Source organism: Aulonocara sp. 'chitande type north' Nkhata Bay, linkage group LG9 (assembly GCF_057382095.1).
Source record: "Aulonocara sp. 'chitande type north' Nkhata Bay isolate Kocher_YH1m ecotype deep benthic linkage group LG9, A_spYH_male_GT1.1, whole genome shotgun sequence".
NCBI classification, from domain to species: domain Eukaryota; kingdom Metazoa; phylum Chordata; class Actinopteri; order Cichliformes; family Cichlidae; genus Aulonocara; species Aulonocara sp. 'chitande type north' Nkhata Bay.
The window spans coordinates 36708749-36780837 of record NC_141352.1 but is presented as its reverse complement, the minus strand read 5'-3'; the positions used below and the strand labels follow the sequence as shown (position 1 = coordinate 36780837).

The 72089-nt window shown below is 40.8% G+C and overlaps 2 protein-coding genes and 4 non-coding genes across 7 annotated transcripts; 3 read left to right on the top strand and 3 right to left on the bottom strand.

Moving 5' to 3' along the window:
* Positions 1-40292: 40292 nt before the first annotated feature.
* trnas-aga (transfer RNA serine (anticodon AGA)) lies at positions 40293-40374 on the top strand. The gene has a single exon. It is a non-coding gene; the product is annotated as a tRNA-Ser (tRNA).
* A 1930-nt stretch (positions 40375-42304) lies between these two features.
* trnag-ucc (transfer RNA glycine (anticodon UCC)) lies at positions 42305-42376 on the bottom strand. The gene has a single exon. It is a non-coding gene; the product is annotated as a tRNA-Gly (tRNA).
* A 1370-nt stretch (positions 42377-43746) lies between these two features.
* Positions 43747-43818, bottom strand: trnag-ucc (transfer RNA glycine (anticodon UCC)). Its single transcript has one exon. It is a non-coding gene; the product is annotated as a tRNA-Gly (tRNA).
* A 1212-nt stretch (positions 43819-45030) lies between these two features.
* On the top strand, positions 45031-45102 carry trnaa-ugc (transfer RNA alanine (anticodon UGC)). The gene has a single exon. It is a non-coding gene; the product is annotated as a tRNA-Ala (tRNA).
* A 4724-nt stretch (positions 45103-49826) lies between these two features.
* map3k8 (mitogen-activated protein kinase kinase kinase 8) lies at positions 49827-57393 on the bottom strand. Of its 2 annotated transcripts, none has more exons than XM_086307320.1 (8): positions 56879-57393; positions 55909-56271; positions 55618-55788; positions 53978-54239; positions 53130-53236; positions 52082-52234; positions 50701-50947; positions 49827-50609 (listed from the first exon to the last, which is right to left on the bottom strand). In XM_086307320.1, the coding sequence occupies exons 2-8, from the start codon at positions 56269-56271 to the stop codon at positions 50485-50487; spliced, it is 1428 nt and encodes a 475-aa protein (XP_086163446.1). In that variant the 5' UTR covers positions 56879-57393; the 3' UTR covers positions 49827-50484. The 2 variants fall into 2 exon arrangements, with proteins under 2 accessions (XP_086163446.1, XP_086163445.1); XM_086307319.1 differs by having other exon boundaries at positions 56883-57390.
* Positions 57394-57396: 3 nt separating this feature from the next.
* On the top strand, positions 57397-71081 carry mtpap (mitochondrial poly(A) polymerase). The gene is made up of 9 exons (XM_086307318.1): positions 57397-57577; positions 58258-58424; positions 58521-58754; positions 58851-59075; positions 60702-60913; positions 62015-62241; positions 64693-64785; positions 64883-64956; positions 68060-71081. The coding sequence occupies exons 1-9, from the start codon at positions 57397-57399 to the stop codon at positions 68402-68404; spliced, it is 1758 nt and encodes a 585-aa protein (XP_086163444.1). The 3' UTR covers positions 68405-71081.
* The last annotated feature ends 1008 nt before the right edge of the window (positions 71082-72089 follow it).

Here is a 72089-nt window from a genome sequence, read left to right as displayed (position 1 = left end):
CTGACTTCCTGTTGGATTTGGGATATTGCTCTAAGAGACGTTTTTGTACATCTTGATATCTTACACAAGCTTACCAAGTGTCAGACTCATAGATAAAACACAGAGCAGGGGCTGATGTTTTGAAATATTGTAGGGGGCGCTGTGGAGCCATTTTGCGCTATTCAAGGAAAATGGTTACATGACAACAAAGCCTTCAACCATTTGGAGGTGTGTGCCAAATTTCAAGCCTCTATAAACTTTCCAAGCCCCTCAAAAGCCACTTCATTTTTCACGGTGAACAGCGTTGCCACCAGGGTGCACCGTTCAGTTTAAAGTCACAATTTTTGCACTAAAGCATCATCAAGGACTGATGGTGATATTCACCGCTTTTGAGGTGGCCACGATGAACCTGTGAAAATCAGTACAACAAAATTAAAGCCATGACATTTCCTGTTGCCACTAGGTGGCGCTGTGGGTATTTCCGACAATGGGCACATCAATCTGTTCAGGGCGGGTCTGACATCATGCCTGTAAAGTCTGGTACTGATCAGACTGGATTTCATTGAGTTATACTAATTTGTTTCTTCATGGCGTGACATCAAAGTTCGCCATGCTGCTGGGGTCACACCCTTTCGCGAAAACTCACAGTTTTCACTGTAACCCAAGACCAACTCCTTAAGGCTTTTCTGGAGAAATTTGAGGCTGCAGATGTCACCCATCACTATACTGTACCCCAAAGTGTAAAACATAACATTTCCTGTTCCCACTAGGTGGCGCTGTCCTTGAGGTCAAATATGGCAGTTGAAATATGTTCAGGGGTGGAGCCTTATCATATGTGTTCACTTTGGTCAAGGTCAAAAAATGTATGACAAAATGAGAGGCAATAAGATTTTCATGGCGAGTCATCGAAATTCGCCATGGCGCCACGGCCTCATAGTATTGTGAAAACTCAAAAGCTCCGCAATTTAACATGGCACAAGGGTGTAGTTGACACTGACCAAATATGAAGGTTATGAAATCAAACCCCAAGGAGGAGTTCGCAAAAGTTCGAGGCATGGAAATGGCAAAATTAGAGCCAAAATGTCACCTTCTCTTCCAAATGGCGGACTTCCTGTTGGGTTTGCGTCAATGGGCCCACAGACTTTTTTGTTCGTCTTGGCATGATACACATGTGTGCCAAATTTCATACATGTAGCTCAAACGATGTGGTCGTAGGGCTGCATTTAACAAGGCATAGGTGGCGCTCTAGAGCCATTTCCCAGTGCTCATATGTAAAACCATTAAAATACAAAATTTTTCACCAGACCTGGCATGTGTGCAAAATTTCATGAGTTTTTGAGCATGTTTAGGCCCTCAAAAAGGCCCTTGTTTCGCCTGAATAATAATAATAATAATAATAATAATAATAATTAAAGCTGCAAGCAGCGTTATGAGGGCCCTCGCACCCTGGCGTGTCGAGCCACGCCCAACACCTAAAACCAGCACGTCCAATGTGATGTCACATTGATGGAATTCATGCATTTAACCACCAGCTAACATTTCATCTCATTGAACCATGATTATAGTCGTCCCACTAGGTGGCGCTCTAACTATTACTGACAAATGGCATAACAAACATTTCCGAGCTCGAGTCTCATCACACCTGCGACGTTTGGGAGAGATTGGATATTGTGTTTTTGAGTGACAGCAGATTACTGCTTTTTGGCGAGTGATTGAAACTCTAAGTGCCGCCATGACCACCCCGTTTCCCTGAACGTAAAAAGCTTCGCAATTTAACATCACAAAGGTCTTTAGATTCCACAAACTTCAGATCGGTCCAATCTGATGAAATCCCTTGGAGGAGTTCGTCAAAGTATGAAGCCTGAAAAGAGGGGAAAATGTCGCCATAATTACACATTAATTTTAAAATGGCTGACTTCCTGTTGGATTTGGGATATTGCTCCAAGAGACTTTTTTGTACATCTTAATATCTTCCATGAGCTTACCAAGTTTCAGACTCATAGATAAAACACAGAGCAGGGGCTGATATTTTGAATCTTTGTAGGGGGCGCTGTGGAGCAATTTCGCGCTATTCAATGAAAATGATCACATGACAACAAAGCCTTCATACATTTGGGGGTGTGTGCCAAATTTAAAGCCTCTATAAACTTTCCAAGCCCCTCAAAAGCCACTTCATCTTTCATGTTGAACCGCGTTGCCACCAGGGTGCGCCGTTCAGTGTAAAGTCACAATTTTTGCACTGAAGCATCACGAGGGACTGATGGTGATATTCACCGCTTTTGAGGTGGCCACGATGAACCTGTGAAAATCAGTACAACAAAATTAAAGCCATGACATTTCCTGTGGCCACTAGGTGGCGCTGTCCGTATTTCCGACAATGGGCACGTCAATCTGTTCAGGGCGGGTCTGACATCATGCCTGTAAAGTCTGGTACTGATCAGACTGGATTTCATTGAGTTATACTAATTTGTTTCTTCATGGCGTGACATCAAAGTTCGCCATGCTGCTGGGGTCACACCCTTTTGCGAAAAGTCACAGTTTTCACGGTAACCCAAGACCAACTCCTTAAGGCTTTCCTGGAGAAATTTGAGGCTGCAGGTGTCACCCATCACTATACTGTACCCCAAAGTGTAAAACATGACATTTCCTGTTCCCACTAGGTGGCGCTGTCCCTGGTGTCAAATATGGCAGTTGAAATATGTTCAGGGGTGGAGCCTTATCATATGTGTTCACTTTGGTCAAGGTCAGAAAATGTATGACAAAATGAGAGGCAATAAGATTTTCATGGCGAGTCATCGAAATTCGCCATGGCGCCACGGCCTCATAGTATTGTGAAAACTCAAAAGCTCCGCAATTTAACATGGCACAAGGGTGTAGTTGACACTGTCCAAATTTGAAGGTTATGAAATCAAACCCCAAGGAGGAGTTCGCAAAAGTTCGAGGCATGGAAATGGCAAAATTAGAGCCAAAATGTCACCTTCTCTTCCAAATGGCGGACTTCCTGTTGGGTTTGCGTCAATGGGCCCACAGACTTTTTTGTTCGTCTTGGCATGATACACATGTGTGCCAAATTTCATACATGTAGCTCAAACGATGTGGTCGTAGGGCTGCATTTAACAAGGCATAGGTGGCGCTGTAGAGCCATTTCCCAGTGCTCATATGTAAAACCATTAAAATACAAAATTTTTCACCAGACCTGGCATGTGTGCAAAATTTCATGAGTTTTTGAGCATGTTTAGGCCCTCAAAAAGGCCCTTGTTTCGCCTGAATAATAATAATAATAATTAAAGCTGCAAGCAGCGTTATGAGGGCCCTCGCACCCCCGGCGCGTCGAGCCACGCCCAACACCTAAAACCAGCACGTCCGATCGATGTCACATTGATGGAATTCATGCATTTAACCACCAGCTAACATTTCAACTCATTCATTCATGATTAGCTAGTCGTTCCACTAGGTGGCACTCTAACCATTATGTACAAATGGCATAACAAACATTTCCGAACTCGAGTCTCATTATGCCTGCGACCTTTGGGTGAGATTGGACATTGTGTTTTTGAGTAACAGCAGATTACTGCGTTTTGGCGAGTGATTGAGAGTCTACGTGCCGCCATAACCACCCCGTTTCCCTGAACGTAAAAAGCTTCGCAATTTAACAACACAAAGGTCTTTGGATTCCACACACTGAAGAATAGTGCAATATGATGAAATCCCTTGGAGGAGTTCGTCAAAGAACGATGCCTGAAAAGAGGGGAAAATGTTGCCAAAATTGCACATTAATTTTAAAATGGCTGACTTCCTGTTGGATTTGGGATATTGCTCCAAGAGACTTTTTTGTACATCTTGATATCTCCTATAAGCTTACCAGGTTTCAGACTCATACATAAAACACAGAGCAGGGGCTGTGATTTTGAAATTTTGTAGGGGGCGCTGTGGAGCCATTTTGGGATATTCAATGAAAATGATCACATAACAACAAAGCCTTAACCACATTGGAGGTGTGCGCCAAATTTCAAGACTTTTTAAACTTTCCAAGCCCCTCAAAAGCCACTTCATCTTTCATGGTGAACTGCGTTGCCACCAGGGTGCGGCGTTCAGTTTAAAGTCACAATTTTTGCACTGAAGCATCACAAGGGACTGATGGTGATATTCACCGCTTTTGAGGTGGCCACGATGAACCTGTGAAAATCAGTACAACAAAATTAAAGCCATGACATTTCCTGTTCCCACTAGGTGGCGCTGTCCGTATTCCCGACAATGGGCACATCAATCTGTTCAGGGCGGGTCTGACTTCATGCCTGTAAAGTCTGGTACTGATCAGACTGGATTTCATGGAGTTATACTAATTTGTTTCTTCATGGCGTGACATCAAAGTTCGCCATGCTGCTGGGGTCACACCCTTTTGCGAAAAGTCACAGTTTTCACTGTAACCCAAGACCAACTCCTTAAGGGTTTTCTGGAGAAATTTGAGGCTGCAGATGTCACCCATCACTATACTGTACCCCAAAGTGTAAAACATGACATTTCCTGTTCCCACTAGGTGGCGCTGTCCTTCATGTCAAATATGGCAGTTGAAATATGTTTAGGGGTGGAGCCTTATCATATGTGTTCACTTTGGTCAAGGTCAGAAAATGTATGACAAAATGAGAGGCAATAAGATTTTCATGGCGAGTCATCGAAATTCGCCATGGCGCCACGGCCTCATAGTATTGTGAAAACTCAAAAGCTCCGCAATTTAACATGGCACAAGGGTGTAGTTGACACTGTCCAAATTTGAAGGTTATGAAATGAAACCCCAAGGAGGAGTTCGCAAAAGTTCGAGGCATGGAAATGGCAAAATTAGAGCCAAAATGTCACCTTCTCTTCCAAATGGCGGACTTCCTGTTGGGTTTGCGTCAATGGGCCCACAGACTTTTTTGTTCGTCTTGGCATGATACACATGTGTGCCAAATTTCATACATGTAGCTCAAACCATGTGGTCGTAGGGCTGCATTTAACAAGGCATAGGTGGCGCTCTAGAGCCATTTCCCAGTGCTCATATGTAAAACCATTAAAATACAAAATTTTTCACCAGACCTGGCATGTGTGCAAAATTTCATGAGTTTTTGAGCATGTTTAGGCCCTCAAAAAGGCCCTTGTTTGGGGTGAATAATAATAATAATAATAATAATAATAATAATAAGAAACGGAGCAGATACAATAGGGCCTTCGCACTCTCGGTGCTCGGGCCCTAATAATAAGAAACGGAGCAGATACAATAGGGCCTTCGCACTCTCGGTGCTCGGGCCCTAATAATAATAAGAAACAGAGCAATTACAATAGGGCCTTCGCACTCTCAGTGCTCGGGCCCTAATAATAATAAACAGAGCAATTACAATAGGGCCTTCGCACTGTCAGTGCTCGGGCCCTAATAATAATAAACAGAGCAATTACAATAGGGCCTTCGCACTGTCAGTGCTCGGGCCCTAATTATACATATTTTGGAGTACAGAATCAGAGACAAATACTTCCACTGTGGCTTGAAGCTTTACAGCAAACAGCACCATCTAGTGCTGGTCATGCAGCATAACCACAGTATAAATACAGGCCTCAGTAGCTTTCTAATTCCTGACATCACCTCATTCTCCAGAATTTCTGGCTTGTTTATGGCTGTGTGAAAAGGTAAACCGTAAAAGTAATTCAAAGTTTTTTCAGCTGGTATAAAAAGCAGCTGCAGGCACAGGGCCAAGCTTTGAGCTTCTGTAGTATTGTGCTCTGAGCTTTGAGAGCGATGGGGTTCAGCTGCTCCAGAGCTAATTAGCAGAGCAAAGCAGTTGGAGAAACATTAGCTCTTCCAAAGCCAGCAGAGAACTGTGGGAGCAAATGTGATTTCAATTTAGCCCCTTGTTAAGTCAGAACTGAATGCTGATTGCAAACATGCCCCGACCACACTGAACTGTCAGCAAAACAGAAAAATCAGGGCAAAAAGCACTCCACTCCTGTTTTTCCATAAACAGTTGCAAACAGACCACAACAATGCCCCAGGATGCAGAAAAACTGGAACTATGAGTACTATTAAACCTGCTCCCTTCATTGGCTGATGTCCTTTGATGGGGATCAGCCATGCAGGCAGTCTGAGCATACTCAGCAGCTCCTGTTTTAAAGGACGATTCTGGAATCAGCACAATCAAATCCAAGACCATGATTCTCAGCTGGAAGAGGGTAGAGTGTCTACTCTGGGTCAAAGACAAGTTACTGTCCTACATGAGGGACTTTAGGTGTCTTGGGGTCTTGTCCACAAGTCCGCAAGACTGACAGATGGGGGCAGCAGAACAGATCTGTTGTGGTGAAAAGAGCTGAGTATAAAAGAAATTAACATTCCTACTCTCACCTATGGTCCCGAGCTATGGATAGTGACCAAAAGAATGAGGTTGCGGACACAAGCAGCGGAAAGGAGTCTCCTTCCAAGAGTGGCTGGGCTCTGCCTTACAGATAGAAGCTCAGTCATTCAAGGGGGACTTTAAGCACAGTAGCTCCTCCACATCGAAAGGAGCCAGTTGAAGTGGTTTGGGCATCAAGCCTTCTGGACGCCTTTTAGGTGAGGTATTGTGGGCATGTCCTACCATGTTACAACTGTAGAAATAAGATGTTTCGTGTTGTTGCCAGTTGAATTTCTCAGTTGCTCCTGTTACCTTTGTTGTTAAGAGCAAAGCTCTGACCCATGCCAAGCTCAAGAAATATCCTGTCTCAATGTGATGCTGAAAAACAAATTCTCTAATGCATTCATTACTTCTATATAACATTGATGAAGGGCATTTCTTCTTGTCATAGATCATTTTGCAGAATCCCTGTACCAGGTTTTATGCACAAAACCAAAGCATTATGCAAAAATATGTGTTTAAATAAACCTGGATGATCGTTTAAATCTTTAGGAGAAGAGTTGCATGGAGATAACATGTAAACAGTCACAAGAAATAAACTGCAAATAAATAAAGTAACTAAAGAATCAACTGTTTTCCATGACTGAATATCATTCAGACTTTAAGGAAAGAAAAGTCACTGTCTCACTTTTGTAATGAGCAAAGCAAAAGTTTCAAAATCTATTTTAACCTAGACGTCTAGCTTTTAAATACATAATATCCAGTGAATTCATCTAAAACATTAACTGAATAAAAAGTACACCAAATATTTTGCAACCAAATGCTCCGTCTACAAAAATTAAGTGGGTGGACATGTACTATTCACATGTTCAGTAACACGGCAAAACTTCAAACCTCACCTCGATTTTGCTGCTTGTTTATGCCCATCAGAGCCCAGCTTGAACCTTCATTCAACACAGCTCTGTTCTCTCAAACTACACAGTAAGCATCCAGATGAGTCGGCACACTCAAAGTTTCTTTCTCTTGTTAAACAGTTCACAGTCTCTACTTTCAGCTTCTAGTGCAATGTGCATTAGGTCCAGACCTTCCATGAGCACCTTATACTGCAGCACAAGATTTCAAGGTGTCACTAAATGGCCATAAATAGACAGTCAAAGAGCTGATAAGAGCTTCAAAGAGGGCAGATAAAGGAGTTAGAGGGTCAAACAAAAAGGAAAAAATTGGGGGTAAAAAAAAAGATGTGTCTGATTAAAAGTTAAAATTGCAAAGAAAAGCAAAGAGATGACCATAAAAAGATGCATTTTTCCCCCGAAGCTGTATTTACACAGCAGACATCTTATCTTGACAGCACCGTCGATGACAGTTCCAGGCCCTCTGCTCCCTCTGTGTCTATCAGCTGTACTCCAGTCTTCTCTCTCGCCTTCATCATCCTACACTGCCACTGACCTACATGTCTACTTGGCAGCAGCAGAAATGACATTACACTAACCAGACCCCTCTTTCACCAAAGCCTGCCGCTTGGGCCCCCAGTTAGACTAACGGGCTTTCAAAGGACATTAATGGGCGGATATGTCCAACACAAGAGCAATCATACAGCTCAAATGGGACAAAAATGGAAAAAAGAAAAAAAAAAAAAAAAAAGAGAGAGCAGCTATAACAAGTAAATGATTGGCCAGAGCATGATGAGTGGGCTGTACCTTTCATAGCTCCCCTGCTTCCAGTTTTTCTTTATGAACAGATTGTCTCCAGGAAAAATATCCAGTCAGAAGAAAACAAAAGAAGCAGGACAGTGTCAGACTGTCAGAAGGTTAGGACTGGACAGACTAGTGTGGAATCAAATGGTGGCTCACCAGTAACCACAGCTTACAAATCAAAACAGGGTGGGTTTTTGGTGGTGACGAGTGCTGACCTGCTTAGGCAGCAACAGTTAGCAAATAAGTGAGACTTCTGGGAAGGGATCACTATGAAACCAGTCAGGGGAAGTACAACCAGGAGTGTGTGCCTGACATCATGCTGGTGATAAACAGAAATGGAAATCTGTCCTAATCAGCTCCAACAAAGAACGAGAATTAAAGGGGGGGGGGGGGAGACCAAGTCACCCGGCAAAGATAGGAAGGGGAGGAATCCCTTTCCATTCCTTCCAGCAGCCCTGATGACTCAAACAGGGGAACAATAAACCAGAAAAAGCAACAGCTCAGAGGCCGCTACTTTCCCATATGGCCGCAGCCCAACAGCCATAAGCAACAAACGCAGGCACAAGCAGGATTCAGGTTCTACGTTACATGTTGTGGCAGTGTTTAGCAGGTCTAAAAATATGAAAAATATGAATCTTAATAATCTTCAGTTACTAACTAAGCTAACCACATAAAGCCAATAAGTGAGACCTGCTTTCAAAGAAGTTTCTGAAGTTTTGAGATTTTCTACCATTTTACAGATTATGAAAAGCAATTATGGAAGCAAAGGTTATGGAAGCTTCAGCTTTTCCTTAGATTCCCAAATACTTTTTATGAAGACTTTTATAAGCTGTTGCCTACTTGGAAAATCAGCAGAATAACCTAAACCCACGTCATCTTAGGATGAGTGAAAACCCTGTGTTGTTGGTCCTCTGGATGCCACCAAACCACCTTATGACGCAAGGACTCAAAAGATCTGCTGTGAAAAAAGTAATAACCAGAGAGCCTCAGAGTACTGAATTTTAAATATGATTACAAGCATATTTTACATTATCCTGAACTTTAAAAAATAAAATAAAATCTGTAGAAGTGAAAAATAAAAACAAAATATCGCTTCTTCTATAAGTGTAGCTGTCAGTTTAAAGAGCATGGTGTTAGTAATCATCAAAGTCTTAAAAAGTTAGCAATCAGCAGGCATAAACGAACATTTTTTATTTGGACCTTCGGTTTGGTCTTCAATGCAGTGTCATCTGTCTATGTTAAGGTTGAATGCTCCACTTTCGCTGGGCGGAGAACAGAGGGTTTAGCAGCTGCCTGCTGCTTGGAACAGAAAGTGAGCCAAACAGCGAGCAACAAGAGCAGCAAACCCAAATAAATCTGACTTACGAGCATTAAGGGAGAATGAATATTGTGAAAAAGTGCTGTAACCATCTCAGACTAAGCTGACAAACAGCCCAAGTAAAGACTGGTTTAGGGCAATCAAACAACAAGAGAGTGTGTAGATGTGGAAAGGAAAACAAATAAAACTGTAATTTTTAAAATCTACTACAGCTGCTGATTCTTATAGCGCTTGGTAACCTAACTGGTTTTCAACATAACCAGCAGGAAATGCATCATCAGATTAATATGGATAAACAAGTATCACTGGTGTGTTCAGAAGTCTTCAGCAGCTCTGCAATTGTGCATCAAGGTTACACATACAGCCACGTGGCCGTGCCATCTCAGGCATTCTGCACAAATGCTTTCCTATAAAACAGGGGTAGGCAACCTTTCTGATGACGAGTGCCATCTAAAATTTCCCCAGACGTCAATGTGCCATATGATTATATTGTCTGTCAGTCTGTGGCACTTAGTGATGACTCCGTCTTTAAGTCATCACCTACTTCTGATCAGCCCTAACTGCCTAGACGTGACAGGAGGAGGGGTGATGATGGGAGCACCTGGAAGCACCTGGTAACATCACACATCATGACCTCACTCAGCTGCGTCTGGTCTCTCGTTTCTGACTAAGTATAACTAATTTCAAATATTTGAACTGACACAACTGACATGACCTAACTGCAACCTCTTTCTTGTTTCAGGCCTGCTGTCATAGAGAGTGTCCTGTTTCAGCATGAGTCATATTTATCTCACACAGCACTGCGAGCTACAAGTTTCACACACACATACACACAGATTTTATATAAGTGAGAAAGAGAGAAGTTAAATTGATGGGTGAATGTCAAAAAAAAGGTTTCGTAATAAGAATGTACAGTAGACACATAACATACACATACTCCTAATTTATGGAGAGAACCGTGTGGGTGGATTTGGAGAGAGTGTTTATTTGTACTGGAGGTGGGTCCGTGTATGTATGGACACTGAAGGAACTCAGGAAAATGAGGACTAAATTATGGTTTAAGCAAACAGCAGGAAGCTGTAACAAACCTGTCAGCAAAGACTCCTCTGCTACTCAAATATGCACAGATTCAGGTTCACAAAGCCAACTCCACAATGTTTCTTCCAGTTCAAAGAACAACTTCATCCAAAGGCTTAAACCGAAAGGTTTTGTTTCAGAAAGAGAGGGGAAAAATAATGTATACCTCCACCAAACCAGGCAAGCTGCAAAACACAGTGAATGTCAAGACCAGTGGACAACCTCCAGAGCTGAAACATGAAGTGAATCCAGTAGGTACTCAAAATCTGAGTCATTACCCATGAGCTTCCAAACGTCCAGCTGTAAGGCATCATCATAGCCACAGGTGTACTGGAGCCAGACACCCAGTCTCTGAAAAGGCCACATCCACGATTAAACTGTATGGGCACAAACACTGTTAAAGCCTTTTCTCAGTTGATTATTCTGACTGTGTCGTATGGAAAGCTCCAGAAACTTCAGTTCTGTTGACTGAAGTCCAGTGTTTTATTAATGTGTTAGTTAGCACTAAGAATTCCACGTGTCTCTGTGTATTCTTCCTTTACACTTTATGAATAAGACTTACTAACCAAGCTAGCTATTGTTAGCTGATACGTTAGCACTTTACCTTATATGGATGAGAATGTAATATCAACAACATGCCAGCAGGCAATATAAAAAGATAGGAAGGAAGGAATCCATCCACCCTCTTCCACTTATCCAGGGCCAGGTCACGGGGGCAGCAGTCTAATCAAAGAAGCCCAGACCCTCTCCCTCAGGCCACCTCCTTCAGCTCATCAGGTAAATCGAGAGCTTCACTTATTCACTCAGCTTTCTCTTCACCACAACAGACTGGTAAAATGTTCACATCACTGCAGCTGCAGCACCAATCCATCTGTCGATCTCCCGCTCCCTTTTCACCTCACTCGTGAACAAGAGTTATGCCACTTGACTATGCCAGGAAATTCTGTCCATAAAAATTATGGGTGACAAAGGGCAGCCTGGGAGTTGCTCCCCAGGAACAAGTATGACTTACTAGATAGGACCCATATTTTATACTGTATATAGTCAAGATTGATAATAAAAATGACACCCTTCATTAGACGTGTGGGAAAATTCACCACAATTAGCCTCCAAGTGGTACAAAAGATTGCAACAAGAAGGTTCTGGATTCAAACCCACTGGTCGACTAGAGACTGTGTGAAGTCTGCAAGTCCTCCCTGCTTGTATCCATGTACTCCGACTTCCTCCCACAGACTAAAGGCATGCACATGTTAAGTTAATTGATATTCTAAATTGGCCGTAGGAGTGAATAGAAGCGCGCGTGGTTTATCTGTTTTAGCTGTGCAATAGTCTGGCCCATCTCTTGGCCTACAATAAAGGAGGTAGGCTCTAATCCCTCCACAACCTTGAACTGGATGAGTGGGAGAAAATGAATGAGTGACTGGTTGGATAATAAACACAGGGTTTTAAAGGGTTACACGTGTTTTCTTAGCCTCTGAAAAACTCTGGATTGTTACTGCAGATCTCAGGTTAAAGCCAGGTTCACTTTCTGTGGGAAGGAAGGTTGTAATCTGAAGATTCCCACCTTTAAAACTTGCCAGCATTCAAATTCCAGCTGTCTGAATATATAAACATTAACCAAATAAAACTACACAAGTGATCAAAATGGAACACCAACCTTTAGTGCCGCTTTACTGCCGTGTGTGATTTAAAAATTACCCATTTACTCTGACGCAATTTATTTTCTAAGACCTCTGGCAGCATACACTGTAAACTTTTTAAAAGTTCTCTTTAAATGATTTTCAAATTGATATTCATAATAAAATATTGTACAATTAATAACTTTGACCTTTTCTCCAACTACACTAGATTACAGGACCACTGATCACGCTTAAGAAAAAAAAGAACTGTAATATATTTGATTATTTGTAACAACAAAAATAAAAATAAAACATTGGTGTGACTCAATGAGGGTCTCTATATAAGCACTCAGTGTCACATTTAGGCCACTTAAGCCCGTGTGTGTGTATTTGGCAACATACTACCCTATTATGGCAACACAACAGCTACTGAGGTTCAATCTTTGTAACATCTACAAAGACGCACAACATAAACAGCAGAAAGTTTGGCCATCAATGGCAGAGACGATGCTAGCTAATTAATAATAAAATATTGAATTATCAACATAAACTACCTAGATAACTGCTTTGGAAGAACCAATAAGAAACTATAAGCTCTGCCTACCCTCACAACCATGATTGCTACAACAGCAGGATGAGACACTATAAATCCGAACTGGTTGATGCGATTTAAATCCTACAGGTATCCATGTGGACAGGAGAGAACGCCAGCTGCCCAGAGGAGGAACTGTTTGTATGTGCCAGGCTCCCCTCAGAGGTACAAAGCAATGGGGAGAAACAGACACGAGGCCAGCCGGAAGCCAACAATAAAAACCGAACAGGCTGCCAGGGCCAGTTCCTCCAGGTTGTTAAAGACTAGCAGAGAAATATGAAGCTTTTCAGTAACCCATTCGTCTTCTTCACCTTTAACTCAGCTTCAGTAAAATGAGCAATGAGAAAACAGGCAACAATGAGAAAAGAGCCTCAGTGCTACAAGTCTTTGAGTAGGTTGTGCCATTGGGGCCATTAAATGAGCTTGCTTCATTTCTTCATTGCTATGCTGATGATATACAGATTTATTTAAACATTACTGACGATCTTGCTATGTCTTTTCACTATTTTTGTGAATGCATGCGAGGTTAAAGATTGGTTCAAGAGTAATACTCTTGTCCTGAACGAAAAGAAAACTGAGATCGTGGTGTTCGATAGTAAAATCCCCCGCGACCAATTGTGTGCTGCTCTGATGCCTTTTGCTAGCTCCCCTTCTGATTATGGAAGTAATTTGGGCATATTACTGGATAGCTCGTTTAAATTTGGCAAGCGTCTGCCGTAGTGAGGTCTAGTTTTAATCAGCTGCGCCTCATTTCTAAGGCTAAGCGCTATATTCCGCATAATGACCTGGAAAACTTATTCACGCATTCGTGACTTCCAGGTTGGACTATTGCAACTCTCTTTACATTGGCCTGTCCTCCTCGTAGGTTACACACTCCTGTCAGAGCACTTAGATCTGCTACCCAACTTCTTCTGGAGCAACCTCGTTCTCGGCTGAAGTCTCGGGGCGACCGTGCATTTGCTGTAGCTGCCCCAGTCTTATGGAACAATCTTCCTGTTGCTATCCGGGCGTCTGACTCTATGCCACTGCTTAAATCACGGCTGAAGACTTATTAATTTAATCTTGCTTTTCCACCTAGTTAATATTTGGTGTGCGTTGATACATTTTTATCCGTTATGCTTTGTTAACTACTTTTTTATGTATTATAATTGTCATGGTTTTATAATTGATACGTGCCAGGTCCTTTCTCTTTTCCCTCCCATCTCCTTTTTCCTATTTTATTTTATTTTTTTGTCAAGCACCTTGGTTTTTTTTTTTAATGTGCTTTATAAATAAAGTTTATTATTATTATTCATTTCAGAGAAATCTGAAGTAGTCCAAGGTGTAAATAAATCTGGTCAGTTTCTAGAAACTTCTATAAACAAAAGGGCCGACCCAAATACCATTCTCGGAGCTTTAGAGCTTAAGTGGTAATCAATGGCAAATAAAGCCGGCAAGTGCCAGCAAGAGAACAAATCAGGTCAGATTTTCTAAATGCAGCAAATATGAACAAAACCATGAAGAAAGGCTATGGTGGGATTTCAGCTGTTTTTCCATGCAAAATGATGGCTGAGAGAAAAAGTTAGACGCAGCACAAGGGTTCTCATCCTCCCCACACCACCACAATGTGCACTGATCACATGCTGCTCTGCCTCACTGCTCATTCATCCAATTAAAACAGCAGAGAAACAGCAGAGAGAGGCAAAGACGGCTCCTGTGCAAGAAGAGCAAGATGTCATTGTAAAGCAACATTGGAAAACCCTTCTTTATGGGTATAAAGAGGATCTATCCAGTGACAAAAGCATCAAGGTGGCAACAGTAAACTAAAGCAGCGAGGAAGAGGGATGTTAGGGAAACAAACTGAGCTGGTTTTTATTTTGATATTTAAAAAACATAAAATATTTTGTCTTTTACAATAAATTAGAGCCAGGAATACGACACAGTATTATAACAATACTTCACTGACGATACATTATTGTGACTTTTAACATGTTGCGGTACTGTGGTTGAGTATTTTAATAATATATACTGCAATTTTTCACCTTTTGCATCTACAAATATCAATTTTATCCAGTGAGATCACTTTTTTAATTTTCTAGCTGCAAAGGAGGCTGTCAAACACACCAATACTGCCACTAAAACCTGCAGTAAGACAGACTGCCAGCTATTAAATGGCGTCAGGCTGGCAATTACATGCAATCCGTTTGTAACAGGACAGCAATTACTTATGAAAAACAATAAAAATAAAAAATAAAATCAAACATCTGCAGTTGTCTACATAGACAGAAATTCATATTTAACCATTACATTTGGTCTTAGTCTCTGCACTATAGGAATATAACCAGAATATAATGAGCTGGCAGCCAGTTGAGCTGTGCTCGTTAACAAAGACACATTCAGACTGACAGCAAACTGTCTGCATTTATAAATTAAACAGCAATTATTTGCATTTCCAGGGCATTTTAATTTGTTTTTGTTTTTTAAATCTGAATACACAATATAATATTGCCACAAAATAACCCTTAATGAATTATTTTTGCATAGATAAATTATGTAAAAACAAAAGTTCTGGCAACTTTAAAAACACAGCATAATTAATGTGAATACAAATATTTCAAAGGACTTTATCAATCTCAGCTTTTTTTCCCCATTATATCACAAACATTGTGCTGATTAAACATTACTTAATATAAAGTACATGGTTGCAGGCTACATCAAAAACTGGAAGCTCATTAAAAGGAAGAGAGTTTGAGAGGAAAATATCAACTGATGGAAAATTGGAAACATAACATAACAGCAGCCACCAGTGAGAAGTTGTCTATTGTATGCACAGCCAGGGCCCAACGTTCATTCGCCTCATTATCGCTGCACATTATTATGTCCCTGACAAATGGTTACCAATAACTGGTCAGCCAAACACACAGAGGTTCATGCATGGGTGATCGCAGGAAATATAGGACATGATTGTCCTCTTATTTCTTTCTATCGTACAAAACATTCAAAGTTTCAGAGAGGAGTCGCTTTTTACAAGAAGTGCAAATGGACCCAACTTAAATACTTACAGGATGAATACTTAAGAGTTCAATTTCCTTCCTCTACCGTCCACACCTCTCAATGCCACTTGATCCTGAAACAACAAATCATTAACTCAGTCACTAGGCATGCTGGAAATTTCAACTTTATATCAGAGCAAGTACAGAGAACAAATACAAATTAACATTGTGTTCTGTTCTTGTGACTGCACGGACATAAATGAAAACAAGTAGTATAGCTTCATATTTATAACAAAGTGTGAAAATATCTGGTTATTCTCCACAACATAACAGGTCATAATGCTGTGGACAAAAGAAAAAGTATGAATTTGAAGAGATGAACTGATGAACTATTACAAAAGCTACTGACATGCCTGTGCAACACTGTCTCCATGACCTACATCAGCCAATATGGAGGAACAGGCTTCGGTGCCTGACAGCACTTAATGACAGCATCTCAGCAGTTTCCAGTACACAATGGGTAATGCCATGAAATTTATGTTGTTTCAAGATTTGTCAGGATCAAAGCAGACACCGTCCAGCCTGAACAGCCCAATACATTCTTCCTTTTAATGGTCTTGAGAAGGCCATTTATGCTTTCATCGTATCAAGACAAGATTCCTGCAGTTTTGTTGTTGTTGTTTTTTATTTTAAATGCTTGATTCAATGAAGCACCTTTCAGCATTGCATTCAGATCAAACTGCCACAGCTGGACTTCTGATTAGTAGACATGAACGCAGGTTGCAGTCAGTTTTACTTTAGAAAGTTCCTAATTGAGTGATGCGGCACGGTTGAGTGGCAGCAAAAATGAAAGCTAAATATTAAGGAAAGGTGCTTCAGTAGTTCCTTTATTATTACCCCCCTTAAGTAAACAGTCAACAGAAGTGAGGAGGGACACAGATCACCAGGTTATTTTCTGCTGCACTTCCCATCTTATCTGATAAGATATATCTGCATATTATCAAGTTAACAACGTTTTATTCCCACAAACAAACGATAAGTGTCTAAGAGGCACTTTTTGTAGTTGATCTTTAGGACGCTGTAGTTTCAACAGGGCAGATATACAACATCACTATCTGCCATTACACTGTAAAGCAGTCTAATGTGAGTGCACGCTGCATCATTTTTGGACTATTAAACTGCAAACACTGACACATTTTATCTCTCTCTGCATTGTTCCTTACCTTCCTGGGAAGTGTATGATTATGTTTAAAATAAAAATGCTCACTTGCAGGAGCTTTCCTCAGGTTATCCATCCATTTTTAAATCAGCCACACTTTCGGCTTAGCTTTGCTGTCCAGCAGTTTTTAATAGTTGCGAGCTTTCAGACTGGCTCTTACAGCCTGCTGGGATTCTCAGTTCTGGAACTCTGGACCATCCTCGCCCTCCAGATCAGGTCATCCACCCCTCTCCGTTATTCAATGTAACTTCTTAGAATGGTTTAAATGATGCCTTTAATCAAACATTTGCAGCACTTTGGTTAATTTGTGTTTTGCATGAATTTGCTAAAAACTGACTCAACTAACACGTTATCCTCCCAAACCATTTACATTTCCACCCAATAAAGGCGGCCATGCTCATTTTTTCTTGCTCAACGCTCTACATTTGTTACTTGGCGGCAGACAGGGTGTGGGTACTGTAATGAGAGCCAGCTTTTAGAACTGATTTTTATGACGAGAGAAATTAACCAGACTACAAGATAAAGCAGGAGAGGGACACCAAAGACTCTGCAGTACAGTTCACTTACTTGGGACACACCTGAGGCTCTTACATTTGCAGGTCTGGGGAATTTCTAGCACGCAGAGGGAAACTCTGGGTTACTTACAAGCTTGTTTTCAAAGAGCACTGATGTGGAACATAATATGCGTGCAGACCCAAAAGGTCACTCAGCCACTTAAAAACACACAATTCCAGACTTTTTCTTTTTGGGTTTTCTGTGCAGTTTGTTCCCAAGATCCAGTTCACAGAAACACTAAAAAGGCAAAAACGTCCACTCCCGATCGTTTGATGAGGGCAATCAGAGGGTATTGCTTTTGGTTTTGTTTTTCAAACACCACTGTATTTAACTAGAAACTAACTCAGACCCACAACGTTTTTATGAATAATTATGAGAGTTTGGGAGGTTGATTTATTTGTACCGAGGCTAAAGAGGTGGGGATGTTTTGAGGATTGTAGATCTATAAATCATTGCTGTTTTGCATGTTTTCCTCTTTGATGTCATGGCAACCGAGCCCACCCGAAACAGATTTCCACATCAGCTAATCAACAGACACTGATAGACAAATGCATAAGGTCCATCCATGCTACAGGTGGAGCCTCATTTCATTGCCAATACTGAGCCATGTCTCCCAGCAGGAGAGTCATTGAGCATCTGCTTTCAATGGAGGGGGGTGGTTGGATTTGTGGGAGGCAGTGGTCCATCAGACCCAACTGAAGTCTCAGCCCCAGCTCTCTGAACTGGGGCCCCCAAAACAATGACGCAACACCCAACAGGCTTATGTAACTAACCTCCTCTAGCAGCTTCTCACTCTGAAACACAGAAGGTGGAGACCCTGGGAACACTACACTGTAATTGAGAGCACACATGCGCTTGTGCTTGCATACAATGACCCAGAGGAGCGTTCTTCTCAACCACATCTCCTTTGGAGCCCAGTCATACCAGCTATTTGGAAATTAAAACTTAGCCTAAAAGCAAGTTCACATAGGTCATCATTTGCACTTAACTGTGTAAATAAATAAAGCTGCACTTCAAAAACTAGTTCTCATGCTAGAGCTCAGTTATTATGAGAAGGAAAAATGAGCAAAGCAAGGTACACTGCCCTTCCAAAATGCCTACATGACCCAACTGAGCTGTGAGGAGAAAAACCACACCATCCTCCTGATCAGCATCAAGAGTCAAACATAGCTGTTCCACAAGTAAACCACATTGGAGAAGAGAAGATGGCGTAACTTGAGCTGATAACTCGCTAGGCTGCAATAACCACTCCCAAACATCTGCAAGTCTGATGGGAGGGGAATGGGTTTGGGATTTTAAAAAAAAAAAAGAAAAGAAAAAGAAGGAATTTCACGATCAAGATAACAATAACAGAAACGTAGTCAAGGCTGCAATTAGCACAAACTTGGAAAGTCAGTAGGAAAGGCATGGTTGTGAACATAAAAACACTGTTTATGCCAGAGACTGACCACAAGTCACGAGTCAAAGCTTGAAAGGACCATCATCATCAGTCCATCCAACCCAAACTCTTCCCCACACATATACTCAATTCCACGGCTTTTACTTCCTCCTTCGTTTCCGACATAACTAAGGCCACTAGAGGGTGAAGTGACAACCAAACATAATTATAGGTCATCATAAAGCTGTTCAAACATGCATTCTGTTTCTCTCTTTTTTAATATTAGTCATAAATATCACACAAACTTTTTTTTAAGAAATTAGGATTACCAATAAAAAAGTTAAAACATTGTGACCTTTCCAACAGATGATGTTTACATTGTTTAAGGTTTTCAGACTATCCCATACACACAACACCACAGACTTCACTAGCTAAAACAAATGGATCATGGATTTAGAACAACTGGTGTAATACAGTTGCGTGAAATCTTAGAGGATGGGTAAAAAAAACAAAACAAACATTAGATCAGGCTTGTGAAACTCACAGTCCACACATCCAGGTAAGATCTAGGCCAAACTGGGTTGTACACTCACTCAGATCTAACCTAGATGTAATGTTTAACACCACTGGCCTACATCATGGGCCAGCAGCGGCACCAAAGGGTGCATTTTATTCCCCTGGATGGATTTGCAAAGTGTTACCACTGCAGTAAAGTTATTACTATTTCCAATTTTTCAAAAGAAAAAAAAAACACTTTTATAGCTGGTGTAGTGATGTCAGCCCCATTAACATGGAATAGAAAAGACCACAAAAATAAAAAGATTTCTAAATCTTTAAAATTTGTTTGACTAATAAAAAAAAGACTAGTTTAGATCCAGGATAGACTCCATGCAGAGGATTTATGCCTTTGCAGATCCACTCCAATATCTAAATTGGAAATATATTGTGCATTAATTGTACAATGACTTCTTCAAATAATTGAACAAATAGTTCAACACATACAATATTACCCAACAACAATAATAAAAGTTAAACTCTAACGTCTTATGGTGACAAGAGTCACCTGAATAGCAGTCTGAGGTGGAGACAGGACCCATGCATTAACACCTTGGTTACACAGCTAATCACCACAGATTATTATTAAGTCCTCCAACAGGTCGGAGGCTTAATCATCACCACCGTGATCACTCATTGATATGAGTCTCTCTAAAAGTCTCTGGATAATAATCACTAGCTACACATGCCCAGGTATCGTCACCAGTGATCAAGAGTTCTTTCTCCTTATACTTTTAGGACATTGTTTCTTTTGCAGGCTAAAGGCAAGGGGCCCTGAAGGCCGAGCTTTTAAGTGGACTTAGAGCCAGTTTAACAGAAGCATGTACAAAAGCTATGAGCCACCACTTATACGTAAGATTATGAAGCCAGTGTCCCAAAAAACAGCAACAAAACTGAGATGGATCTTACCTTCTTCAAGCTACACATCAATTTGTAGACAGGGCAACATGAACAAAGGGAAAAGCTTCCTGTTCAGGGCCATGACAAACTCTTTTGTTGTTTAAAAGGATCAACAAAAGGTCACGTTAAATGTGATCCACAGAGGGAGGGAAGCACCAAAATTTGGCACAGGGAAAGCTCAAAATTCACACCTCAGTCTACAGTCAGTCCACTCTGTGGCTATTAGAGTAAGCACAGGGTTGTCACGATCCCTCTGCGTTTGCTGATCTCACATCAGTTTGGTGAAGTGGAATTGCTGCTGATTAACTTCCATTTCCAACAGTGAAAACAGAACACAGAAGTAGCCTTCCTAATTACCTGCAGGTTATCTATTTTTCAGACTCCTAGCAGCAGACTATGGGCCAAAGAAGGAGGAAAGGATAAAATACACTTGGACGCTACTCTGTGTATGCATGTGGGTGTGGGTTTGTCTAAAGTGTGTAATATAATTTGACTAAATGTGCATTTATCCAAGTGTGTAAGCACATTTGTTACTACCCTGCAGTCCAATGATGGATGACACTGTTTAGAAGAGAAAATGTTTCTTTTTCCATTTCTCTAAATGTAAGCACATACATGCTGCATGAAAGTCAGGGGTGTACTGGTTGGTGCAAAACCTAAAGGTCCATCCAGCAGGCTATGTACAAGTTACCAACACAGAAATATACGAGTTTTCAGCGCAGCTTGGCTTTGCTGTCCTTCCATACAGAAGTGTCGGCCTCCCTGCAGCGATCTTAGGTGTCATAGTACATGGCAACATAAAAGAAAAATGTCTACCGTGACATAAGCTTCGGGTCTTTAGTTTCACTAGCTGTCTAAACCAAGCCTCATTGCCGTCCTGTAATGATGTGTGGATGGTGACGCCTAATGTAAGCAGCCTCCTCCACCTGTAGAGAGGATGGGCTCACCTGGATGTACGTACCGCGCGCGACCCAGTGTTTCAAGGCTCACGTGATAAATGCCACGCCGCTTTATGTTTAAAATACACCCACATTTAAATACATTATATAAAGAGCCACAATAATAACTAAAGCACCGACGCTCAAGAACTGATATCAAACGTTAGCTCCAATCGCGTCTTGATACAAGTTATCGCGCTGACAGCCTTCAAACTTCTTAAACTCCACTTATTCTGCAGCTCTGAGAAAAAACGGCCAAGTTCAAACGATGTTTTAAGTTCTTTGTCGAGCTAGAAAGCCGCACGAGCTCAGTTTACACGCACAAACACTCAGTCGCATTCACTTACCGACGCTGTCCCGGGTGAAAGAGCTTGTTTCTAAAGGGCTGTGAGAGCACCACCAAACGCAAACTCTGTTAATATCCCGGAGACACGCACGCGCACAGACTGTCACTCACACGCATAAATCCGCCGCCCTCTGTAAACGCCTTCACTTCAAGCCCACTGCATCTACAAGGAGAGCTGCCGGCATGAGATTTTCAAAATAAAAGCTTAATTGAAATAGTTGGAACTAGGAAAAGCCAACACTGGCCAACCAAACATACACTTATAACAAAGCGTCTGTTTGCTTTCATATTTCAGTTCTTCTAAAACAGTTCTTCTTCTGAACATTATCGCGATTTGATGAGCGTTTGGGTATTGTACTCAAATATTTTGTTGATAGGAACCATAAAAGGCAGACTGTAGCACCGCTTTTACGCAGCAATTAAAGCAATTATTGCCTGAAATATGTTTTCAAGTAATTTGAAAACGCCTCGGAATGTGAAAAAAAGGGGTTTTAGTGGTTTAGTAGTTTTGTTGGCATTCATTTAATTCTGATAAGTGCTTTCTGCTATGCAATAAGATGAATTTGAATATAATTTTCTATATATAAGATACAAATTTTCATATTTGTATTTTTTCAATTAGTTGTGTCTGTGTACTTGTGTGCACGTGTGTCTCTGTTAATAGATTTAAACCGTATCTCACAGGGGGGTCATATCCAGAGACTACAGGTGGAATTTAGCTTCTAGCTAAATCTGGTACAAAGCATATTTTCCCTTGTGTAGTAAATGTATTTTGTACATGAAATAAATAAGCAACAAACAAAATATATTTATTTCTTGACTTCTATTTTCTTTTGTTATTTGTTTTCACTGTTATACTGTCCCTTATTGTCACTCTTAGCACAACAGTATAAACAATGCATTTTGGACTTTATTCTGAAGGCAACATCCCATTAGCGCTGAACTCAGTATCTTGGTTAAGCTCTACAGTATGACTTGACTCTGAATGTTCTTTTTCAAACAGCACATTTACTTTTCTCTTCAGAATCAATGTGAAAGTGCATGCCATCTGTCGCTGGTGCGCCTGTGTTTAAAAGTGAAGCCGCTACTTCCTCCTCATTCTCCATGAAGCATTGCTTGGCCTGTATGCCAGCAATCTCTCTAATACACACACATGCACGAAACACAAAGCAAAGCACTTAAGAGATCAAAGGACAATCAATTACCATTCTGCTCTAATGGCAGAGTTAACTGTCCACATGTCCCCTCCATTAAAAACAAGGCCAGATCAACATTCAGCGTGACCACAGTTTGAGCCGCTGCTATCTCTGTGACTCCATCCTTTAACAGCCTTGTAAAATGCAAAGTGCTGAAGGTGAATAGGTCTGTGTGGTTTTTTTTTACTTGCTGTCACTGAAAGAGAGGATACATTATTTGGAGGTTTAAAGTGTTCCATCAGATGTGAGTTGCTGAGGTGGAAAGATAACCATGTGACTTTGTTTGACTGACTTGTCACCTCTGCTCTTTGTTCGTGTTGCCTCCTTTGAATGGTCTGCGCAGCAGCAGGTTTTGAGGCACGTTGCTACGGGAAACAGGCCAATGGCAAACAAATGATCCCCAACCGCAGTCAGAATTGCTGATGAGCCTGTAGTAAACATGAAACTCTCCAGCAGCCATATGGAAAACACTGAGCTGCTGGTTGCAGTGTAGGATAATATTCCCAGTTATGCAGAATTGTGGTTGCAGTTCTCTGTCTTATTGTTGCAGTTATGTGCTAACCATGAAAGAGAAAAGATTCTTTGTTTACAAAGGAGGACTCATACATAAAGCTTCTGTTGATGCTGAAACGCTACCAAAGATGTTTCACGCTGCTGAAAAGGACTACAGTTATGATGTTCAATGGAGCATTCCATAAATGCCACCAGCTATATAAAAGCTGTAAATCAGACACACAGAAGACAGACAGAGCAAAGGCTGCCAAGTGACCTTCTGCTGTCACTGCTGATATCAGATGATTTCTTAGTTCTCTCTGATTAGAAACAGGTTGCTTTCAGTAAACACTGGATGGATCTGAACGCAAGGCATCTGATATAGCCTTTTTGTGTTTTGGTTTTTTCAAAAGGCTTCTTATGTTGAAATCTGTTCCAGTGGGTCCCAGCAGGTGGTGAATCAAGATGAATGCCATGATGTGCTCCCATGGCACGTTGCTCAAAGTGCCAGGACCTGCAGCTCTTAAAGCATCCAGTGTGAGGGCAAACGTGGACATTTTTAAAACCGTTTTGGTCTCTGGCTCATTCTTCAGTTCACGAAAGACATCAGCTTGTGTGAATTTTTACATTAACGGCTTTCATGTATGAGGAGAAATGTCATTCTTAGTGAGAGTCCAAGTGGATCCAGTTTTGTCTTCCCTGGAGTTCAGTTGTACTAAAAGACAGTTAAAGAGTTTACTGTTCAGTTTGAAGGGTGACTTTCTGCATTGGCCAGATTATGTAATGGACATTCAAGAAACATGCTCAGGGGCTCACGCATAGTCTGGGACTCATCCAAGAGGCAAAAGGGGAAAAGAAGCAAAGAAAATCTTGGGTATGTTTGTTATTTCACATATTTCACCTGCCCCTTCCTGCCCTGCAATGCTGAGGTTAGTAGTTTTTCCCAATCTCATCTAGCTATCGCTGATTGACTACTTCCAAAAAGAATGAACCAGGTCGAAATGAGGTTAGCCAAGGACGAATGCGAAACCTTTTTGAAAATTGACTTTTTAAAATCCATTCAATTCAGATAGACATGAAGCAGTTAACGTTAAACTTGCTGAGACAAGACAACATGTGAGCTAATCCAGAGGTCAGCTGTAACAACAGCTCACAATCAGCCCAAACTCTGGCCGGACCGAAATGAAGACAGTCATCAGTGCTGCCCCTCGCAAAAAAAAAAAAGAAAAACAAGTGTAGAGGAAGTTTATTTGCCTTTATTATTATTATTATTATTAATTTTTTCATTTTCCTGACAAAAATACAAACATAAAAGTGTTCATTCCTTTTTGAAGTGGAAAGATAACAAAAGAGTCATTTTTATCATGAGCGTGAGTTACATATGAGTAACAGACAGCGAGAGAGAAACGGTACAAGAGGTGCTTAAAAAAGGAAAAAAGGAAAGGAGGACAACAACAACTGTGTGTGTGTGTGAGAGAGAAAGAAAGAGCGAAAGGACACATTAAACATATTAATATTACAGTATCATCCATATAAAAACTATTAGGAAACAGTTTATTAATATTATATAATTTTAAGCTTTTAGTGAAGCTGTGATATTTATTTATTCAGTAAGGCAAGTCTGTGTACATGCACCTGTTCCTATATGATTTCTCTAATTATTGATGAAAGAATGAGTGGCTCAAGAGTTGGGAATTCGCCTTGTAATCGGAAGGTTGCCGGTTCGAGCCCCGGCTTGGTCTGTCTCGGTCGCTGTGTCCTTGGGCAAGACACTTCACCTACCGCTTACTGGTGTTGGCCAGTAAGCGCTATACTAACATGCTAATTAGCAATAACTTAATGGAAAACAGGTATTTGGATGGCAAAAGGGTTAAAATTTAGACCAAACAATGCTGCTAAATGAAGGGCCTGGGATTTTATTCTCTGAGGTCTCTAAAAAAACATTAGTTCAAACATTTTAAAAGCAGCAAAGCATTTATTGGTGGATATTTTATGTCAGTCCAGCTGGTAGTTATAGCAATACTTAAGCCTGATCTCAGACTAGATGGGACTTTAGAAACATACCAAATTGGTATAAATGGTGCAGCAATCAAAATTCTAAACTAACATTAATTATAAACTTGGATTAAAATCAAATCAAACAATCTGAAGATGATTTATGTACTTTATCGGTTCCACTTGTTGAAAAAATCCTTAAAAAATGTAAGAAAGTAAGAAAGTTTAAGTTAGAAGCTTGTGTTACTACTTCTGAGGGTGGGGAAATAATTAGCCACAGCAAATTAAGTGAAATATCCTCAGTGAAATATTCAGTGTAAACTTCTGCTTTTTAAAATAATGTATTTACTTTTAATTTTAACAAACCAAAGTCGTTCAAATATGAGAATCCTACCTTCTGTCAGTAGAGCTTCAGGGGAAAAACAACCCACCGGGTCCATTTTTGTCTGTAAGAGGACCACCAACCATCACGGGAATTCTTTCTCCCCCTTCCCCAGCTCCCCAGGTTTACACCAGGGTTGAAGCTGTTTTCACAAAACATTATCACAGTACATCTAGGTTACAGTAATGCTTCCCCCCTTTTTCCCTTTTGCCATATTGCATTTCAAGCGAACACCTTTGTGTGCATGTGTGTGCACTCTACCAGCGCTGTTTCTTGGAAAAAGATGAAGGCCAGTAATACTAATTTTACCTTTTTTAATGGTGGGAAAGCATATCACGAGATCCATATTGTTGTTCTAACTGTAACCCTTTAGTCTGACAGAAATACAGAGTGTTATGGTCTATAAGCAAAACCAGGTTCTCCAGCACTTCAGGACTGGTTTGATGGCAATTCCATTTGGCACTCACTCCACAAGATCCACATGTGGCTCCAGCTGACCTTTGAGGCTGTCATGTTGCACACATGATTCTGACATCTGTTGAACAGCCTGAGTAACCTCGATGTTCTCAGCCTTTACATAAAACAGAGACATGCTGAGTAGAAGCCATCTGAAAAACATCATCATCTTGTACATCTTGTCAAAATCTTGTCAAAGCAAAAGAATTAAGAAACAATTTATGATTTAAAAAAAATTACCTCCAAAGAAGTTTTCTATGATTTTATAAAGATCAGACAAACCAAACGGACATGATGTTAGTTAAGTAAACTTAAGTAAAATTAAAAGTCAAAAGCACCTCTAGTGGTCCCTGCAGGCTGTCATTTCTTTACATCCTGAAATTTGTCATGCGTTGGATGAACGGATGCAGAGAACAATGATCTTTTTCTGTCCATTCTTAGAGTGTTACAAGCAACGGAGTTAAAAATACGTCTTTCCTGAGAGTGTCACTGAAGGAAATACCTTCAGTCGAAAAGATTGATATGCTTAAGAAGTTCACAAATTCACAGGAAACTTTCAGAGCTTTTCAAGTTGGACACAATATGGATTAATCCTGGAAAATGTAATCCTCTGAAAATACAACTGTGACCATTTCCCGGGAAATGCAATGTCAGGAAATGGTACAAAAATTTGCTTAGATGCAATATCTTAAAAAAACGCTGTATAACTGCACTTGTACAGAAACATCTGATCTGTTGCAGGTGGCTTACACTGTCTCAGATGCTGCAGGTACCTCAAGGCTATTCTCGCTAACTCCAAGTTGCTAATGGAGGCTATAACCTATTTCTGTGTTATTACAGTAGGCAAGGCAGGGCCATAATGCTTTTATGGCATATACACTTTGTGCAAAATTATTAAGTGAGTATTTTGACCTCGTCTTTATTTCTATGCATATTTTTTCACTCCAAGCTACATAAACCGCAATACTTGTTGGATTTAAACATTCTCCGGTGATATTTATTTGTGTAATGTGGCCCAGAATGCTGAACATCTTATATCAAAGTGTGCACTGTTATTAGGCAGCTTCTTTACTTCAGGCAAAATGGGTCAAAAAGGGGACATAATGGACACAGATAGCTCAAAAATTGTAACAGTCTTTTGAAGTAGCTAATAGCTTCCAGAAGCAAAGATGCTCAGTACCCAGGGACATGGCCGAAGTAAGGAAGGCTGAAACACAAGCACCACTGAACAAGATGCAACACTTTTATTTTTGGATTTAAGGAAAAAATAGATTTTTTTGAACAACAGGGTATTTTCTTGCTTTTTGGGCAGAGGCAGGGTTCCACTAGCAGGCTTCTGCATCTTCATGGTTCAAAGCAGGCTTGGGTGCATGGTTGAAGCCCTCCAGACCATTGGTTCAAAGAAGTGAAAAAAGCAAAAACACAAAAACAGTTTTGCACCTAATGTAATACCAGAAAGGATAAGTCCAATTCAAAAAGGCCCACCATGGGCTACGATGGAAAAAATGATAAGACTGGGCTCTTGGAATGTATGTCAGGACATCCAACCAAACTGGGAAGGCTTCAAAGAGTAGAGTAATGCGAGGTTTTCAAATGTGACTCCAGAGACACAGTTAGGAGATCTCTTTCCCATCATGTTGATGATAACATGTGGTTACAGACTTAATGCACCAACACTGTGCATTTTTCCACCAGTAAAAACTCTGTGATGAGTTAAACAGCCACTTTATAGTTTGAAAGTTTATCTGAACAAGTCACCTGAAATACAAAGACTGTATTTGCTCTTATGTTCATAGCCTTGCATGTTATTCAGTAATGTTTCAGGCCCTTGCTGTATATAGTCATGTTTGGGAGGTTTCAGAGCAATGGTCGAGCTGGGTTTGCGTGGGTCTGTCTCATTGCTGCATTGTAAATGAGTATGCATTCTTGGGGATTTAACTGTGCCGCTCTGCCCCTCATCAACCCCGTGACTAGTAAGCCCCCAGTAATGAGGTCAAAGTAGCAATGTACTCTGGCAGCTTCAGAAACACTAACAAGACCTCTTTTATTCCCTTTTGTTGTATCTTTGGATGGACTAGACTCAGTGTTGTTTACCTTATAGCCATGTTTTTTCAAAGGCCTTTACCCTTTATTGCTTTTAATTTCCACCGAAAATATCGATTGAGAGCAGAAGCTTTTGTGCCTATTGTGGAGAAAAATGCAGCATTTAGGACTCATAATGGTTATCACAGAGAAATTATATAAGGAATAGATTTCAAGAAAACTTTCTTCATCATCAGTATGCCTGATGATGGACCTCCATCGGCATGAGAGCAGGCAATGGCCTAACGAGAGAAAAAACCCCACCATTAGGTACAACATTTTGCCTTTTTCAAGCTAAACAAATTCACCCAGTGCAATCTATATTCTGCATTTAAATTATAGTGGATGCCTAAGTTGGCCTGAATGAGATGTTATTCAAGGCCGATGATGTACTCTAATGAGTGTCATCTTGGACTTTAGTGGAGCTTTGTTTGCACACCACATTGTGTAGCTCAGAACTTTGTCTTCCAGTTGACCTTCTTTATGTTTTAGAAGAAGAACAACACATTTTCACAGTTTAGTTTTGCGCAGCAATAATATATCAAGCTCTCAGCCACAGCCTGTATGCAGTATAGTGTAACTCTGAACAAACACACTGAGCAAGCTGAACTTAGCCTAACTTTGATACGTGCCTAAAAAATCATCAAAAGGTTTGAATCTGCCACAGTTAAGATGTTTATTGTGTTTTAAAACATAAAAATAAGCAAAAGGTTTTGTATGTAACTTGTTTGCCCTGAGCTTGCAAAAGGCACCACATTGCTTTGGAAGCTCTGCAAGTCACAAAATCAGTGGCAAAAGTTCTTATTGAGCTTATTTGGTTCATATACCAAAAAATCATTACATCTATGTGCCTTAAGACTTTAGCAGTACTATAAATCTTCCTATATATGAAATTCCTATGGTGAAAATGGAAGTCTTTTTTTTAATGGATGGACTTTTAGCTCCCAATGGCTAACCCACTAGCAAGTAACCTGGCTCTAACATTATAGCAAGTTTACATTCTAACTGGTTCACACAATTTATTCAAGTGATGTACTTATTTATATATTTATAACATACAGATAAGCTAACACACGGCCATCTAGGTTGCAGCTAGCTTGATAGCTTGGTTGCTAATATGACGATAAGTTCTCACATAAATGATGCGCTTGTTAAATGGACTCCAGCCAAAATGCTGTCAGCAAACCATTTCCATTTTTGGAGTTTAGACCTTCAAATGTACAACAGCAACAAAACTAACAATCTCTGGCCCTGTGATGAAGAGAGATTATTATTATTATTATTATTATTATTATTAATATTAATATTTTGGTCAGCAGTGTAAAGTTGTGTATGGCATAATGTTTAAATTTGTGTGAATTTATAATTTATTCATAAAGATACTTTATATGTTTAGCAATTCCATGAGAACTTGCTTTAAAACTATGACCTTACAATGTCATGACCCTATCATGATGTTGACCCAGATCTTGTAAACAGTGATTATAGTGATTAGAGAACTCACTATGTTCTCTGAACTATGCAGAATAATTGGGACAGAAAGAGAGTTTAACATAAAGCTCTAATCTAATCTCATTAATCAAATCAAAGCCAATAACCTGCATATCTGACATTATTTAAGCCTGAAAATACTTACAGTTTTGGAATACATGCGGATGTTGTTAGATTCCTTAACTGTTTCCATGAAGGTTCTGAATGTACCCACTTTATATCACTGACTGGAGGATAAAGGCAGGGGGTGGAAGTGACCTATTGTAAGTCACTGGCTGTTAGGATTTAATTCCAGACTGACCCCATAAATTTGTTCCACTTATTAAGCCCTACAAATTACATCTGCATGCTTTCAATGGCCTTTGGTAACAGTACTGGTTCGAGGTGATGGTGCAGGAAAAAAAAATCCAATTCAACTTGTCACTTTCAGAATTGTTTTAATGGAAAATTAGGTAAATAATGTGGCACTGAAACATAAAAGTGCATCAAACTGACCCAATACTATAACATAAATGCTTTATTTCCCAACATGTTTTCATAACTGTTTAACATATATATTGAAAGAGATGGTTCAGTTGATCGGGTATTAATCTGACTGAGAGAGCATTCGTTACTTTGGTGTAAGCAGGAGGCCCTTACACCAAAGTAACTTTTACTAAATATTTTTAACATCTATCATTTTGATTTTCTGGGCCTTTAACTTTTAGTCTTTAAATGACTTTCCTGTAGAGAATTTTAATAGGAGCTCACAAACTTTCTTATATAGTATCTGTGCTTTTAATGTGAAGCTGGAGATATCACAGGGCTATATTAGCATAGCCTTGGGGAAAAAGGAGATAGCAACCAGCCGGCTGAAGAAAGAGTCATGCGTCTTTGACAGATTAAGGCAAAGTGTTTAACTTTGGGCAGCATGGCAGAGTGGTGGTTAGCACTAATGCCTCATATCAAGGTCTTGGGTTTGAATCCAGGTGGCTGTGGTGTTTCTGTGTGATGTTCTTCTTCCTGTGCCTGTGAAGGCTCTCTCAAGGCCTAAATCTGTCTAACTCTAAATCTATGCATGAAAACTTTTCTTTTTCTCAATTAGTCCTGTGATTGACTGGTAAAGATGCAGTGTCCAGGCTGTGCCCTTCATCTCAGCCTATGATATACTGGGTAGGCTCCAGACCATACATGACTCTGACTCGATATGCAGAAAAAGTTGTTGGATAGCTAAACCTGCTTGATCTTTAGGCTAGGTAGCCTAGTCTTTAATCAATCAGTTTGTCACTGTTACAGGCTGATGGTGAAAAAATAATGTATCAATCCTTGTTAGCTATTCCTGTAGCACATTTCTCCTTATTAAATTAGGCTCAGAAATTATGAAAGCATGTGACGCAATCAAGAGGCCAGTCAGCCAAGAGGATAAAGTACTATAGGCTAACTAGCTGCTAGCTGCATAAGTATGTGCAGTATCTGCTAAAAATGTTTTGTTTTCTCAGAAATACATGAAAAGACCACACTTCCATGCCTGCGCTGTGGAAATCAGTTCACTCACATGACCACACTTTAATGGTTCTGTTTCCCAAACCTCTACAAACCCAACAGTAAAAACTGCTTCCACCTAATTATTACGTCCCCAGAAGGGATTTTGACCCAGTTCTCCAAGGTGTGAGTCGTGCATTTGCATGCTGCACCTCTTACTGACAACTGTTTTTTATTATGTTGCATCACCACCAGGGAATTCATGCATCCACCACAACAATGCTGTGAACTGACTGCCTTTTATTCTGTGGTGTACCAACATAAATGTAAAACAATACATGCCACCAGCACATAACGCGTTTGAAAGAGGTTGCGGTCATTTCACGTTAATCTGTGAGATCAAAAGTTTGAGTGGCATTAAAATAGTCCTATTTGAACTAATTGTGTGTGGAATATTTGACTCAAACAGGAAAGAATTTGATACGATAGCATTTGTTGGATTACATTTTGTACGCATTACGTGAAGACCAAGACTTAAACAGAACGGATACATAACTGTGTTTTTTCATGTGTGCATTAATAATAAACTGATTCAGCTTTGAATGCTGCTCTAGTACTGTGATTTTCACAATTATTTAGTTGGCTAATAACAGACCCTGTACTATGTTAAACATGATTGTTAGCCCTTTGATGTATTGCGTCAGAGTTAGCATGACGAATCATAGTGCATATGTCATCCTTTAGTGTGGGTAGAAATGAAAAACAGGTGTAAAAACTGTGAGTCCTACGTGCTAGCGAATTAAGGAAACTGTATGTCATAGGGCTTTTCTTAAGGTTGTGTTTTTCTAAGATTACAACCCTGCGATGAGGCCAGGCCATGAGAATTTCACATCTGCAGCTGATTATTGTGAAGTAACAACAAACTATGTGAGATGGCTGGGATGTGGGCTGGAAGGAGCGGATGATATAATGTGCAGTCACTTTAAGTAAGGTCGTGGTTCACGGATAATCACAGACTTTTGAGAGGTGATTGCGGCAGAAGACCTTGTTTAACCAATACACGGTTAAAACTACTATATTAGGCCTATTCTCAAATAGAGCACAATCGATTTCATAAGCACAGAAGTTATGAGAAAGTGTGTTTGTTTTTACCTTTAAAGTAAATTTTTGGAGACTAACGAGTAGCAGCTGGATACACTCTCAGCCTGATCTATGCAAATGGGTGAATGGCATTAATTAGCTGTCCCGTTGCTACATTGTACACAACCTTTTCAGCCTTTGTAACTCTCCATGCCACAGTCAATCAGTATCTGTGTAACCACGCCTGGTATTCTTCTCTTGCCAGAGTCACATGGAAAAATGAACAATATTTGAGAAAAGCGTGTGCCTCTGGGGCTCAAAGGGAGAATAATGACAAACATATAAATAATGCAACAGCTCAGCGGGCTGTGCAGATTAAAGAGGGAACAGAAAACAATTTTCCCGTTGCTTACAAGTGAGACTTGTGTTGATGCAAATCTTTGCACGCAAGAGACAGAGGACAACAGAAAACATGACGGAATGGAGAGGATAACAAGATGAGAACAGGAAAACGGGGAGGAAACACAAGTGAAAGACAGCTGCATGAGCTGATTATCAAAACAACGTGTTTGCATGTGTGTAATCCAGTATTTCTATGGTTGTGAAGACCAAGCCTGTGAAATGAGAGGCTTTGTTTTCTCTTTTGCGGGCCTAAAGGTAAGGCAGGTGTTAAGTCAGAAAATGACCAGAAATTAAGAAGAAACATCAAATGTTCCTAGTAAATAAACTGTAACATCAGTCTTGCAGAATTCGCAGCAAACTCCAAGACAAGATAACATACAGTATCGCAACATGGAGCTAATAACATGAGTGCAGTTCCTCAAATGACCACTTGAGGCAGGCTTTTTTGTTTGCTTTGTTGAAACCCATTTTATTATACTTCATTTTTTCATTCATGTGGATACTGTACATGTTTAGCATTCATTTCATTGTTTAGCATAATTCATTTAAATGTTTAGTAATAAATAATAAATGAAAAAGGTTTTTGATCACAAGTTTGTTTTTTTTCATAAATAAATATTCAGAAACACATTTTCCTGATTGTTTTTGAAGTATCACTGTAACGCACATAAACTCATACAAATGAGAAAAGTATCCAAGGCCAGCATGTTCTTGTCAGTGTGAAAACTTATTGTCATTTTATTATTGTCATAAAGCGCTTTGAGGCGACTGTTGTTGTGATTTGGCGCTATATAAATAAAATTGAATTGAAATAGATTTTAAAATAGCTCTTTCTAGCATTATTAGTACTTTGACCTCCAATCTAGACCCTGAAGGAAAGGTCAGAGGTCAAGTGTGACATGATATTTAAATACTTATAGTATTTTAAATATGTTGACAATACACACCAACACTTTTAGAGTTTCAGAGTTCCCAAGTTATCACGCTTTTCTTTTCAGTTTTTGAGGACCTTGGTGTATATAAGGCAAAATTGTTAATGTGACCCCGACTCTACACCCCCACAAAATTTTATCAGAATTTATTCATAACTTTATTGTGTTTACAGACAGAAAGAATAACACGCCTGCACACAAATGCTAGCAAAAACACAACCTCCTTGGCGGAGGTAATAGACATGTCAGCAGCCTGGCACAAAAATGCTTTTGGTTTCATGACTGATTTCCTTCTTCATGATTACTTCACTGAAAATTCCAAAATGCTTTAAATGTTTCTGTGTAATTTTAAACCCCAGGCAACATATCATCACTTCAATCTACACCTCTCCTCAAGTTAAAATAATTATGAAAAATCCTGAGTTCGTAATGTGTTTATAAAATACTTTTTAGAGCTTGTGATGTCTGAAATAGTCAAATATGGCACAAGTGTAAAGGATTGTACCCAAAATAAACAGTTACAAATCTGGCATAACTGATTAAACTGTACAAGTGCTGCATTATTCCTGAATGAGACAAACTAACAGACCAAATGTTTGGGAACATGTTACTAAAGGTGGAAGGTATGTAGACTGTTTAGCCTGTATCTAACTGAGAATTAAGAAGTACCATGTCTGTACTTTTGACACCTTGTGGAGAAACATAAATCTCAGTTACCTCCTTACAGTGAAATATCATCTGCTGCTTCCCAAGCCCCGATTGGCTCTTGTGTTTTTTCGTATAAATGAAAGAGTCATAGACATAGTGTATAGTTGCACTAATCTATTTGCCTGGAGCTATTTTGTGCCTTTGTTTGTGTCTTATTTTGCCTGTTTGTGTGACCTAGTTTATGTCTCCCCGGCTTCTATGCGCGTGAGTGTTTGTCTCAACAGAAACCCAACCTCTGTGGCACCACAGCTGCTCGGTCACTGTCAGATTCTGTCAGCGACACAGCAGTAGCCCGGCCTCTCGGTCACTGACTCTGTCTGTTGGGTTGCCAGATCCAGGGTGGTCTCTACAACCGCAGTCATCCAACTCATCCGCCCCTGTTGTCAGCGTGATTATGTTGATTTACTAGTACTACCTCACTCCTTCCCACCTCTCAGTACATCCATCCTCTCCTCTTCTCAACCCCACTGCTGCCATACATTTATAACAAAGCTTCTCTGGTCATGACACACAGCAGTGTCCACACTGTAAGAATAATAAGTCTTTAGAAACATTTTCATAGACTTGTAGTAGACTTTGAGTGGTGCAACTGATCACAACCTATTTATAGTCAATGTAAATATACCAGAGTACTTATTTTGCATGTGTATCACAGCTATCAGACAGCCAAGTGTTCTTTGGAAGTGTTTTTTTTTTTTCAAACCAAATGTGAATCATGAATTGATGCACACTGGGACATGTAAAAAGAGGCAAATAAACGTCTGCACAAGTGGAAAGGTTTTTAACTTAAGTGTAAAATCTGCCTGATGCTGGAAGCTGCTGAAGCCATAATTCATAGAGTTATTGTCTCCAATTTTTTTTGAAAGGAGACCAGATTGTTGAGTTGTTGGTAGCTTTATGTGTTCTTTTATAGTGCTTTTCTACTCTGAGTAGAAAAGCACTTTACTTAGCTTACCTCATTTTGCAATGCCTTAGTGGTTTCTATCTAACATTTACACACAGGTGGATGCATGCTTCTGATTAGCAGACAACATGCTCTACCTTCTGAGCTACAGCCACTCTCGAACTCTGAAAATCTTATTGTAACTTGATTCCAGGTATTGCTTTTACGCATTGTCCTAGTTCAGTGGTCAGCAACCTGCCATGGGTTAGAACTAGGGTAATACATACTATATGTCCCCTGTCACCTGCGTGTGCTGCTCTTTTTCTCCCGTTGTTTGGTAGGAGGAACTAAAGTGGCTCTTTTGATGTTGAAGGATGCAGACGCCTGTTGTTGCTGGACTGAATATTTATCTCCATCAACTGTAACACAAGGCAGGCTTTGCTTGGCATTTGGTTTTCAAGAAGTTTATCGTTTATCTTCTGTACAATTGGAATTTCTAATGCCGACGTGCTGTCGTGTGTCACAGTTGTCCTTGTTCAACAAATGGAAAAATTTTCCCTGATGTGAAAAAATGATGCGTAAAGCTACCCAGCGCGTTTACACGAGAAGCCAAGTCATTAGATTGGAGTGCGATAATCTGGTGAGTTATGGCACAGATGTCAAAACAGATACATGTAGATACAAATACATGCCTCAGAAACAGCAGAGATACAGCCAGAACAGCAGTATTTGACACCCTGGGAATGTGAGCTGGCTGGAATGGGAACACAAATTATTTTAAGTAAATGAAAGGTTTGGCTTTGGGGGAAAGATTACAAACTTGTGGTTTCTCTGTTCCCTGGGCAAAGAGGATACTGGGGGAGGTCGCAGTTGTCATGGCAACTTAATTAAACTAACTTTGTGGTCAGCACAGACAACATTTCAGTCCTCTGCAGGCCGGCTAGAAAGCTTTCAGATAAATTCTTTGCCTGCTCTGATCTTCATGTCCCCATAAAAGTTCTTTTCTAAAGTCAGCATTTTCAGTTTCATACGCACGACCCTCGTAGATTCAGAGGAACAGGACTTCTGGAGTGCAGCAGGCAGACTCAGGACATGCGATGAACCTGCTGATGACTGTAATCGGCCAGTTATGTGGAAAAGAAGACCAGGTTTAATCACCACATGGCAACAACTTGAAGGATTTGCTTGTGGTCAGTCGAGCTCAGTTTCCAGTGCGTTCAGCCCACACGAACACATGATACACATCAACAGTAGCTTACTGTGCACACTGGACATACTGTACGTGCAAAAATGTGGACACTGTCAAGATGAATTCATTTGAATGAATTCAGTAGCCGCGCAGCAGGCCTGGATGAATTCTTTAACCTTTTACCTCAAAGCTTATTCTTTAACAATAACTGAGGAATGGTCCTGTGTCTTGGACTCAGGGTTTTGAGTTTTGTATTCTCAGTTTAGTTGTTTGGATTTTTAGCCTTTAGCTTTGGATCCTTTTCTTCTCTTGGTTCTGTTCACATTTGGAGTACTGGTTTGTATTTATTTCTCTTCCCCAGTGGTCTCTAGTATTTGCATCCTGTTTGTTGCTTCCTATTTATTTTTATATTCTGGTAGCAACAAAAGGCCTGGAGCCATAATCAGCCCTGCAAAGACTCCAGTCCAGCCCACTGGATGGCTTTGGAAAATGTAAGGGAGACATAAATTGTGGACTTTTAGCTGTATTTTCACGTTTTCCAGCTTTTCCTATAGATACAGCGCTCCCCTGTGGTCATCCACAACAATCAAAAAGTAATCTAATGATAGATTTCTGTCATTTTGCACATTTACATACAAGTTAAGCCCAGTCAGCTGTGCTGACAGCTTTCTTTCATTTACTACACTACCATTTCTTTATCATGCAGAAAAACTGAGACATACTATTGATGTTGCAATTCTTTGTCTTATATTAAAATTTTGCAGAGATTAAATGTGTATTTAAACTTTACCCTGACAGAAATTGGAGTCTGCCCCACATGTGGCCCACGATGTAAAATTAGTTTTACATCCCTTCTCTATTATTTTTTGTGCAAATTCCACTTTCCTCTTTGTCGCTGTGGCAGTCCAGCACCGAAGCCTCGTCTGAGCAGCAGTAACTCAGTACCAAACCTTGCAGCTGCCTGGCCTGACAGAAATGATGCTGCCTGGAAACAGGGCCAGCCCCAGAGGTCTTTGCCCTCCAGAGAGGTCTGTTTGCTATGCTCAGCCTGTGGGTTGCTGCCTGAAGGGTTTTTCAACCTAGCTCATCCTCTGGGTCAAACTTCTGAACTGGTCTTCAGTGCTCCCTGGCTCAGGCTGACCCACAGAAATGCTCCTGTGCATTGCCCCATGACCAGATCGACTCACTGAACACTCATCAGCTTTGTCTGGACTTGTTTGCTTTATACACCTGTGGCCACAGAAGTGACTGGAACACCTGAATTCAAAGATTCGGATGGATGAGTCAATACTTTTGGCAATATATTGTATGTGCCACTGTGGATTTTGCAACTTTTATTCATTCATTTTCAACCCTAATTACATGTTAGTTTTCATTTACTTTGTTTTTGTCTGTGAGTCCTGTGTTTGGGTCCTTTTTGCCACCTCTGTCACAGGAATAGACAAATCTTCCTCACTTCAAAGGTTACACTGAGTCGCTGCACCATCATGGTATATATCTGTATAACGACAAAAGTAAAACTCAGCCCAGTTAAACTTAGGCTGATATCTTTTCAACATAATACATGGGCCTTTACATGTATATATATATAACAGGTTTATCTGTTGTTTTGACAGGATAAACCTTCAGCACTCCGTCTCCTCAAAGCAGCTCTGGTGCCACTCAGGTCTCTAACCTTCATCCATAATTGATGGTTAGGCCTTGTAATGTTTATGGCCAACTGTTATCCAGGCTGAATAATTAAAAGCAGTTTTCCTTTCCACTGCCATACAGTATATACTTTGGTAATTTACATAATTGGTCAGATGCAAAAGGAGGCTTCCTACTAAATAATGGCCTGTTATGCAGGACTTATGAATGCAGCAGCTGGTGATGGTACAAAGCACAAAGTCTCTCAGCTGGCCAAGCATTCATGATGCTCATCTGGGCGTACCTTCCCCAAAGTGAAGTCATGTTTTTCACTGTGTGCTCCCAAAACTCTCAAATAATTTTGCAATGTCATTTCAAGTGAGGCTGTTCTGGAAATTTTCATTCCAGAAAATCCACACAGAGCCTTTCTTCAGTTTCTTCGCTTGATCTGTGCCAGATGTTCCTCTCACTCTTGATTTTCTACTCTTTCAGTCCGGCAAATAAAAAAATACTGCTTGCCACAGCGACAGTCTTAGCGTTGCAATGCTTACTTTTTTTCTCTGATTTTTGGTCACAATGGAGAGACAGAGGGTGTAGAGGAGGAGGAGGATGTTAGTTAGAGCAGTGGATCTTTGAGCTTTCTTACTGAGACGCTGGAAACATTCAGTAAAATTCCTCTGTGGATAGACCGCAGCGGTTTAACAACAGCTGGATCTTTTTGGTCAAGTGACGCACACTGGAGCTGAAACGCTGTGCAGACAGACACATATTGTGTAAAAACCAAAGAGACACTTAGCTCATTAAAGCTGGATAAAAACTATCATCCTTTTGTCAACAGGAATACAGATTTCCTGTGGTAGCCTCCACATCACCGCTCCCCCCGGTAAAAACAGAGCTTGCAGCCAGCTGTTTGCTGTCCACGTGGTTTGGAGGAAAATGGTGTATCCTCACATCTCGCCATGGCTAATTTTCACAACCCTCCCAGGCGCTGTATTTACATCTGGAATAACATCCCCACAAATGTCAGTGTAGTTAGAAGGGTGGAGGCTATCATTCTACACCTATTGGAGACTGAATGAAGCTTGATTGCACTATTAGAGGGTAAGATCATTTCCACCTCAGTGTTTCGAGTTCTTAAAAGTGGATCATAAATTAAAATTATTGGGAAGAATTCTTGCTAAATTGTGGTAATTACTGAACCATGTGAAACAGCAATCCGAGCTCAGCTTTACCTGCAGGCTCACACATCTCTGTTCTGAAACCTTTTACTGAGGTTTAAGTTGGGGATACATTTTTGCAATCTATCCCCAACTGAAACAGCCCACATATGCCCTCTCATCTCGTAATCCTATGACATTTACTCAACACCGATATCCAGGACTAGGACTCAAATCTGACACTGCCAATCTCAGCTCTGAGCAGCCAGCCAGCATTATTATTAATCACTTTACCATCTACTCTACATATCTCAAGGTCTTACTCTTATCTAATGTGGAATTCAGTTGCGAGTGAGGGCACAAGGACAGAACAAACGACACCCTGTGGAAGACAGCCAGAAATGAATAAAAAGTAATGATTAAATGCAGAGTGTTGTATAAACACATAAGAACCGAATGAAAACCAGAATCCTGTCTGTGTACACATGCAAGGAACTGGGATTGTTCTCAGTGTACTTATTAAAACAGGCAACATAGACAAAAGCAACACGTAAGAAGAAGCGCAACCTGTGTAAAATAATCAGCATTATATAATGACGGTTTAGATACCAAAATCAAGGTTGTGAAGCCTTTGAACTTCTATATGTGACACTGGACTATACAAATTCTGCAAGTTCTTCCTGGAGAACTTGAAACATCCGTTTAAAGAACTAACAGGTAAGTGATCTCAGAGTTAACTGACACACTTTTGGACAGTGACTGTAGACTTGATGTGTAGTATTTATGAGAGAGATGTTCACACTGTAAAGCTCTCCGGTTTACATTTCTGGAAGACTTGTAAATACTTGATCTGACGTTCTGTGTGTACTTCAAAGGAACCTTTTAAGAAATGTGAATTACTGCCATCTTGTGGTATTGGAAGTCAAAGGAATCTGCGCTTTCTTTATTTCGTATTTATCTACATACATAGTCGACAATGTTGTCAAATAAATCGAAATATCGGCATTAAAAATACTTTTAACAAAATGTTAAAACCCCGCATCCATCAGGTTTTACCTTTGGAGCAAAAAGAAAACAAATATAGACTTTTGTTAGTAACTCTGGAGTTAATCTTCCATTATCATTTCATTATATGTTTGTTTATGATGTTCATCTAAAAAAGTATTAGACGTTCAATAAATATACAGAGGATATACGGATGCTTAGCCACTAATGCTCGGCTGAGCGAAGAAGCGCTGCACGACGGTGACGTAGTATAAGTTGTCGTGGCCGAGTGGTTAAGGCGATGGACTAGAAATCCATTGGGGTCTCCCCGCGCAGGTTCGAATCCTGCCGACAACGTGACTCTGTTTTTGTCCGATCTTTATCGAGACTGAATCTACATAAACTACGTTATGGTGGCGGCCATGTCTGTTGCAAAAAGCTACATTCAGAACTTTCCCTGTGCTACTGTGCTAAATATCTTGAATGTTGCTGCACAGTATTATGCTTACATCAGGTATGTTCCTGAATGGCAGCCACAAGATTAGGTAGAGCTGCAAATCATTCCAGCTGGATTCATTTTGTGTAGATTCCCACATATCTAAAAACATTTATTGTCCACAGCCCTGAGGAGAAGGAGTCTTTTAGTGAAATTATTTTTCTTTGAAGGAGAACATTAGAAAACAGCAAGGGCATTAGGGCAGCACTGCTGAAACATTAAATGAACACTCATTCGTAAATTTGGGCTACATGGTGGCATGTGTCATCTGTTTAGAAGGTCTAGGCTAGCTTTCTTCTTAATGGCACACCCTGTTCTTTAAATCATATTTCAGGTTGTTGTGTCAGTACATAGTAGGTGTAAAGTATTTATTTACTATTTGAAATCATGACACTAAAATTCCTATTTACAAAGGAGCAGAATTCTGAAATGTTAAATTATTTAGCAGATCTCAGGGACACATGGGTCATCCATGTGTCCCTGAGATCTGCTGAATACAGTCGAGGCTATCCTTTCTCAGAGGGATCTGCTGATAAAGTGCTCAAGTTTTCTCATGACAGCAGTGTGCTGGATTCAGAGTTTCTTCCTGTTATGAGAGCTAACACAATGCATTTCTTATGCCTCAAATGAGAAATGTAATCATGTCACTTGCTGTTTTCCTCTCATCTTTTATTGTATTGCACTAGATACTCTCCTTATGTTCTTGGGTCAAAGGAACCCAACATATAAGCTGCCACATCATTTCTGCAGTTTAAGATGCACAACAAATAAGAGAGATGGGATCACTGACCTATGTGGATCCGACTTGTTTGTCCAGCACATCCCACAGATGCTCAATTGGATTTCAACTGTGGAGAATTTGGAGGCTAAGTCAACACCTCAAACTCATTGTGGTGCTCCTCAAACCACAGCCATCAGGGAATACTGTGTCCATGGCAAGGTGCTCTGCAACAATGGTTTGGTAGGTGTCAAAGTAAAATCCATATGGTTGACAGGACCCAAGGCTGGCCTCCTGATGGCTGGCCTCCTTTAGTGCATCTTGGTGCCAGGGGTTCCCCAGGTAAGCAATGCAACCATCCAGGTTGATGTAAAAAAGAAAGTGATTCTTTAGACCAGGCCACCTGGTCCATCATTTCTCTGTGGTCCAGTTCTCATATTCACGTGCCCATTTTTGGCGCTACTGTTGGTGGACATGAGTCACCATGGGAACCCTGACTGCTGTGCAGCTATGCAGCCCCATACTAACAAACTGTGATGCACTGTGTATTCTGACTCTTTTCTATCAGAATTACCATGACACTTTTCTGCAATTTGACCTTTAGCAGCTTGTTTGTTGGATCACAGCACAGAGGCCAGCCTTGGGTCCCCATGAGCATCAGTAAGCTTTGTCCACCCATGACCCTGTTGCTGGTTCACCACTGTTTCTTCCTTGGACCACTTTTCGTAGATTGTGACCACTGCAGACTGACATGTGACTTAATGTTTTGCATAAGAGTAACTGTTCTGCTCTCTCTGGCATTATATATATGCAGCTCTAAAGCTTCATACAGGTGAGTTACATTCAGACTGCCATAGCTTTAACTTGTTTGAGGGGCTGGGACATATAAGCATGCTTGAGTGATCAGAATAAAAGCATTTCTGAAGTAATAAAGGTCTGTAATGACGCACTGTAGTAATGATGGGAGAAGATTATGAAATTAGATCTAAGGAATATCCCCTTATTACACATATTGTCTTATCTTTGATATAAAATGACTTTCTTCCATTATTGTTCTGTGACAAAAAGAGAGCTGCGATGGCCGGGAATCGAACCCGGGTCAACTGCTTGGAAGGCAGCTATGCTTACCACTATACCACCATCGTCTGACACACATCTGGAATCAGGCTTCTGTTCAGGCAGCATTTCAGCCGGGGCTTTACACGGCTGAGAGAGGAGGGGAGTGGAAACAAGGAGGAACAAAGCAAGAGAAGAGAAGTGAAGTGTTGAGTGATGCTTGCTTCAGTTAGAAACCAAAATCTTCTCTCACATCCTACTAATCCTGAAGTACTCACTCACCAAAGTAGCTGCCTAGGTGGAAAAAGTAGTCTTTCTTTACTTAGGAGAAGTAAAGTAACCTGTATTAAAACACTCTGCTAAAAGTTGAAGTATCTATTGAACTTCTTTACTCAAGTAAAAGTGAAAATGTACCACCTCTGAAATGTACTCAAAGTAAAAAGTAAAAATATGTCTTGACTGATTTCTGTTCTCCACACTGACAGTACACTGATTATGCTGTCTTTATACTTTGCTTGTGATGTCTGTGGACGTTCCAGATATTTAATTCCTAGTGGGGCGCTTTGCCCTTTGGAGATGGTCTTGAGTTGTTACATGAGCCAAGGTGTGAAAAAGAGAGCTGCGATGGCCGGGAATCAAACCCCGGTCAACTACTTGGAAGGAAGCTATGCTTACCACTATACCACCATCGCCTGATGCGCATCTGGAATCAGGCTTCTCTTCAGCCAGCGTTTCAGCCAGGTCTTTAAACAGCTGAGACAGGAGGAGACTGGAAAATAGGAGGAGCAAAGTAGCCAACGAGGCAAGAGAAGAGAAGTGTTGAGTGATGTTTACATCATGGAAAAGAAAAGATGAAAACTAGTTGTATTAAAATCCACTAGATTGTGCATCTTACCACACACCCCCTTAATGATTTTGGTGTGCTCTCTCCAAAGCTCTCTCCTTGGCTGGGAAACAAACCCACATCACACACTGGGAAGGCAGCTATGCTCGCCACTATACAGGCACCGCTTTGAATACATCTAAAACTTGCCTGCTGACTCAGCAGTGTGGCCTCCACGTGTGACTACATCTGGGCAGAGAGGAGAGTTTAAAAGAAGGTAGGAGAAGGAGAAGAGTGCATCAGTTAATACGTGTTTCTTTCTCTCCGTTGTGATGACAACTGAGCCCCCTTTTCCAAACATTTAATCCACTATTAATATTATTATAATCTGAAAATACCTGCTTCCAAAGCTGTAGTCCACTCTTTCAACAGTCAATTTGCAGCGTGTTTAGTTTTGCCTACAGAAAGGGAGTTGTTTGTAAAGGGTAACTTTGAGTGCACATGTAAGCAAAAGAAACATAACATGAGAACTTTAGTAAGAGATCTAAGTAACAGCCACTTACTCCACACTATATATTGTCTTATCTCTGATATAAATTGCCTTTCCTCCATTATTGTTCTTTGGAAAAAGGAACCTGCAATGGCCGGGAATCGAACCCGGGTCAACTGCTTGGAAGGCAGCTATGCTTACCACTATACCACCATCGCTTGATGCACATCTGGAATCACATGATCCATGACCATGAACACCACAGCTGCTGTGCACCAGTTCAACACAGTGCTTTACTTTAAATCCATCACAGTACAGTAAGCTAACCTGTTTATCCTGCACTAACCCTCAGAGGATCTTCAGGCAACATTTCAACAACAAAGCATACCCCACTTTCCTTTGATCAAATCCCACTGAACATCCTTACCTTAAATCTAACCTCTCTTCTTCCTCTCCTGTCTTTCTTATCTTTCTCCATGCAGCACATTCATGGACAGAGCCTGGTCAGTCCTCTGTGTACGGCTTGTTTAGTGACTCCCAAATACACAACAGTGGCAGTATAGGTTAAAATTTTACAGTTTTATTGTTGTTTACTATTGCTGGGGGTTGCTGACAGCTTTCTGAGTGGGAAATCTGAGTTGAAGGGACATTCCAGAATCAAATTCTGACTGGGAACTCCTGACTTATTCAGGAACGCATCATAAAAGCCATTTAGAGCCACTAGAGGCTAAATGTTGTCAGCATTAACTGAAACAAGTAACATTACTGCTTAAGTTAAAAACAAAACAAACAAAACATGGACATGTTATCAAAAATATATGTGGACACTTTTGACAAATACAAAAAAATGAAATGTCATTTTAAATGATATATATATACTTTGATTGGGAATGGAGGCCGTACTGCTTTTTAAATCGTTTAAATGTCTTAGCCAATTACGGTAGAGCATGACAAACCTAAAGTGTTCTGACTGCCGTGGAGCCCCGTAACACTCACACTCGTTGCACTGCCTCATCTTACTAACAGATGTCACCGTCGAGTCATTTCAAGCAGTTATTCGATAATTTATTCTTAAAACTATTTTTTCTTTATAAATATATTTTCATATTTAAGTGCCCGTTACTGTGCTTATATTATTACGACCCCTCGTTGTCACTGGTAAAACTGACAAGGCAGCAGCCACTGATTGAGAGTGATTCACGTTCTGTGACTAAAATATGTAAAATATGTTTATGTTACTATTCAAAAGAGCAAGGCACAAAACAGGACGTTGAAAAGAAGAGCGCTGTGGCAGATTACAGTCGGTTACAGCATATTACATGAAGTTAAATATCTGCTGGTGTAAAACACACTTTAAGTATACTTTAATGATTATTTCTTTAATACACAGGATGCGTTCAACAGCTGGCCTCACGGTCATTTTGCAATAAGGGGATGTAGCTCAGTGGTAGAGCGCATGCTTTGCATGTATGAGGCCCCGGGTTCAATCCCCGGCATCTCCAGGCTTTTGAAGTGCTGAATCAGCCTGGTGCCGCTTTGCAGCATGTCGGATTCTCAGTAAGGTAGTACACGTAGACGTGAAACGTGTGGTGTGTGGAGGTAAAAACAACGTATCCACAGTCAGTCGTGCTGCCGTCTTTGTACGCTGGTAGGTAAAATATTTGAAGACAAACATTAGATTTAATCACAGTCTTAACTACTTTTTAAAGTATTTTTGTTTTCATTTTCTCTAAAAACTTTGAAGAAGCCATAAAAGCTTCCATGCTTATGTGCAGATCAATAATATTTTTTGCCACTTCATGTCCTGACTAGTTTTCCTCCCTCGCTGAACTCTAATAAGTCTGCAAGCTTTGCAGTGTATATGAGGAACAGACGTGGAGAGGGCAGCAAATCAAGTCTATTCTTCTTTCTTGCAGCATTACACGTTCTCGAGACCAGGAGGCACACGAGGGCACCAGAGAGAAAGAAATCCTCAGTTTTTTAAGTGTTCAGTGAGCCTACAGCAGCACATGTCGAGATCTCGTTCTAGTACTTATGAAGGCTGCCGGCAGGTGGCAGTATCTGTCTGCAACGCTCAGTGGAAACCGTGACCGTGACAGTAAATACTGCAACTTTCATTTCGGCTTGACAGGCACGTCTCTGGGCTGAGTTCACCGCCCACTCACATGTGACGCTTATAGAAAGAGGAAGAGTGGGCTCGGGCTGCAGATAGGACACAACACTTCACACCACACGGGTTTCCCTGATGCAAATTCAGTAGCAGATACTGCCCATGACTAAATATGAACAAATAAAAGTTGTCTAGTGGCGAACTGTGCTACAGCTTGATTCACGTTTGATCTCTGTGATCTAGCTGCTAGATTGGGGAATTCAGGAAAACCCACATGAAGAGGCTTCCAATGAAAAAGCTAGTTTGGGTTTTTTTAAACTTTTTTTTATCGCTGTTTACTGCTGAAATATTGTAGAAAATGCGGCATGAGCATTTCTAGTCATGCAGTTGTGATTCATGTAGAGTGATTAGTGCTGGGTAAATCTGATCAGATTTGCTGAAATGTGGGAAAACTGAGAGTTAGAAAGTCAACTGGGAATTCAAAAGAGTTGTTTCAGTGAGAGAAAGCTGATGTTTCATACTCTGTAATCACCTTTTAATTTTGGTCCAGACTGAAAGGTTTCGACAAGTTTTGCATGTTAGTGCTGTGGGATAGTGCAAATGTTGGTATCAAGCCGATAACCAGTAAATACTAGGTCAGTATTGCTGATACCAACACTGATACCCATACTGATGATCTACAGAGGTAGTGTTTATAAGGGAGAGCGTTGTGTCATGATTTATGGGATCACCAATTTGCTAATTCTGAACACATTTTAAAGAGCACTAAATCACTTTGGTTTTTATTTTCCACAATAATAAGGTAATAGAACAAAACACATCTTCCAGCTGAGTTTTGTTGTTCATGTATTTCAAACATGGGACTTCATAAAGACCTTCGGCTTCACTTCTGTTGTTTAAATGAGTCATGAGGGATAAATAAAATAGATATGACAGTCAACCAAAAAAGGTTCAGACAGTTTTCATATTGCGTATTACATATTTCGTTTTTTCTTTTTATAAAAGGATAATTTAGTGAACACACTTCAGAGGGCTACATACTGAACTTAGAGTACAGAAACGTTAGAAGTGTTGATATTTGGATTGATCCAGCCACCTCTATTGCATGGATTGTTGTGCATTTGGACATTCATAAAGTCCAGAAAGTTCATATTTGCACTCATGTCTGTAATTGCAGGTGGATTTTCTCTCTCCTCCTGGTTTGCAGTCCCCATCAATCACTACCCTTCTAATGTGTAAAAGCCATAATAATGATAATGATAGTGCAGAGTTGTAGTTAGAAACAAGGTGATTAAGGACCATCAAAGTAATTTTAAAAGATCTTAAAATCTGGTCTAAAACTTGCTGGAAGTTGGTACAAAATGCTGAAACAGGAATTGTTCTAGTTAAAGGCCTGGTCGGGGAGTTCTGTAGAGTCGGCAGTCTTTCAATGCCGTTCTGCTAAGGCAGGTGAAAAGGTAGTAATATCTCCACATAACCTTCAAAATAAAACAGGAAGTAAACCTAAAGGGGGACCAAGAGCAAACTCAAAATGAAAGAAGCAGATAGCGGGGAACAAAGGAGGCACATGAATAAAGACTAACACTCAGAAAAACAAGAACTGAGGATTTACAAGAAAAATGTATGATTACCAATAAGAGGCACAGAAAAAGCAAAAGCTAAGGATAATAAACAGGAACCTCAACAAGAGCAGTATGAACTCTGACCTTTCATCTCACGTGAGCAGAGGGGGGTAGAGTAGCCAAAATTGTAATCAAGTAATATTGGCACTACTTCATGGTAGTTTTACTCAGGTAAAAGTAAAAAGCAGCCATCCAAGAAATTACTTAAGTAAGAGTAAAAACGTTTTTTGTAAAAAAGGCTACTTGAGTAACTGATCATAGCATCTGATTTAATGTTTAAAAATGAGATAATCAGACAGACAAAAATGTAGTTTTGTGCAAGTTTGGGTATTTTAAAAGCAAAAAAAAATTACTATTAAATACTATAAATAACATGATTACAAAATAATAAATCTAAGCAGAGGAAACACTTTTCCAAATCCTTATTAAACTAATATTTAGAGTAGGTATTACCTATGGTGCTACTTTACTTCTCCAAATGGCACAATAGGCTCAGCAGATAGAATAACATTAAAACAACAAACCTTATGTACGATTGTAGGTTTGTGTCTGTGTCTCATGCATTTTTGGTTAAAACGTGTTTATCATTCATTCCCTGGAATTACTCACACTGAGTAGAGTCGTCAGAATTTTTTCTCAAGTAAGAATATTACTCAAGTAACAGTTAAAAGCACAGTGTAGTAAAATTACTCCTAAAAGTTATTTTTTTCTAAAACGTTACAAGTAAATGTAGCTACGTAAATGTAATCAGTTACTACCCTTCTCTGCACGTGGGTTATGTGTTCTTATGCTGATGTCATTATTCGAAACTTTGCTAACGTCATGAAGAATCTATGGCAGAAAAGAGGGAAGTGTTTGTTAGAGCCCATTTAAACTCTGTTGTATAATCAGAATCTAGGTTTCACTGGTAAATGGGTTGTCTTACCCCAAAAAGCCAAATAGAAAAGTTGCAACAGAATTACATTCATGATTTCAGTAGACCACCTTGATATCTGAACTAATTACAGTGATCTAAGGCTATATGTCATTGGATGTTAAATGTTTCATTGTATCATTTGTTGCATCTCTGATGGAATGCTTGTGTTTTTTCTGCACATTATTTGCATTTTTCCATTAGTACAGATGTAACATACAGGTAACATTCAGGTATCAAATGTTAGCGCTAACAGTCATGATTTTAATAAACCGATTCTCAGTAATGCCTCCCGTCTGTTGCTCATTCTAAAAAAAACTGTCAGCCCAGCACCAGGAGCTCCTGCAGACGTGGGAGTGGTGACGGTTAACGGTTGTAAGAAAAAGAAAGTAGAGGCAGTCAGCTGACTGAATGTGAAACATACTGACATACTCAAGTTTTGAATTTCATTCACCTTTCCAGGAATCTCCCTTAGTGAGTTCAAAAATGAATAGCAGCTAACGAGTTATGGCTGCAGTGACATATACACAGACAATTTGGGATTTTTGAGTTCATTGCATTTATTGCAGAATGACATTTTGAAAACTCTTGGTAATTTCTACACTTAATACTAAAGAAAACAGAAGTAAATTATTGTTGCTTTCAGCAGAAACACACACTCGCAAAGTGCCCAAAATGCTGAGTTTATCTTATTTAATTACATGTAAATTTTGTTTCATAATTACAATGTAAAATATCAAATTCAGTGGAATCTGGTCTGGTTTACTTGATATAAATTTGATTTGTACTGATCACATTTTCCTTTATGATGAATTATTAAATTAAATAAATCTTTGATTTGACAAATTTCAGTTGCTGCTTCATGTTCATTGACGGTGCATAATGTTTTTGTTTTAGCGAGGCATGAAATATGGGCTTTCTCTGAGAGTTGGGAACTCAAAAGAGAAGTGAAGCTGCATCCAAGCCTTATATCACCAAGCAATGCAAAGCAATACATTGGTGTAAAGCACGCTGCCACTCGAACAGCGGAGATGTGTTCTCTGGAGTGATGAATCGTACTTCTTCATACTTCATCGTACTTCTTCATCTGGCAATCCAACCTGGGTTTGGCCTGGATTTGGCAATTGCCAGGAGAACACCAAGTGTAGAGTTTGGTGGAGGGGAATAATGGTGTTGGGTTGTTTTTAAGGAGTTGGGCTCAGTCCCTTACTTCCAGTGAAAGGAACTATTAATACTTCAGCATACTGAGACATTTTGGAGAATTTCCCAACTTTGTGGGAACAGTTTGGGGATGGCTGCTTCCTGTTCCAACATGCTCCATAAAGACATGTATGAGAAGGGTTGGTGTGGAAGAACTTGGCTGGCCTGCACAGAGTCCTGACCTCAATTTTGGTCCAGACTGAAAAGGCTGGACTAGTATTGCACATATTGTTGAATGTTTAACTGTATAATTTATTGCATGTTTTTGAAACATAGTGATATACTCAAGTTTTCAGTTTCCTTTCCAGGAATCTCCCCAAGCAATTTCAAAAACGAATAGCTGCTAAAGCTAAGGCTGCAGTGACATACACACAGACCATAGGATTTTTGAGTTTATTGCATTTATTGCAGAATGACACTTTAAAAACTCTGGGTAACTTTTACACTTATTACAAAAGAAAACAGAAATAAATCACTTGCTTTTTTTCCCTTTCAGTATAAAGCAGCGCATGCTTCATCTCAGTGGATGTACAGAACATAAAACAAAATCACTCATCGCATTCATTCCACAGAAGCTTCATTTTGCAAAGCACAGTGTTGCCAAGAATATTCCACGGGAATTAACAGGAGGACGTTCGAAAAGAACTACACATCATACATGTTTACACACATACTTTAAGACACAGCTTACACTTTAAGTAACTCAAATGATACAATAACTTTTTTCAGAAGGTTTTAGGAGAAAAGAAAACAGCGTGCATTTATCACCATGAACCCAAACTGAAATAAAGTACAAACATCCCACAAAAGAAGTGTGGGAAATTATATGTAGAGTATAATGCTTATTTATTCACAATGCATCCAAACACTGTCCTGCAGCGTTTTCTATTTCAGGCCGAACTGGACCCATTCATTCCAAGTCACACTTGCTGTTTTACATCATTACGAGTCATGTTGGCTATAGCTGTCCACGAGTCTCAGCCATTTATGTGGCTTTAAGAACAGTTCAGTCTTATAAATGGTGTTGTCTGGTCATTTGTTAGCCATACTCTGAGGAAGGCGGTCCCGTCACCAGTTTAGAGTAACCCGACAAGGCCCCTAGGTCAATGTACAGCGAGCCCTTCCTCCTGATGTGTCCAGAACCTTCAGAGTACAGAGAGGATTCTGCAGAGAAGACGAGGTAAATGTTAACGTTAAGTAGCCAGCTTATTATTAATAACAGAGAACAAACTGAGCTCGGCACTAAAGGCTTTACCCTGCGTGGTGTCGTGGTGCTGACTCTGCTGCCGTAGCAAGGTGTGGGTGGCCTCTTCCAGGGCCGAGTCAAGACTCCAGCAACGCGGCTGATCCTCTCTAGGAGGGTTGATGGCGTCATCCTTTAGTAGCTCAGATGCCGAGCTCCGCAGCGCAGGGTTCCTCTCTAGGGCTCGCTCCAGGAAGGACCGCATAACTGGGCTGCAGTCCTCCGCAATGTCCTCCAAAGGAGGGGCCTGCTTGTGGATCTGTTTGGAGACAGATAGACTGTCATTAAAGAAGAGAAAAACAAAGCTAGCACTTCCAAATAACTCAAGAAAAAAACAGCTATGCAGAACCGAAGCTGCCCTTTTTTTTCAGTGGCCATGTGAGCAGTGGTTTGTAAAAGCAGTATGGTTACAATAAACAGGAACAAGGAGCAGCTGCAAAGCTCAGCCCGTACAAGTGACTTGGCCCTGTAATGCTACTTCTCCATGACGGCAGTTTCAAGTGGAAGTGAGTAAACGGCCAGAGCAAAGAAGCTGATAATCATTTTAAAAACAGAAATGGGACTAGCTAAAATGGAAAGAGCCCATGTAATGGAACGCTTTTAGAGTGGTGAATGACTAAATAAGCCACAGGTCACCCACTGCAAACATCCTCTTTATCGCCTGGCAATCTTGACTGCGAAGGGCGTGAGCATGTTGTGTGCGGTAAGTGTGTCACTATTTGACTCGCAGGATACTAACAACACAGGACTGTCTCTGCTGAGGCATGTAACAGAGGCATATGTCTCCAATGGTAATTGGTAACCAAGGAGGATTTATACCTGCAGCTAGGAAAGAGCAACATTAACACTAAAGGACTTGTTTTTCCTAATTGTCTCTTTCCTTTTAGGTCTGTGTTGGCCCAACATACTCAGTGCTATTCAGTGTGCACCAGCCACTGAGGTGCAGGTAGCATACAGTGGGGTTGTTGTTGTTTTTTTAAGAGCAATTTTAGGAAAAAAGAAAAATCAAGAAATGAAAACAAACAAAAACAAAATTAAGTGATGTACTAATTTGCTGTGTAATAACTATTTCATGGGAAACCTTTCACAGTTTATCTACAAACTGATTTACTATCATGCAATCTAGCATTAAGCATAAAGGTCAGCTCATGCTGATGGGAAAGTACTTGGTCATAAATCAGAGCACTGAAACTTAAGAGATACCGACGTTTCCAAATAAGGCAAACATCAGCATCCAACTTTAGGGTCATCAGACGTCTCTGGTGCGCAAATTCAAACATGCCCTTTTCCTCCCAATATCACAAATTCATCCTGTGAGGACCACAAATATCTGCACCAACCATTCTGGTTGCGTTCATTTCCCTATGATGTGATTTTCATGTGCAGTACTTACAATGTACAGGTAGGATGGATATGCAGTGCGTGGGTATCTCCTGACCCAGGGAGGACTACCGGTCTGCATGTGAATGATGGTGGTGCCCAGGCTGTAGATGTCTGTCTTGGTGCTGTGTCCTCGACACAGAACCAACTCTGGACTCATATACATCTGAAAGAAAGACAGGGGATGTTTAGTGGGTGACTTTTAACATGGCTGCAGATCAGAATGGCAGAGAGAGAGCGAGAGAAACAAGTTCCCTTTTTATTCAGTGCGACAGTCAAATTCTCCGTGTCAGCGAGACACAACAAACAGGAAGTGACCTGTTGTTAGTGTAAAAGGGGTTTTCTGCCTGCAACCAAACAAGCAACCTGCAGACCCACGCTACGCATGAAAAAAGGTAAGGGAAGTGCAGAAGTGTGTTGGCCTTTGGAGGGTGAAAGGTAAACACACCAGAGTTCATCTCTTTGTGTCTTTCTGCTGGAAATTCCAGCTTGCACTCCCATGTTCATGTAACTCTGAGCAGCCCAGCATATTTACAGGCTGTGCCTGTAAATACGCACAGGCTGTGCCTCTCTTATTATTACTCCTGGGTGTCTGCCCTGGGACTTTCCACAAGCACTTGAGAGGCCCGGGGGTGCATGTACACAGAACTATATAGACTGTCACACAAGCATGGGAAAGCAAGGACCAGTGGGTGAGAAGGTGTGTGCAAAATCTTCATCCTAAAAAAAAAAAAACAACTTAAAGAGCTGAAAGCCCTGAGCATCAGCAAGCTATTAATAGTGGCTGTGAGGCCAATGAGTGCACTGACTGCTCTAAATTAATGCTTGCCAGTCACTGACTCTGTAATCATTTTGGAAAAGCACACAAGTGCTGACAAGTCGTGGGACTAATTTGCTAAAATCCCTAGGGAAGTCTAGTGTGAGTCACGTGTCAACACACGCTCCAGATCAGCAAAAGAAAAGCAAGCATTGATCGGAGAGCAATTACTCAAAACAGAAGGCCCGCATTCATTACAGGGCTACACTTACATCTTTTAAGGAGGAGCGGCTTATTTCCTTACCTCTGTTCCTCTCAGATCTCTGGGAATGTATACATCATCTGTCATCTGCACTGTCAGCCCAAAGTCCACTAGGACTGCTTTGTCTGACATCAGGACAATGTTGCTGGCTGTGGAGAGATGAAAAGGAAGGAGGTGTGATTCAAGTTGGTGCTTGAACTGATAAGATTTCAGTTTCAGGTCCACTGAGTCTGTATTGATCTTAAGCATGAAAACGATAAGTAGGTCACAGGCTTTGACGAAGGAAATTGCCACGAAGAGACTCATCCTTGTCCCTAAAATGTCACCAAGGTTTAATTACATATTTTGACTGCAGGCAGGAAATGCTAAGAACCGCAGCTTGTCAGAGGGCCAGAATGGTCATTTTAATAAGTCACTTGCCTCTCTGGACCATAATTGTAACCCTGACTGAGCATGAGAAGCAGGCTGGAATTTCCAGACAGCCAGCGAGCCTTTAAGCAGTGAGGCTGACAGACAGCTCTGCAGAATGCTTTGATCCCAGCAGCACTGCTGTGGTTCCTCAGCTGAGCTCCACCTGCAGTAACTAGGGCGTATTTGTGTGATCTGTCATGATAGCTACCAGTCACTGTGACCAGGCTACCTTTGAAGAATTACTGAAAAAGCATTAGTCAATCTATCAGATTCCTATGATCTGCTTGGTTTGTGGCTGTTCACTGATTCATTCTTTTCAGCGAATTGAGTTATTTACAAGAGCAATATCCGTCTGTGGCTTGAATTTGACGCATAGAAGATACAAACTGTAATTGCATAATTTCCTGTAACCTATGTACTTGTTCAATACCATGGAGCACATCCATCAAGAGTAAGTGACACACATCTTTTATGCTTACGTTTGATGTCATGGTGAATGACGTTGTGTGAGTGCAGGTACTCCAAGCCCCGCAGGACTTGCTTGGTCACCCAGATGATTTCGAACTCTCTCATCGGTCCGCAGCTGTCCAGTTTCTCCAGCACAGAGCCGCCTTCGCCGGCCTCCATGAACAGGTGGATGCTCTGGTTCCAGAGCAGAACGCCGTACAGCTCGGCGATGTTCTCATGGTGAAAGCGGGCCTGAAACTCTACATCAGCGGCTTTGAAGTTCTCCATGGGGATCTAGCGAGGGAGATAAGACACATGATCACAAATAGCCCACCGTTTTGGGAAACATGTTCATCTTATTTCTTGGAGTGAGTTAAAAGGCTCGGTGACACCATTGCATTTGACTGTTAAATATGAAGCCAATGAGCTAAATGAGACATCCTGGGGACTGCTGGCCAAATGGATCCGTGTTTGCTTACAGTGACAAGAAACTGACTTTTCACATTTTGCATTTTTATTGGCAAGGGTGGCTTTATTTGACAGTGCACAGAGGATTTATCAGTTATTGGTAGAGCTAGCTAGCTCGGTAAAATGCATACTTAGATCTGTCCATATATTTTCTTCCACTTCTGTATTGTGGTTTATCTGGAGCCCATCCCAACTCCACACAGAAAGGCCCCAGCCGGCCGGTGGATTTGAACCCAGGAATCCACAGTGCTAACCACCACACAGTGTGAGAGCAAAATGTGCTACATACATATAAAATGCTGAAGTTTTGGACCCTGCCTCAAGTGGCGATTTAAGGAACTACAATTAATGGTTCATTTTTATTATAATTATTGTTTTTTTACCCTGACAGCCTAATCGGGTAGTTCAGCTCAGTTAGTTCTGCAAATAAAATATACATTTAATACATACTTCACAAGGACACTGACTCTTTCTGTATTTAACAGATTAGCTGACATAGTAACATACTGTTATCCTGTTTTTTGTGCTTTAAGAAATCTATTGTTATTAGTTTGTCAGTGATAATTTTAAAGTTGTTTCTTTAAAGGAATAATTTCTCAGTAATTATTATCTGATGATGGCATTGTTTTAAGCAAATAAGGACATCCTAACTCCAAGCCCTTATTGCAAACTATTTCCAGTAAATCCTTCACAGCAGCGTGAAAAAAACAACACTGTGTCAACATAGTATTCTGACAATAACACCTGACTAGAGAGGAAAGTACTCCTTCCTCATTTGTCAATATTTTCCATACAACAGCGTAAGCACGCTGCCTCCCTCCCTCCTCTTTCTCAAGCATAGGTCTGCCCAGATAGAAGCAGCATGTGTGGTTTTTACATGTGTCTTTAATGAATCTGACCCTGTCACAAACATCCAGAGGAGCTGTGGGAAGTTATTGTTGAAATTCCAGTCTTACATTAATCCCAGCCCATGTTGTAAGTTTGTTACAAGAACAAATAGTTCTTCATTCAGCAACCCTGTTCCTCTTTCACCCAGTAAACATAGCAAATGTCACGCTGGCACCAACAATCTTTGTACAAACAGAGGAGTAATTGGACTGTGAACAAGCAGTATTTGGCAGGTTAAATATTTGGCACGCAGGTCAAGAGCTGTCGAGAAGTCAAACACAGGCGGGATTTCTAGTCACCGATCAGGAAGACTCACCAGTTTGCAGGCCATTCTCTTCCTGGTGGTGGTGTCCTGAGCCAAGTGGACTTTCCCAAATGAGCCCTTAGGCACGAGGCCAGACCCATGATTCTTGTAGGTCAATTTCCATGGAAACAGGAGAACGTCCATGTTAATCTGGTAGCGGCCTTTTTTCACAGCCATGTCCTTCTATTTGTTTTTAGGAAGGAAAAAAAAGAAAATTATGCAAGTTTTTCTAGGCTGACCACATCAACTAAACATTCAGGTTATATTGAAGATTAAAAAAAGAAAAAACAACAAGATTCTCACCTTATTTAGGAGGACTCCCATTTCCTCTGGCAGGTTTGGCAAGGCTGCCGTCTGCATGCTGGACAGGAGGTTGACAAAGGACAGGACCTCTGTCACAGTCCCATATCGAACTCCATTAGCGTAGTCCTTCTGCTCACTCCCCAAAACCACCACCTCCCCTGCCTCCTCATTCTCATCCATCTCCTCCTGGGAAAGTCCTTCTTCGTCTTCTAACGACAAGATTTCGTCTTCCTCCTCTTCCTCGAGCCGATATAGAGTCTCTGCAGCGTTAATAATGTCCTCTAAATTCATGTGAGTCAAGAGCAGTTCTATTCCCGAATCATATTTGTAATCCATGTTAATGCTCCGTTTGTCCAGCTCCATCTAAAATCAAACATCAGGAGGTCAGTGTGGGGACTGTTTCCGTGCTGACTTGAATTGTATAAGCAAGCGGATCGTTCATGACAGGGAAGGTTCACGTGGGGAGCAGGACGTGCAGTGAAACTACACTTAAGAAGTGAAGCTTTGATACAGCTGGCTGAACACACAACTGGGAGGGGCTTCACAGGGCTGTTTTCCAAGCAAAAGAAGGGAGTTTCGCAGTAAAGCTGGGAAGCCCCCCCAGGAAAGCTTGAACCTTATTATACATTTATAAAACAACAACTGCCCATTATTATAACTATTATTAGCATTATGATGCTGCGATAAAGAGTTCAGCTCACATTATTCGATGAAAATCATACACATGTGCATTAATGCAAACCCCATGCAACATTTGAAATAAATACATAAAAAATAAACCGTATTACGATCCAAACATGCAAATTTAGAATAGGTGCCTAGAAAAATAAAACAAACAAACAAACAAAAAACAGTAGCTGTAGAGCTATAACTAGCTATCTGCCAAATATTCAGCTGCTAAAGAAAAGAAAAATAGAGTTTCGCTGAATAACAGGAGTTACTTCTTTGAGTGACAGAAACCACGCGTTACCTGCCTTATGAAATTGAGTCGGAAGCTTAAGCGCACCGTCGTGTCTTCATTGTGGCGCCCCGCAGACTGTCTGATGTATGAAGCTTCGTGGATTGTGTTTAGAACGAAGTAAACACAGGAAGTGTGGCGTGTCTGTGGAGGTGGAGTACCTCTTTAGTGTCAGCTGCCAGCAGCTCTCTCTCGCTGTCTTTGTAGGTTTCGTTTTCCCTTTTCTTGTTTCCTCAAATGAAAAAACACAACAAAAAAATAAAAAATAAAAAAAAACGAAAAGCTTTCAGGACTGTTGGGTGCTTTCCTATCGGGAGACGTGCCTCGTTTAATGTAGGATGCATAATATATCACCAACACTGAAGCTCATTCGTAGTAAATAAAATAAAAACAAATTTCAATTCAATTTCAAATTTGATACCTTTAAAAGACGTTACAGAGTCAGCCCAAAGAAATCGGATGATAGTTTTTTAAACACTAGAAAGTGTCTTTTCTGGTATCTCTAGGTTGCCGTAGACAGGACCAGCCGCATGCGCATTTACGCTTCATTCCGAAAAACAATGGCGTCCTCCTTTGCTGTGTGCAGGTTACATATGAGAGGAAGGGCCAGCCTCGCGAAGTGCCTACAGAAAACCGACGCGTTTCTTCACAGAAGTATAGGAACAGACGTCGTTATTGCCCGAGCTGAGGCCACTCGAAGTGACGAAAGTGGTTAGTAATTAAGCCTAGAAGAGAAGCTGGCCTTTAGGCTAGCCCCAATACACCGCCGTGTGATGTCGAGTGAGCACCATTCCAAACTCCCCTGAGAAACGTTATATTTTTGTTGGTGAAGGCCGTAACTCTGAGTGCGCTGTGCGTTTTACACACTGTGTGACCTGTAAGAAATCACTGGGTCATACGTAAAATTCGGCAGTGTGACTGTTAACGATAACAACGCGATAACTCTTTTTGGGCTAAAATGTTATTATATAGAACGTTTTGAGCTTGTACCTGTCATTTGCGGGACGTGTATATTTACATAGAAAGCCCCACTGTAAAACTGACAGTTTTTTAAATGAGGTTTGTTGACATGTTCTGGGACAATTGAACAATGAAAACTAGAACTTAACCGACGATACATCACACTTTTTGCATTTTATTATCAATTTGGTGCATCCCAGTCTTTGAACGTTTATCAGTGCAAAACTGACGTGACACACCACAGAATTATTGCCTGCTGTCACCGGTAAATGTCATATTATTTCCCAGTAAGCTGATATCAGTCACCCAAGTTGAAACTAATGTTAGGCCTGTCTGTCTGTTAACAACGGTGTGCTTATTACACAGTTTTAAATGTCTTACTCTCAGAGAAAAAAACTTGACTTGTTGGATGGCTTCTTCTCTGTTGTCAGATGAAAAGAATGGAAGGAAGTCTCTGCACACTCTCCACATGGAGAGACAAGAACAAGCAGAGAGGTCCGTTCTCATCAGCTGTCAGTCCAGTACCAATGAGAAAAAGTTCCTCAAGTATTTATCAAAACATGGAGAAATCAATAAATACTTCTTTTATGAAAGCTATGTGAGTAAAAGACCAACCTCTTCTGATAAGCAAGTACTGCTACCTCACCACCCTGTTGGAATTATGTTACAATTATGATATTTTGTAATTCTCCAGGGAGTGTATGCTGTAGTGGAGTTTGCCAACCAGGAAAGTGTTACGTCTTTACTTGAAGGGGTGGCAATTCCTGGTGGCAGCCACGAATCCGCAGTGCCTTTCAAATCCAGACTGTTGTCACTCAGAAACCTCGGCTCAGTGGACTCATCAAACCAACTGTCAGGCCGGCAGTGCCAACCTCAGACCACTATTCCCATCAATGAGCTAATAAAGAGACTTTCCAGAGAAGAGAGTGTATGTTGACTTATCACATCAAAAGTTATACTTACATTTTAAGTCTTGTTTGAAGTTGATTGATTTGGATGTTTCCCATTTCCTGGTTTCCCTCAGATAGACAAGCAGATAAGCTCCTTGACTGAAGCCTATCAACTCACAGAGGAGAACAGCAGGCTGCGTTTCCTCGTCTGTTCCCTGCTCAAGGATATTGCTACCGCTTATTTTCCAGAATGCACCATCAAACCCTTTGGCTCATCAGTGAATGGCTTTGGAAAGCTTGGCTGTGACCTGGATATGTTGCTGGATCTGGACAGCATCACTGGACGCAATGTGAAACTGGTAATGAGGCTTTCTAGGTTTCTTTAGAAAATATTAGATTTATTGGCAAACAGTTTGCAGTGATTTCCTTGTGAGTTGTGAGGTAGCTTTCCTTTTAAGCATTTTATCTGCATCTAAACTAACTACTCCTTTGGTTTGTTTTGTTGTCTCTGACACCAAAAAAAGGCATATGAAAGAACCACGTTCTTCTTTTGCTTCTTTCGGCTCCCTTTGGGGGTCGACACAGCAGATCATCCGCTTCTATGTGACCTTAACGTCCTCCTCTGTCATCCATGAATCCTGTCTGTGGTCTTTCTCTTTTTCTGTTGACTTTGTCTCTAAAATGCTTAATCATAGCTGTCTCTCTGATGTACTCATTTCTAATATATTGAAAATCTTAGCATCACCATCTCCACCACCTGTAAGCTCTGCCTTCTGTGTTTATTGTCAGTGCTACTGTCTTCAAGCCACACATCATAGATGGTTTCACGACCCGCTCATAAACCTTCCCTTTCAGTCTTGCTTTCTTACTGTCATAAGTCGCCCCTGACACTCATTTCCACCCACTCACCCTGCCTGTACTCTGCTCTTCACCTCTCTTGTTCACTTTCCATTGCTTTGAATGCTTGGCTGCAGGCATTTGCACTTGTCTACCTTCACCGTTATAGGAAATTAGGTTAGTATTTTTAGACTTTTTTTAAGTACCTCTGCCAGCAATTGCGGATTTGCCACCACAATCACACATGAACCAATTTCATTTTATTATCCAGTGGCACTGAGGGAGCAATAAAACATGTGACAGAGTTATCAAACTTATTTAAGTTAATGGGCAACATGCTGTCCAAGTTGATCTCAAATGAGCTAGACCAGTAAACCCATTAAATAGCGGCATATAAAAAAATTCCCATGAAGCACTTTTTGAAGTATATTCATATAATGAAACATCACAGATGGCTCATAAAAAGTAGGAGGAATTTGAAAAATATGCCGCAGGTTGTTTCTGGTTGTTTTTATTCCAAAAGAATGCTTCTGTGCAGCAGGGGTTCTTGTTGTGTAGGTCTTACTTAAAAATGCATCCAGTGGCCTGCATTGAACCCTTTTGCAGGGTATGTTTGGCTCATGGCACATATGTTTGAAACCACCTATACATGTATATAAAAATTGCCCTCACATATTGATTTATCTCCTGATATCACCCCACAGCGACGCACTACCCAGAAATCCTTTGCATAAAACCAAACAAAGTGGTGCAAAAGTGGTTGCTTCTTTCTTTTTGCCACCTGCTAGATCCCCACTATCGCCAAACTAAAAATGCTGATGTGTTGGTCTGACTTTCAGACAGCTGATGTGCATGTGTCTGTCTTTAGTTTGTTTGAAAGCTATGAATGCACTTGCAGTAATGTAACGGTTAACTGGCAGCTCAACTAGAATGACCACAGACATCAACTTGACATAGAAGAGAGTCACCCTGAAACATGTATTAGGTGAATACTTTATTTACATGTCATAAGACAGAAAGGTGTGGAGATACTATAGGATCAAATGAAAATAACCACTGTATGCCTCATGGTTTCTTAGGACAAAACAATTGAAAAATTAAAGTGTAAACATATCTGTTATTCTGTATATTCCTCCCTGTGTGTGCAGCCTAAGTCAGGCCTCTCCCTGGAGTACCAGATGAAGCGGGCCAATTCAGAGCGAGCCGTTACTCAGAGCATCCTGTCTGTGATCGGGGAGTGCGTCGACCAGTTTGGGCCCGGCTGCGTGGGGGTACAGAAAATTCTCAATGCACGGTGCCCTCTGGTCCGTTTCGCCCACCAGCCGTCTGGCTTTCAGTGTGACCTCACAGCCAACAACAGGTACTCAGTCAGCGCAGATGTTCTGACGTCAGTGGAATGAGTAAAATGTCAGATTTGACTTGGTCACAGTTCTCTTGCTTCACAGTAAATGCTCTTTTTACGTTACCCATAATACCATTTTTGACCACGCTTGCGTTATAAAAGCTCCCAGACAGAAACCAGACTCTGGCAGGAAGTGCTACGATGGGTCAGTCTTGCATTTTTCCGCTGTGAAACTGAACACGAAGTGTGGGCTTGTTTGTGTTTCACTTCTTTTCCTTCCAACGTTATTGACTTGTGGTCTCTGCTGGTGTGTGACACAAGTACACACACACACACACACACACACACACACACACACACACACACACACACACACACACACACACCTGCTAACGTACAGAAAACCACTCTGCAGTTTCTAAGGAAATGGAGTTGAACCAGCATCTGTGGGTGGCTGTGAGAGGGGGGACTTTTCTTAAATCGTGCTCACACATCATTGAAGCATAGCACCTTCCTGCCTGAGGTGTGAATGCGTGCATTCAAGAAAAACAGACGAACAGCAGCCGAGTCAGCTGAATGCTGCTCTCCAGCGGTACATTTAGTTTCTCTGACCTGTAATGGTCGGCCCTTGCACCATTTCTCTGAACTGTTAATGCTGTTAACACATCTCCAAGTTCTATATTTAAGGCAAAATGCAGGCATTTTATAATTGAACATAGTGTCATTTATTTTCAAAATATTACTAAATTTCCATTTGAAATCTCTAAAATCAGACAGTGAGAAGTACATAACAGCCCGCCTGGAGTTTGCCAGAAATCAGCTAAAGGACTCTCAGATCTCTGACTCTCTGGCCTGAATACCGAGCGTCATGTCTGGAGTAAACAAAAGTAGTCAAAATCACCCCTACAGTGAAGCACGATGGTGGCTGCATCATTGTGGGGATGTTTCCCAGCATCAGGAACTGGGATACTCATCTGGGTCAAAGGAGGGATGAATGCAGAAATACACAGACACATCCTTGATGATAACCTACTCTAGCGCTCCGAACCTCAGATTGTGAAAACTGCATCTATCTGGATGCACCGTATGCTCAGATGTCACCCTTTGTGTTCTCCACAGGGTGGCGATGAAGAGCACAGAGTTGCTCTACCTGTATGGAGAGCTGGACCCTCGGGTGCGCAGCCTGGTGTTCACTGTACGCTGCTGGGCCCGAGCTCACGGAGTCACCAGCAGCATCCCCGGGGCCTGGATCACCAACTTCTCCCTCACTGTCATGGTGCTGTTCTTCCTGCAGAAGAGGACTCCTCCCATCATCCCCACACTGGACCACCTGCGGGACCTCGCAGGTACCATCCAGCACTCACACAGCGGACCTCTGAGAATTTGTTAATAAGGTTCAAAGTTTCAGTAGTGTTTTAGTTAATAACATTAAGAGTTTTGCTTTTTTCTATTCTTAACAATCACTCTAAGCGTAGCATTTCACAGCCCAACACAACAGTCTCGTTCTTCATGCTTCAAAAACAGTGTACTTTCCAATCTTAAGCAAACACGCGTTCACTAGAAAACATCTTTCTTATTTAAGTGTCAGGCAAAAAACAAGAAGTTCATAAATTAATAATGCCTTTTTTTTTTCTTCACACGTTGCTTACTAACTGTTCCCTAAAATATAAATGCAACCACCGAGTACACTAGCAGCAGTGTGGGGTGGGGGTTTTCTCTGTACAGCTGTAGTCACACTCACAAATATACCTTGGTCAATTAGTTACTTAGAAATGAAAAATGTCATAAATGATTCAACAAAAACTTTTGGTGTTAAGGAAGTTAGATTTTCAGTGTAAGATACCTGCTTTGAGGACAGTCCCAGTGCACGTGTGAAAAGGTTCCAATTAACTGAGTCAGAGTAAAATTCACACAGCAGGGAGGAGGTGAACAAAGTAAGAGCAGCAGTCCCCACTCCATGAATATTGTGTTTCCTGGCAAATAAAGGCAAGAAAAGCACCAAATTGTAAAATTTTGCTGAATTCAGGAAGAAAATAACACATTTTGGAAGTAACAAGAATTCTCATTTACAGCTGGTTGGGGTGATTTTCTCTGGGAAAGCAAGGGGAAAGTCTTTTCTGTCTGTAACCATGTTTAAGCACCTCTGGACACTTTGAGCTTTATTTGTTTATAGAAATACATACATGGAATCTCCAGTTAAATTGGATTAAAACAGCTTGAAAAATTCACTGACTTCATTCACGGACGTTGCACTTCTAGCACCATTTTTGCTGTCATGGAATTCCGGATCCTTCTCTCATAACATCTCCAGTGACTATTTGTTCACCTCTAATGAACCATCTATTTACAAAAGAAGTGATGAACAACACGAGATGTTGTTGAAACAACTGCAGTTTAAACAGTGTCTTTTAAATGACATCAAACAATTCAAACGATTTTTTCTTTCCACACGTTTTTATGCCTTTGTAGTAATCCGGGCATCCACTCACCACTGAGGGTCCTAATATCTTTATTGCAGCTTTCACACTCGTGAAGCCACCCGGTGGTCTAGATTGGACCTTTTGAACTTGTGGAGGGATAATTAATGGTGTCCTGTTACTGCTGCTTTCAGTGACTGAGGTGTGTGTTGGATTCTGCAGCATGCAGACCCATTGCTTTCCGGGCCTCTTCTCCCATGGCAGAGGCCCCCTCGGCCTGGCAGGGACCAGCAGCTGCCTTTGCAAGACGTGCTAAAACACTTGCGTTTTCCAGGTCATAGACAAAGCCCAGTTATCTGCTAATGTATGTATTCTTTAGCAGACAGGGCACAACCATATCACAATCAAGTTGATCTGGTAAACCAAGCTTGATGACTTGTTAAGTGTTGGTCCACCTGCTGTGCCCACTTCAGATAAAGAGAGGCGTTGTCCTTGTGGGGTCCTCAGCCTGAGCATAGGTGCCATTGCCATGCAGCATAATTGTGTTCAATGCACCTTTGCTGTGTCCATGACTTTCAAATTTAACTGTAGCCAAGAGCAGCATTTCAATGTCAGGTGTGACCCTGCAACACTGAGTACAACACACATCCTTCATCTACAGCCCTGGAGACTGTTCACTTGTTTTATTTAATACTCAGCATCCTGGGAAAGCCTTCCAGCCATCCATCTTATTACCATGTATATATGTGTTAGGAATGTTTAACCCAGTGTCCTTTTCTAATAGAACTGCCGTCACACCAATCTGCCCGCAAGTCCACTCGCCTCCCTCTGCCCCTCTTTCTGTCACCTTGGCTGCCTGATAATTGCCTTCCAAAAGCAATCTAACCTCACCTCCTCCCCTCCTCTCCTTCCTCTTCCTCCTCGGCACACCATTTAGCGCAGACTCTATCACACAGAGTGCTTACAGGACAATAAAAGGCCCATCACTCTGGGAAGGTCAATGACCCACCTCCTCTAGACACACACACACACATGTGCGCTTCCAGGCAGTTATTTAAACAGCAGTATAACACACACACACACACACACACACACACACACACACACACACACACACACACACACACACACACACACCAGCCTCATGGTGGTGAAGGAGACTCGACAAGGGCACGGTTAAAGATGTAAACCAGCCAAGGAAGGACATGATACATGCTGTCTTTGTTCTTTTTTTGTTTATCACGTGCGCCTGCTCTCCCCTTGCTTTCTTGTTTTCTGGCCACGAGCGCGTGACTCCATCCATCTGTGTGTTGTTTATGGCCGTCGCAGGCGTGTAAAGGCAGATGTTTTACCTTGTATCCCTGCTCTCGTCTCCACAAGGCCCCGGGGACAAGACCGTGATCGAGGGGAACGACTGCACATTTGTCAGCGACTTCAACAAGATCCAGCTTCAGAGCAACACAGAGACGCTAGGTGAGCACAAGAGACCGCCCCCCCACAGTTTGATATGTCGGTGACATTTGTGTTAGCGGGCTTTTATGCTAATTCCAGTTTTCTATCTTTGGTTTAGAGCAACTGCTGGGTGAGTTCTTCGAGTTCTACGCCACCTTCCCATTCAGCCGGATGTCCATAAATATCAGAAAGGTGAGCATGATTATCCAGAACTGCCTCAGGTCATAGTTTGGTGCCAGTTGAAGGGAGATTCAACTGGCACCACAGATTTTCTGCTGTGTGATCTGTGTGGTCTTATAGAGAGTGGATATGACATGGTCATCTGGGAGAACAAGCCCCGCCTCCTGATGTTTAAACCTCTTGTCTGGGAGGGGCAGACAAAGATGGATCTTTGTCTGCCCCAATGGCCAGTGATTAGCAGGCATAACAGATCCATGTATATGTCCACTTCTGAGAGCTGGAAAAAAAACCCCCATATTCTACAAAGAGAAAAGTATCATAAGCATCATTTTGGAAATGCTGCAAACAAGCTGATTTTTGAGTTGCTTAGGAAGTTCTACTCATGTTGTATCAGTCAGTACAAAGGATTTCTCTCTCTGCTAATGAAATAATAATGAGACCAACAATCGCTTCCTGTGCTTTTTTTTCTCTCCATGCCAACTGCATGAATAAATAAATAGATATCCCAAAAATTCCTCACATTCAAAAGGGAGCAAATGTGAATTAAGTGGGAGCTCCAGTTTAAAATCTAAAATCGGCAAAGAGCGGTCAAAGCTACAGCAAAACTTTTAGACTGACAAATGCTTGTAAAACATTTCGGACAAGGCAAATAGCCCTCTACTTCAAAGCTGCCATTTAGACTTCAAATCAAGTTTTCTAAACACACTGAGGCTCCTGTCTAAAGGAACGTTTGAACGGAGCTGGACTGTTAAGCTGAAAAACAGCCGCGATGGCTCCGAGTGTTCTGATATACTGTCAGCATTGCTGCATATGTCGTAAAAAGGCTAAACTGGGGTCCTTCAGTGTGGGCTTGGATTTATTAGTGGATCTGACCTCTGCAGTACTGCACAGTCGTTGCAGAGTTATGGTGGGGCACACACATACATACACATTTGGCATAACTGTATGCAGGTAGTTTTAACATCGTTTAATTGAGCTGTGCATCCTCGCAGTCATTTATTCCAGTGTTACAGTTTCCGTGATTATCTCAGTTTCTGATTGTGATGTAAATTCTGTAGCATCTGCCGTTTTTTGTTTTTTTTGTTTTGTTTTAGCAACTGATGCACTACGCATGCATCCATCAGACAGACGGCTATGCTTCTTCAGCAGTCCTCATCTCTACTACTATGCTACAGAGTCCTTCTTTATCTTCTTTCTCAACACAAAAGCATAAAAACCATGTCAGTAGGTAGTTATTACCACAGTAGGAGTGCATTCTCCAAGCAGAGTATCTTAGTGGATAAAATAGATAGTGACAAAGTTTAGCTTTAAGGGCATTGCACAATCTGATATCGTCTTGTTGGTGTTGTTCCCAGATCATCATACTAAATGTTGTTCCAGGATCAACATTGCAAGTGACCAATCAGAATGTTGTGACGTCATACTTTTGCGACTTCGGGAGAAACCGCCGTAAAACAAAAAACTGTACTTAAGCTGCGAGAAACCGACTCTGTCCGCCGATCAGCGGACCCTGACCCTAACCCTTTGATAAACAGTAAGCAGAATTGATATTGTCCTTGCAATATTGGAATTTCATAAATGGACTGACGTCAGAACAATGTGATTGGTCACTTGCAATGTTGAACCTGGAACAACATTTTCATGATATCTGGGAACAACACCAACACGACGATATCAGAACACCCTAAGGGCATCATTTGTAGTTATTGCAATACAATAATATTGTATTGTGTGTGTGAAGTATTTTGACAATATCATATCATATGATGTCGGGGGATTCCCACATCTACATGCTAATGTGACAAAAAATTAATATGGTTTTAAAGTCAGTCCAGTGTCTGTGTTAGTCCAAATCCTCACACCTAAGGAACTGGAATAAAACTTAAAACGCACACAGAGAGAAGTTCAGTCTTCTTTCAACTCTTGCACCCAGCTGAGCTCCGGCAGGGAAATCTGTTGGTAATAAAGACCGTGTTTGCTGGATGGCGTCTTCCCACACACACAGATGACAGCTGTCCTCGTCTCATGTGATTGATGCCGGCCCCACAGGAGCCTGGCGCCCTTGAGCTTTAGATCCCAATTAGGAGGTCTGTCACATTAACTGCAAACAAATGCATATTTGTTCTTTTTATACCCACATTTATCCTGATGTGGCTGTTTATGCCTGCGTAATACTTTCTACTGGCAACCAGGGAACATCCTCGATGGAAGTCACAGTGTTTCATCGTTGGGAGTTTTTGGGGCTAATTTTTCCTCTCTGTCTATACGCGATAGTTAATTAACCTACTGCTTAAAATGTTCAGTGCTGAATAATATGCCTCTTACTCCCTATTACTCTTCCCAGTAGAAATTTTGTTGATAAAGTAGCTCTTCATGCTTTGATGGCACAGTATATGAGATGCAGGGATTTTGCTAGAGCTTAGAGTTTAATGAATCGATACCCGTGGGAAAGAGAGACCCCAGCTTAATAAATGAGACTAATGTGAAGTTTGACATAGCCTCCCTACAGCACAGGAAGCTTTCAGGTAGACTGTGGTTGTGACCCTTGCCTATCGGCTTTCAACAGTGGAGCAACCACCATAAATCTGCTTTACTGTGCTACAATTCACCGCTTCACTCCCCTTTTCTGACTGATTGCTTTATGTTGCCATCTTTAATCCTTCCTGCCCATCCTTTATCCCCCTGTGCCTTTACTGTCAGGCATTATGCAGGATACAGCATGCAAAGTACCACGGAAGCTTCTTGACTTCCCTCTGACCCACATTTTGATACTTTATTTGATGGCCACGGCATTTGGACAGATACAGACCATGTATGTTTTTTTTTTATTTCAGGCTAAGCTAATTTTTTTCCTTCTTTTTTTGGGTAAATTCAAAAAACTCTGCTCATTTCCCCAAGTCAAAAAAGACATGTCCATTTCCCTTCTTCATCTGCTACCCTGCAGAGAGGTGTTCTACTCAGCTATGTGTGCCCCAGATAAAGCAGCAAAAGGCTGAGTCCATGACCAACGAAATTGATGGACCATGACGCACAGGACACGAAGGTCTACACTTACAGCTGCTGCTGCTCACGAATGTGTTTTCAACCTGCCTTGTCCCCTTCCCTCTCCCTCCAGGGCAAGGAGCAGAACAAACCAGAGGTGGCCCCGCTGCACATCCAGAACCCGTTTGAAACCTCTTTAAACGTCAGCAAGAACGTCAACGCCAGCCAACTCGACCGATTCGTGGCTTTGTGTCAGGAGAGCGCCTGGCTGCTCCAGCAGAGTGAAACCAGCACACCAAGAGGTGGTGGTGCGGGAGGCGAAGGTGCACCCACACCTTGGGGACTCGCTACCCTCCTTCTGCCTTCGCAGGTCGCAGGGATCAAAAGTCGCAAGAAAAGGAGGAGGGAGCCGGCCAGTGAAAGGATCAAGGGCTTGCTAGAATCATTAAAAAATAAAAATCAACTAAAGAATAGCTAGAAGGACTCTTCCATGTCTCCACTCTCTTGTCAGGACTTCAACCTCCTCAGTGTTGCTGTGTGATGCTTCACTGTGAAGGTGAGAGAAGAGGCTCCAGGAACTGGACTGTAGTTCCAAACATGGACACTGGAGGGTGTTAGTGAGACCTATAAGTGCATATGTTTTGGGACCTGAAATAAGGGAGTCTTGGCCATGTAGGCTGTAGACTTTCCCACTCTGTTGTGATTAAAGACAATACTGTGTAATTCAGTCTGGCCTGGTGCTCGTTTCGTAGCTCAGTGTTTAACAGGTTAATTTGATTCATTATCATGTGCATCACTGTTAACAGCATCAGCATAGACACCATCTGTTTACACTTCAGGCTAAATCATTATGCATACAGTTACAATATGGATGGAATAGTTAAGGTTTTACTGAAAACTGTATACACTTGTTACACTTATGGAGCCCCAACACGAGTAAAGGCAGCAGAAGTGTAGCAAAATACATCAGAATCATAAATACTAAATAACCATGGAAAGACATTTCATACTTTTTAAAATTATCCTTGTCTGATAAAATAAATTCTAAAATTTCAGTTTTTCCAGGCAGTATGATCTTTTTTTTCTTTTTTTTTTGAGACATGAGAAGAGGTGTGTGTTTGTGTGTGTGTGTGTGTGTGTGTATGTTTTTATCTGAAAATATATAATTTCAAGTGTAATTAAAGCAGCAAAGTGGGACAAACACTTGACTGTTAGAACTGTTACAGAAGTAGTACCATTGGTAGTTGGAGAAAGAATAAACTTTATATAAACAGCTTTTATATCTGATTTTTACAGGTTTAGTGGTAAAAACTATCCGATTTATCTGATACAGATTTATAACAGTAAAATTTGATCTACTTTGTGTGCTTTTACTGCAAATATTGTATTAGAGCTAATAACCCTTGAGTAATAATAGCTCTTCTTCCTATTTACTTTGTAACTGCAGGTAATGCTAAAAAAAAGTTCATGCTATTCTTTCTCTAACACTACATAACCAGTAAACACAATTTTGGAACACTTCAACTTTGAGTTGTTACTGAAGTGTACTTTATGTCATTCTGACAGCAACATAAAGCACAACTTTTCGGACAGTATTGTCGTAAGACACCCAGCTTAAATATAAAGGAACCCTTAATTATCACAGTATAACACAAAATCACTTAAACTTAAGGGATATCAATCTGTTCTGTTAGGAAGCATAACCCACTGTGAATCAGTTTCATCTGCTTTGGTGCAAGTGAAAGTGACAACAGGTGCACTCGAGAGGCAACAACAAGGCAATCCCCCAAAAGGGAATGGTTCTGCAAGTGGTGACTACAGACCATTGCTGTCTTCTTATCCCTCCTGACTAATTTTTCTGTTTCTGTTTGGTAATAAGGGCCGTGTTTACCGGATGGCATCTTCCCACACACACAGATGACAGCTGTCCTTGTCTCATGTGATTGATGAAGTTCTATTAGCAAGACCCGATACCTGTAGTCCATTCAGGTGGAACAGGTATTTTAGTGTGTGAGTGTGAAGAACATACCAAGAGATGGACTGTTGCATTAAGGCAAGATGGATTCAAGGTCAACTTGGCAGAACCAGTATCTTCTGCTTTTTGTGAGAAAGAACAGGAAGAGCATCGCCAGATAACTTTGGCCTTTGTTCAATACTGTGATTATCTACGGTTCCCTTCATCTTTTGGAGTGGTTTATACAAGAAGTTCAGGGACAGTTTGATCTCACTTTCATACAGAGAATTTTATAATCAGCAAAAGTTGGGGAACCTGAATTTACTTCCACTTCAGGAAAGCTGTAAGTTAACCAGTTCTTAACCTATAAAAACATAATCCTCTATAAAACTTTTATGTCTTTCTTTCACTTATTTTTTGATTTTACACAACTTGATTTGAAGTGCTAAAAACTGAATTGTAAAACAACTACAAAAATGGGATGCATTTTCCATATGTATAACAGACTACGATGGAACTCTAATATGATATCTTTGCAATTTTGTAGTGATGTGCATTTAGTTGAGTTTTTTCTTGACTTGGGCATTTTCTCAATAGCTATCTACAGTTTTGTGGAAGCTAGCTGGATAAAACATAGTATCTACTGCTGTGAGAGATCACACAGGGAAGCTAAGTAGTATAGTTTATGTATTGATTACAATAACCTGCATTATTTAATGGCTTTAATCAATGACTGTACAGTGATTGCCTTTATTGCTGGTTAGCTTGAATGCTATCAATGGCTGCCATTGATAGCATCAAGCTAGTCAGCTGCAGTAAGCTAAAGTTATGCTAAAACCAAAACATCTGGGAAGTAAAATAATTTGGAGAACATTGAGTGGTTGATCTTTTTTTTTATCCATCTTGCTAGCAGTTAATGTAATAGATATTTTTAACCAACTAAACAGAGATTGAAGGATAATAGGTGGCTATATATATTTATTTTTACACTTCGTTTTATCCCACAGAGATCTGATTAAATTGAACAAGTTGTACTTTTTTGTGTTTGGGATGAAATATATAGAGACATGTAATAAAATTTTCAGTTCCTGTGTTTCACATGTTGAATTTTTTTTATTTTGCTATCTTAAGGCAATGAACCTACACAGCTTTTTATGATTTGGTCATCTGTGTTAAGAAGATTGAGTTTATATATAACAAAGTGTGCTATATAAATAAAATCACCATTGTCATTACCACTGGCTTGATTTGGTCAGAGTAATTTCTTTTATTCTATCTGTATCTTCTTCTGTGTGGGAAGAAATTAGCCTTGTTCTTGGGGGTTAGGCTAAAATCCCATCACCCAATGATTAGTGAGGTCCCAGTTTCAAAGTCTGCGGTTGGCTTTGACTGATACCATAGGCTCATATTGTGACTTATTAATGACAAGTTTGGCCCACCCTGAAACATCCCCTGCTTTCTTGTGCATTTTAACTCGAATAGGGGCTATACTTTATTTAAAAAAACATGGAAGTGACACTGAGTGTTCACTCAGGTCATAGATCACAGGAACTGAATGGTTGTTTTTCCCATGGGCATCTATATAATCAGACTTTTCTGCACACAATGAAGCTGGCCCTTGCTGGTCATTGGAAAGAAGTAGCTTTGAGCCACTTTAACATTGTCTTCACTTTTGAGATGTGGAATCAGCATTCATACATAGTTAATGGGAAGCACAAAGGTAATAAATTAATGCTAGAAACTAATTTTCTAAAATGAAAAACTATTGGAAAATGTATTTAGAATCTAAATAAATGTAAAGATAAACTGAAAGACAATACATACCGCTGAAGAATTGCATACATACTTTTAGGCTTTGATTTTAGTTAAGACAGCCAGTGGCAATTTGGGAGTATTTTTTTTTTCATACTCGCAGAAAATTCCAAGTTTCACTTTAGTTCTCTCTATATAGCTGTTTATTTAGATAGAAATTATGGTTGCGATTGAACAAAGAATACCACATTTTTCTTAAAACGTTTGTCAAAATTAAAGATTTTAGATGAAAACGGTGGCATAGTGGTGCTAGCATGGGATGTCCAAGACAGCCCACCAGCTTGGTTCCCCAGTTTACTGGAGCTAAACTCAGCCAGCTCTGTGGTGAGGTCTGCTGAATAGATTGACCTTGATTAAAACCCCACTGACTGATTTGTCATACTAAATATCCAAAAAG

Excerpts from the sequence above, each read along its gene's own strand:
- mtpap (XM_086307318.1), top strand. The coding sequence starts at position 57,397 with ATGCGCATTTACGCTTCATTCCGAAAAACAATGGCGTCCTCCTTTGCT. Across the intron at positions 58,425-58,520 it reads ACTTCTTTTATGAAAGCTAT|GGAGTGTATGCTGTAGTGGA; the intron begins GTGAGTAAAAGA and ends GTAATTCTCCAG. Across the intron at positions 62,242-64,692 it reads CCACCTGCGGGACCTCGCAG|GCCCCGGGGACAAGACCGTG; the intron begins GTACCATCCAGC and ends CGTCTCCACAAG.
- map3k8 (XM_086307320.1), bottom strand. The coding sequence starts at position 56,271 with ATGGAGCTGGACAAACGGAGCATTAACATGGATTACAAATATGATTCG. Across the intron at positions 55,789-55,908 it reads TGGGAGTCCTCCTAAATAAG|AAGGACATGGCTGTGAAAAA; the intron begins GTGAGAATCTTG and ends AAAAACAAATAG. Across the intron at positions 54,240-55,617 it reads AGAGAATGGCCTGCAAACTG|ATCCCCATGGAGAACTTCAA; the intron begins GTGAGTCTTCCT and ends CTCCCTCGCTAG.